The sequence below is a fragment of the Microtus oregoni genome, unplaced genomic scaffold (assembly GCF_018167655.1).
Source record: "Microtus oregoni isolate MIOR12 unplaced genomic scaffold, Mior012 000006F_ref0000085, whole genome shotgun sequence".
Taxonomy (NCBI): domain Eukaryota; kingdom Metazoa; phylum Chordata; class Mammalia; order Rodentia; family Cricetidae; genus Microtus; species Microtus oregoni.
In genome coordinates, this window is record NW_024543065.1 from 29,017,436 (window position 1) to 29,078,383 (window position 60,948).

Below are 60,948 nucleotides of genomic sequence, written 5' to 3' on the forward strand. Positions count from 1 at the left end.
CTCTTCTAGCTTTTCCTGATTGCTCAGACACTTCCAGAAACCTATTCATGGACTCTTGCTTCCCTTTGGTCTCAGACTGCCGAGAACTGAGTTCAAAAGACCCTGAGCTAGGATCAGTGTCTCCACCTGGACCTATGTATGACCCATTGGACTGTCTCAGCTCCTAAGCCCCATCTCTGTCCCCTCATCTCTTGTCCCCTCCTGTTTGGCCCCCACCCCTTGGTTCCTGTCTCATTCTGTGTCCTGGCACTTCTTGTTTGAGAGCCTTTCCTGTGCTTTACTAGATAGAAATAAACTAGTCCCTGAGTAGTTCCAGTGCCTTCTGGTGGCTGCTAATCTCCCAGGGTAGGGTTTGTGTCCTGTTTCAGTCACATTTGCTCTGCAAGGCTGTGCATGCCAGCTCCTACACTGAGTCTCTTCGTAAACAACCCGTGAGTGCACCCCTATGCCTGCACGAGCGCTTGCCCTAATGTTCTCACACAGCCTTAAAGGGCCACACGAATGCCTATGTGTTCCAAAAATATTCATATAGGTAAGGATTTTCAAAAGGGAAGCTAACACTAATTAAGACTTGGGACTTCAGACTCAAGACCTCTGAGAAAGTAGACCCAGCCCTCCTCCCGAGCCCTGCTTGTGGACTATACCACCTTGGGAAGCACGCTGGACAAAAGGATCATTGTTTTCTCCTTTATTGACTTTTTCTTTGATGGCTGTTGACGAGGTCCCCAGGTTTGGACAGTTACAACTGGTGATGACTGGTACTACAGTTTTACTGGGGAAGTTTTTGTGATTCTTCCTAGTACAATCTTGAAAATAACCTTGCTCTGTTCTCTCTCTCTCTCTCTCTCTCTCTCTCTCTCTCCCACATACACACCCCACCTTGAAAAGAAAGCTTGCTTTGTAGAGACTGAACGAAGAACAACCCAAACACCAAGCCACCAGCACTTTCTCAAAACTAAATATAAAGTATAAATAGAGAACAAAACAGGAAATGGTGGCTTGCTGAAAACGAGAAATACTGTAACCACCCCGGGAAGTGCCTTTCCCTGCACTACAGAACACAGGTTCAGAGACACAGTGAGCGAAAAGTCCCTGGCAGCTGTGTCCTTAGCAGACATGTGTTTTCCTTTTTTTCTTTTTTTGCTTACAATATTGCAATGAACTTTTTTTGGAGGTTTTTTTTAATTGATTTTTATTGAGCTCTACATTTTTCTCTATTCCCCTCCCAGCCTCTCCCCTCTCCTTCAACCCTCTCCCATGGTCCCCATGCTTCCAATTTACTCAGGAGATCTTGTCTTTTTCTCCTTCCCAAGTAGATAAGATCCATGTATGTCTCTCTTCGCGTCCTCATCATTGTCTAGGTTCTCTGGGATTGTGATTTGTAGGCTGATTTTCTTTGCTTTATGTTTAAAAACCACCTATATGAGTGAGTACATGTGATAATTGCCTTTCTGGGTCTGGGTTACCTCACTCAATATGATGTTTTCTAGATCCATCCATCCATGCAAATTTCAAGCTGTCATTTTTTTCTGCTGTGTAGTACTCCATTGTGTAAACGTACCACATTTTCCTTATCCATTCTTCAGTCTAGGGGCATTTAGGTTGTTTACATGTTCTGGCTATGACAAACAAAGCTGTTATGAACATAGTTGAGCACATGTTCTTGTGGTACATCCTTTGGATATATACACCAAAGTGATATTGCTGGGTCTTGAGGAAGGTTGTTTCCCAATTTTCTGAGAAATTGACATACTGATATCCAAAGGGGTTGTACCAGCTTGCATTCCCACCAGCAATGCAGGAGTGTTTCCTATACCCCACATCCTCTCCAGCATCATCAGTGTTTTTGATCATGGCCATTCTTACAGGTATAAGATGGAATCTCAGTGCTGTTTTGATTTGCATTTCTCTGATGACTAAGGATGTTGAGCATTTCCTTAAGTGTCTTTCGGCCATTTTATATTCCTCTGTTGAGAGTTCTCTGTTTAGGTCTGTACTCCATTTTTTTTATTGGATTATGTGTTCTTCTGATGACCAATTTCTTGAGTTCTTTGTATATTTTGGAGATCAGACCTCTATCTGATGTGGGGTTGGTGAAGGTCTTTTCCCATTCTGGGGGCTGTCGTTTTATCTTGTTGACCATGTCCTTTGCTTTACAGAGCTTTTCAGTTTCAGGAGGTCCCATTTGTTGACTGTTTCTCTCAGCAGACACGTGTTTTTCAACACTGCCTGTGCCTGCTCTTGGGTAATCACCAGCAATGCCTGCATCAGCTCCAGACGCTGTAGACCCTGACAAAATTTCAGGATCTTCCTGTGAGCCGTTGGGTTATCGTTCATCATTTCAGCTTTCAGAGATGAAAGGATATGGTCAGAGGGGTCGGGCTACCTGCAGCATGGCCAGTCTGATGAAGTCCATCCAGGGCTGTCTCCGGGGGGAGTAGATGGGCTTGTGCACAGAGCTCTGGGACTGGATCTCAGCTCTGGATACTGATGGGTGGTTATCTACTATCTACCTGAGCCTCAGCTCCTCTCCTCTAAGTACAAGGGCAGTAACGCTCGGCTTTGAACCATGTAAAAACTAACAGAGATGAAGCAGACGAATTTTGGAAGGCCTATTTTGGAAACACACAGATGCCATGTCTTCCTGGGGTGTTCTTGTTGGGAAGTGCTTTTTTAAAAAATTGTGCATAAGTGTATACACACATGGGGATGTGAGCATGCCCTGGAGTGTATGTGGCGGTCAGAGGACAACTTTATGGGGTTGGTTCTTTTCCAGCTTTGTGTGGGTCCCAGGGGTAGAACACGGGTTGCCAAGCATATGTGCTGAGTGCTTTCACCCACTAAGTCATGTAGCTGTCCCCAGAAAATGGTGAGTCCTGAGCTTGGGGCCACTACTAACAGAAAACAAACAAATGGCCTAGGCTGGAACCTGCGTCTCAGTGCTGAGCAGCAGAGGAGTCCTAGATGCGGGGCAGGTTACCAGCTCACTCGTTCAACCATTTGGTGAACATTTTCTGATTCCCAGAGATGTGCAGACACTCAACACCCTGGAGGTGGAGCCAGATGTAAACAGCTGTAATCCCAGCAACCAGAAGGCAGGGGCAGAAGGATGACAGCAAGTTCGAAATCAGCCTGGTCTACCCAGCAAATGCTAGGCTAGCCAGGGATATCCTGTCTCAAATGTCCAACTCAATCAAACAAAGACCCAGAGCTCAAGTGTGTCAAGAGAGAGACATGGATCCAAATAAGAGGGCTAGCACATTGGTACTATGAGAGAAAGAGTCCGGCTACAGCAGAGAGAGGAATGGGGACAGGAAGTTCCTGTTTGGGGTAGTAGCTTCCAGGCAGAGCTGTGGGAAAGGAGCCCACCGCCACCCAAGACAGCTTCCTGAGGGCCACGAGTCTTTACAGGTGGCTACTCTTCAGGTCAGGAGAACACTGGTGCCTGTTGGGGAATAAGGACTGACCTCTGTTGTGTGAAGCTGAGCTAAGGTTAGATAATATCCTTAGACAAATTGTGTGTGTGTGTGGGGGGGGGGAGCCTTTACAGTGTCTGAGACAGGAGGCTCAGTTCTGTGAGCCCTTATTCTTCCTTTGGTTTAGATGGTGAATAGGTCATGTAAACCTCTGAAGGAGGTAAGAACGGGGTGTGAATTGTGGTACATTTACACAACGGAGTACTACGCAGCAGTAAAAAAAAATAATGACATCTTGAAATTTGCAGGCAAATGGATGGACCTAGAAAAAGCCATATTGAAGGAGGTGACTCAGACCCAGAAAGAAAAGTATAATATGTACCCACTCGTAAGTGGCTTTTAGAAATAAAACAAAGAAAAACCAGCCTACAATACACAACCTCAGAGAACCCAGACAACAAAGAGGACCCTAAGAGAGACATACATAGATCTATATAGGAAAGAGAAAAAGATAAGATCTCCTGAATAAATTGGGAGCATGGGGCTTACAGCAGAGGGTAGAAGGGGAGAGGAGAGGAAGGGAAGAGAGTAGAGAAAAATGTATAGTTCAATAAAAGTATTAAAAAAATATTTCCATTAAAAAAAGAGAGGAGATATGGAGTCCAGGGGCTGCAAATTTGGGGGTTTTAGCTTCCATATTCTCCAGGGCCAGGGGCACAGGGAGCTCCAGGCTGTGAGAAGCCAGGAAGGGCAAGGTAGAGAGGAGCTGATGGTCCAGGTGTGCTCCAAGTTGTGACTGTCCTGAACTGTTTGGTCCCATCCCTGAAATCCAGTAGTCCCAGAAATGTTCTGCTATGTCATGTGTGATGATCTCTTCTCCCTACTGAGTGTTCAGTTCCCAAAGATAGGGGACAGGATCCAGCAAGGTGCCCCCAGTGACCTCGAATGTCTCCAGTAGACCATGCAGGCGAGGCTTGGCTGCAGCTGACCTATTAAAAGAAAGCCCCGTGATACTCTCCCAATCTTCCTTCATTCTGCAGAAGGCTGGGGGCTTGTGAGGAACTGCTTTATGCCTCAGCCTCTCTAGGTGACAGACTGCAGGGCAGCTCGGCTGCATCACACCACTCCTACCAAGACATCAAGACACCGGGCCTGCTTTGTTTCTGCATTGGTCTGAGCCAGAACCTGGGAACTCGGGGCTCTTCTTGCTTTTACTATGTGAGCCTGAATCGCTCACTTAACTCTGCACAAGCCTGGGTGCAAGTATAAAACATCCATGTGTCTTTACCGGCTGCGTCTGTCGGTTTTATTTGACGGGGTGTTCAGAAATCTGAAGCTGTACCCATGGAGGGCGGGGAGGGCGAAGCAAGCTCAGAAGCGTTGAGTAACATGTCTGCCTGTCAGCTACTCAAAAGTAGAGTCTGTGTGAGCCTGGTCTGTGGTCGTTTTCACCCGTTCCTAGCACTAAGCCTGGGGTGCCATCAGTGCCCTTGGGGGTAGGTGTGGTCTGGTCAGCTGACTCACTGGGGTCAGTAGGCCTCAGGTTAGTTTGAAGGCTCACACACTATGAGAGTACAAGACGCATGAATGTAGTACTCGCAAGTTGTCCCCGGATTTGCAATCCTTTCATGGTTCAGAGGCCCTCACTTGCCCACGCCAGTGCAGCTAGCCCTGGCACCCGACAGCTGTGGAGGTCCGAGCCACTCTCTCCACTGAGTCACACTTGATTTTTTTTTAAATATTTATTTATTTATTATGTATACACTATTCTGTCTGTGTGTATGCCTGCAGGCCAGAAGAGGGCACCAGACTTCATTACAGATGGTTGTGAGCCACCATGTGGTTGCTGGGAATTGAACTCAGGACCTTTGGAAGAGCAGGCAATGCTCTTACCCTCTGAGCCAGCTCTCCAGCCCAGTCACACTTGATTTTATTCCCGTTTGAATACACACAGCATTCAAGTTAGACAACAATGTGGAGAGAAGTCTCTCCGGCTTCCGGACTCTCAGTTTTCCCCCTCAGCCAGCACACGGCAGCAGCTCCCGTGTGAGAACTCTCCAGAGAGACTTTTCACATCTGCGCTTCACCACGAGGGGGTGCGTTCCGAGAACCCCCGTGAACGCCTGAACGTCAGGTAGTACTGTATGTACAGTCTTTTTTTCTCACACACGCCCATGGGAAAGTCAAATTTATAAATCAAGCCCGGTAAGAGAGCAACAATAATAACTAACAACGAAATCTGACATGGTAATATCCTGTAGTAAGAGTTACGTGGTTACGATCTATCTCTCAATGTATCCGAACTGCTCATTGTATTATAGTGATATTTTCAGAATGTGGGTAACTGATTTCCCCCAAAGCAAAACCATAGTTAAGCAGGAAGGGGGCCTGCAGGGATGTGTAGATCCATTTCTATCTGCATCGTCCCTGCCCACTGTCTGAGAGCACACCACCCATGCCACTATGTAAATTTTAGCATTTACCTTGAAGATCACTGCCTCTCCTTTTTCTCACCTATGAGTCTGGGGAGTACCCATCTCCTCCCTGTCAGCTCCTCCACACCCAGACCCATAAGCTTGCTCGTGGGCTCATCTCCAGCTGTGGCAAGAGAGAGGCAGACTCAAGCCTTTGAAGTAGCAAAGACAGAACATTCCCAAAGGAGGCTCTTTCCAAGGCTGCATTTCGTCCCATCATCAAAGACCTGCCTAAGGCAGGTACATGCTGTCATTTTCACAGATGTCTTCAGGGAAACCTCTTTTTTATCTAAGACAATAAGTATTTAATGGAGGGGAATAGCCTCATGGTGATGGAAAAGTCAAAATAAGAGGCTGGGTGTTCAGTCTCAGTCCATGCAGCAACCACCTCTTGGTTCAAGGTGCAGAGGACCTCAAGGGATCGCTCAGTAGAGATTAGGATCCTGAGCCAGACAGGAGGGCATTTCTGGTAGAGAGCTAGCAAAGTAGAGGGGGTGTAGATGGAGGGGTTTCTGTCCCTCCTGGTCCCACAGTCGTTCATCCCAAATAAACACACAGGCTTATATTAATTATAAACTGTTTGGCCTATTGGTCAGGCTTATTACTAACTAGCTCTTGCAACCCATAATTCTTGTCTATGTTTAGCCACATCCTCATCGTGCTTTCTCTGTGTGTGACTGGTGACTGATCCCACAGCAAGAGGCTACATTCCTCTTCCCAGGCCCATTTTCCAAGCTCAGGCCATCACCTCCCAGACAGTAATCCAGACAGCAGCCCACTGTCACAGGCACCAGGGGATATGGCTTAGGCAGGCAGCTCCCTTTTGTAAGGAATGAAGTGGAGGCATCAGGCCCAGGCTGGTACCCAAGATCTCCAGAGTGTTGTCTTCTGTGAGGATGTCCCTTAAAGTGTAAGACTGGTTATGGCATGGTGTTGAAATAAAAAGGAGTGGGTACCCGAAACTAGGCGGAGCCAAGGCCAGCCAGTCATGGGCCTTCCACCCGCCTTCTTTACCTCAGAGTCGTCTTCTGAGGAGCAGGTCCTAAGCCAACAGGCCTTGTCAGCAGAACTGGAGTTACAGGGAAGTTTCTGTGCTGGCCAACAGGACTGAAGGAGAGTTGGGTACAGCTGAGCAGCTGCCCAGCCAGTCAACTCTGAGTACACGTGGGGGGGGGGGGGGGCATCTGTTTCTCGCGTTAACACCTCCTCTGGTGTTTTCAAATTCCGCAGGATTTGAAACCCTACTGCACACATTCGCTCTTCTTGCATTATGATGTCTTCCTTCCTACCTCTGATGGAGACGGCCTTTGATTTCTGTCCCTCTAACTGCTCTACCGTTCATGGCTGGGGCAGGGAGTTCCTCAGCAGCAGGAAGGAGAATACGTTCAGTCAAAAGTAGATGAGTTTGGCTGCTTCCGTAGTCCTCCGTCCTCAGCACGTGGCCTGTCAAAGGATCCAGGGCCTCTGCCACCTAGCCTCCCCGACAGCAGAGCCAGGGTGCTATTTCTGTGGGCAAGGAGGCACCATGGTCCCACGGTCTCCCTGTACTTCCTAGGCACATCCAGAAGCTTCCCGTCCTACAGGTTCAAGCAGCAAGCCTGCACACTCCTGCACACTGAGGCTGTGAGAAAGCGGTCGCCTTTCCCTGTGAGCTCCCCTTCTCCTTGGTTCTGATGTGGAGAACAGCGCTGACAAGTCCTTTCTTTTCTGGGTTCCAATTCCTGTTTCTTCTTCACAATGCATCTCACTGATCCTTCTCTATTTAGTCTAGAGACAAGTACACATCAATGCTTAATCAGTGGAACAGACAGCTATAAACAAGTTCCCCCACATTTAATAAAACCAACTAAAACAAAGGCTATTTTATTCTGTCCACCTTTCAATGATATTACAATCACTACAGATAGTATCCGACTGCAGCTTCTCCAGGAGTTCTGCATGCTGAAGGGAACTTATGGCCCCCACACATAACGTATCTGGCTGCTGTCTCACTGCTCTCACTGCTGATGCACAAGCCGTTGCATCTTTCTTCTTGTCCTTTAGTAACCCCCTTCTTACCCTTCAAACTGTCCTTGTCTCCGCACTAATCAGATGTTCAGGCCAACCCCGACCCTTCTTTGTCCCTGAAATATGAAATCAGCTGTCTCTAGGGACTCTTGAGGATAAACTATTTATCCTATAAATAAAATATGGAGAACAATATCACAGAGTAAAATTTAATGCTAGAAATGAATAGATGTTAGTATTGGCTTTGGCTTCTGTTAGTTAAATTTTGCCAGAATTGGGAAAAGTGTGTATTAAAAGAACTCATTTCTCAACTTAACAGATTCTATTATTGTCTTATTCCTTGTTTTTTTCATAAAGGGTTTATTTTATTTTTAATTATGTGTACATGTGTGTGTCCACACACACATGAAAGAAGGATGGGTCCTGAGATGCCTCTCCTGCCCTATTGCCCCCATTCTTGTAATACGCAATTGCTTTGGTCTTTCGTTTATTTGGTTTTGTTTCTGCAGCACCAAGTATGGAACCCCGGGGCCTCGTGCGTATGAGCATTGTTCCGTATGAACATTCCTTCACCGAGATACTTCTTCACCCCATGTGAAGGTTTTGTTCATCTTCAACGTGTTTTCTTTTAAATTGAACACACTTTTACCCAAATAGATACATTTTACCCAAACCTTGTAAATGTAGGACACACTGTCACGTCACCTGTGCCGGGTGCACTCTGCAGGTGCAATACTGAGCCAGGTGCTGAAGGGCAGAGGGATATGTGGACGAGGGCTCTGGACTCCAGGATGCGCAGACATCACTTACGTACAAGAAACACGAGGAAGCTGTGCGAATCAGATTACTGCTAGTCAGACAATGGGGGGTGAAGTTGAAAGACTAGTTCAGGGGAGGAAATGTCTCTGAAGCCTGAGCTCTCGGGCCATCTTTAAGGATGACTGGATTCAGACAGGTGCCAAAGTGAGCCTGTATTGTCGGAAATCACCTCAGGTACAGCCCCGATAGCCTGAGGGCTATTAGGGCATTAGGTGGCTATAGGTTGTGTATGAATGACATTGGATCACAGCGAATTCAACATGGAGCCCCAGAGCAAGATGGAAAGGAATGTCTGTAATGTTCTAAAATGCTAGTAAGAAAGACCATTACACTAGGGTCAGACTCATTCCTCGTAGTTAACAGAAGAAAAAGATTTAAGAGCCCAGCAGAGACTCAAGACCCTGTACCTGCGGCCTCTTGGTGCTTTCAGAAACCACAGAAAGCCATGGATCTTCCTCCCTGTCTAATTTATTAACATTTCCTTTATACACTCCCAGATATCCCTGTCCAGCCCCCTTGCGTCTGACGTCATGTTCTGATCTCCCGTTTCCACCCCTCCCAGCTCTGCCAGCTGAACTGATTTCTTCCGTCCTTGACGCTCTAGCAGGTCACATAGCTTATACTGTCTATTTGTGCACATTATTATTCTCTCTCTTTCCACTTTTTTTACAAGCTGTGGCTATCTTAGATTATTTCTGTCCCCTTTTCTAGAATGTTCCCTGTGTCTGGAAGGGGCTGATATAGATGCCACATTTAGGACCGAGTCCGCAATAGTCTCTAATTCTTAGCATTTTGACCAGTTATGAGGCTCTGTGTTAACCATTACTCATGAAAAAGAGGCTTCTCTGACCAAGGCTGAGGGTGAAAGCCACTGCAGATCTCCTTCTAGTCGGGATACGCCTGGTGCAATAGTGTCTTGACTGTAGGAGGACAACCAGTTTTCTTCTGATTGGACTTGAGGCTGGCTTCACGGGGGAATATGTGTCTAACCCTGTAAAACTGGCCAAGGCCTATGACTGAGCAGAAGCCCTAGTGAGAAACCCACTTCTCGTGTTTTACTGAATGGACATGCAGTCAAACTGTCTTCTGGCTACTTGTACCCCAGCAGACTAGTGTTGCTCTCAACCTTGGCCAAAGCAACTCCTTTTAACTGCTTTTGTTTGGGATATTAAAGCATCACTCAGTGGAGCCGAGAGGCTCAGGCTACAAACAACATTGTTAGAAAAAAAAGGAAGTGAACGGCTATTTGGAGAGAGTGACTGTATCAGAAAGAGAGCTCAGAACGAAACTCGTTCGTACCCTATTTTTCTATTTATATATTTGTCTCTGATTAAAACTTTAAACAATTTAAAATGGCTTACAAAAGGAAGTGAAAACCGCACTTCAGTTTCTTTCTTCCCAAGGACAGCCACCGCCCACCTTTTGAGACTTTTCTTTCTCAGACCTGATCGAGCCCTGCAGATTCTCACGTAAAACCATACAAACATTGTAGACATGCCCCCCCCACACACATGCTTAAGACCACAAAATATTCCATCTTATGAGTGTGAAGTAATATACAAATCAAGGCTGTTTTGAGGGTGTCTTGACAGTTTACAGCACTTCACCGTTATAAATACATTTGCAAATCACCCTGGCCATGTGTTTTTGGGACTTTCTTCAGATTTTTTTCTTAGTAAATTTTAAGTATACTGTTTTCATTATAATTTTTGTTCATTCTTGTTTTTATTTTCTTTTTTATGTTTTGTTTGTTTGCTTGTTTGAGATAGGGTCCTACTACATAGCCCTGGCTGTCCTGGAACTCACTAGGCAGACTAGTCTAGTGTTGAACTCGCAGAGATCCATCTGCTTCTGCCTCCCAAGTGCTTGAATTAAAGGCATGCGTAATTACACCCAACTATTCTTATTTTGCTTAAGGCACAGAGTGACTCTTCCTTCTAGATGACAGCCCTTTATTACATATCTCAATGTTGAGCCTTTATTCAAGCATGATATCATTTTACTGTCTGTCTTCCAGAGTTCTGCTCCCCCTAACAGACTGTCTTCCAGAGTTCTGCTCCCCCTAACAGACTGTCTTCCAGAGTTCTGCTCCCCCTAACACACTGTCTTCCAGAGTTCTGCCCCCCCAACAGACTGTCTTCTAGAGTTCTGCTCCCCCTAACAGACTGTCTTCTAGAGTTCTGCTCCCCCTAACAGACTGTCTTCCAGAGTTCTGCTCCCCCTAACAGACTGTCTTCTAGAGTTCTGCTTCCCCTAACAGACTGTCTTCCAGAGTTCTGCTCCCCCTAACACACTGTCTTCCAGAGTTCTGCCCCCCCAACAGACTGTCTTCCAGAGTTCTGCCCCCCCAACACACTGTCTTCCAGAGTTCTGCTCCCCCTAACACACTGTCTTCCAGAGTTCTCCCCCCCCCAACAGACTGTCTTCCAGAGTTCTGCTCCCCCTAACACACTGTCTTCCAGAGTTCTGCCCCCCCAACAGACTGTCTTCCAGAGTTCTGCCCCCCCCAACAGACTGTCTTCCAGAGTTCTGCTCCCCCTAACACACTGTCTTCCAGAGTTCTCCCCCCCAACAGACTGTCTTCCAGAGTTCTGCTCCCCCTAACACACTGTCTTCCAGAGTTCTCCCCCCACCAACAGACTGTCTTCCAGAGTTCTGCCCCCCCCCCAACAGACTGTCTTCCAGAGTTCTGACCCCCCCAACAGACTGTCTTCCAGAGTTCTGCTCCCCCTAACAGACTGTCTTCCAGAGTTCCGCTCCCCCTAACACACTGTCTTCCAGAGTTCCCCTCCCCCTAACAGACTGTCTTCCAGAGGTCCGCTCCCCCTAACAGACTGTCTTCCAGAGTTCGGCTCCCCCTAACCACTGTCTTCCAGAGTTATGCTCCCCCTAACAGGATTCCATGTGTCTTGCTATCATTGCTTTCCAAGGTGCTGTCCATCTTAGGGTGAGGGAACTTTGGATTCTTTTTGCCTCGGGCTTTCTCTCCCCTCCCTGTGGTACCCACCACTCCATCAACAATGGCTCCTGTTGATGGATTAGCATTGTGTATCAGACTAGTTATTTGGCCGGGCTCTTACACCGCCCAAGACTGGTGCTTCTGTGGAAGACAAGAAGTGGAATACAGGGTGAGGCATGGGTTTTCCTCATTAAAAAGAAGAAGGAAGCAGATGTCAGGGGGAAAGAAATAGGTTGAACTGATAGGTTCTTTTTTCTAGGGAAGATTTTTGTTATATCAAACAATTTAAGGAAAGTTAAGTTTAATTTTTGTATGTCAAAGACTCTTTTTAGATTTACTTCTTTTTGAAACTTTGTTTCTAATTCATATTCTTTTAAACTTCATTTTCTCTTAAAATTATTGCATTGTATTTATTTATTAAGTATGTGTGTGTGCTCGTGCACACGCTTGGGCCTGTGTGTTTACAGAGGAGTGTGAAGGCTGGATATTAACCTCCATGGTCTTTCTTAGGTGCTGTCCACCTTAGTTCTGAGACGGGGTCTCTCTTTGGAACCTGGGGCTCACTAGTTAGGTTAGGCATGTAACTAGTGAGCCAACCAGGTAGATCCACTGTTTCTGCCTCCTCAATGCTAGCTAGGATTACCAGCATAGCTACTATGCCTGTCTATCTTGTTCTGGGCATGGGACCAGATCCTTACCTTGCAAGATGCATACTTTCTCAACTGGGCTTTCTCCTCCATCCTTAATCATAGATTTTCTCATGCTTTCCTTTGACAATGATTCTCCAGACAGATTGTTAATCTCCATACTTCAAGCCAAGTAGGATAGGCATGTCGGTACACAGCTGTAATCCCAGCACTCAGGATACAGAGGCAGAAGGGACATGAGGACAACTTGGACTGCTTAGAAAGACCTTGTCTCTTGAAACCAAAGCTAAACAAACAAAAATAAACCTTAAAAATAAGGGCAAAGTAGAAAGGTGCAGAAATACCCTCTACGATAAGAAAAACTTCTGTTTCTAATCTCTTATAACTCATAAAGAAGGGGCAGAAATTTGGTGATGGCAGGTCGAACGAGATTGACTTCCGCCTAACCAGATCTCGTTGGTTCTTGTTGACTCATCAGTGCTTTTGGCTGCTTTTGTACCAGTGAACATTTTTATCCCTGCCAAAGAGCATAAATGCCAAGTCCAGAAATAGATCATGTTATGAATTCTTCTACAGTGATCGCAATTCATTGACTCTAAGATGGAGTCAATTACAAGATGTGTCATTATCTTATGCTTTACTAAGAATTTACAAGATACTCCCTACTATCTTGGAATTCTGATCTTCTTGAAGTGCTATAGGGACAACTTTATTCCAGGAATGCTAATACGTTTAAAAAAAAAGTCTCTTAAATCAGTGAGATGGGATATTTTTATCAATATACAGAAACAAAGAAAACCGATGTCTTCTTTGCTGTAAATTATTTTATTTTTCTTTAATTGTAATGATGTGTATATATATGTATCTGGATGAGGATTTGTGTTTCTGAGTACGGTGCCTGCAAGAGCCAGAAGTGGCCTGGGGAGTTACAGGCAGGTGTGAGGTGCACGAGGTGGGCGTTGTGGGAAAGAGCTTGTTTCCTTATCTGAAACACTCAACAGCGTGTGAGATAAGAATATCTCTATTTAGAATTCTATTTACAGAGTTGGAAGAGCGGCTCGCTGGTAAAGTGTCTGCATGGTGTATACAGGACTGTACGTCCAATTCCCCACCCTGGAAAACATCTATCCACCAAATATGGTATTTCCAAAAACTTCCCCTACTGTGTTTTAAAAGAATTTCTAGTGCTTTACTTTTTATTCCCCAAGTAAAGCAATCAAGTGCCTGCGTTGCTAACCCCACCAAGGCATGGCAAAGCTTCTGTCCTAACACCTACAGATTTGTCAGCAAAAGATTCTCGTTTCCACTGGAAGGTTCTGGAAGGTTCCACTATAGTGTAGAAGTGGATTTCACCACCCAACATTGCCTCTGAGTTAAAGTCTAAAGCTCTGCTCCACTCAACACATTCCTGACCATGCCAGGATATCTGAGTTTCCAATTCCTCGGTTCTCTGGTCAAGGTTGATCAGCGACCTTGGGCTTCAAGACAAATGAAATTCTACCTGAGCAATTTGTGAGTAATATTGTCGGCTGTGTACAAAGGACTGTGTGTTGTGAACAGTTGCCCACAGTCTGGCCATCTTATTCTAGGTGACCTTTAGTGGCCTCCTTCCATTTATTTTACCTTGTAAATTTTTGCATAATTGAGATTGTCTTTATGTGGCACCCAGCATCATGTTATGCAGAATACGCTGCTAAAGGCTTTAAGCCAGTTGACAGTCTTAGTCTGCAGATGTTTTAGCTGTTCCCTTATGCATTGTTATTTGAGTTGTATCTATTTTATTTCTGCAGTTCTAAATATTGTCAAAATGAACATTTCTGTCTGCAAACCCTTAAAGGATGTCATGCTTTAATGAAAGTAACTTGTATTGTTAAATTCCTTTCAAGAGAAAAAGAGGTGAAGACAATTTGTAACTAAACCAAAGAATGAAGGTTAAATATGGGAGGGAATGGATGAGTTTATGAATACAATGATATTAAATACAATATATTATATTGATTTAACATTAAACATTATAAAGATAGAAATGCCGTGTATAGTATTTAAATACTATTGTAATACTACTTTGTTAGTCCAAAATTGAATTAAGACATGAAAGCATTCGGTTGCTGATGACAGTATCGGGTGTGTCTGGACCCAGGGATCTATCGTCTCCTGCAGAATGGCAGCCTATTGGTGCCTGTCTCTCTTCCATGCATCCTGTCTTGCTCCCGTAAGTGGTAGGTATGCACAGATAGGGCTATGTGCTCTGAAAACCAAACAGACATTGCTGTTTTTGTTTTTGCTTTCTCTCTGGACTGATTCCCAGGACCTCTCTTGCACGTGTGCTTTGCCTCCTCATCCAGCAAGACTGGCACCAGCAGAGATGCAGACACAGAAGGTCCCAGGGAGGAAGCGTGGCCGGCCTCCCCTTCACTCCACACCAGTGCAGATGGCAGTCCATAATCTTTATTCTGCGTCTGCGGGCTCTGTACCGGCAGTGACGATCCCGAAGAAGAGAGGGCGGAAACCCAGGTACAAGGTACGCCTCCGCCATCTCCTTCTCTTCAGTCGTCTTGGGCTGGGACACTGGTGGATTGGGCAGAGCCTGATGCAAAAGGTTATGGAAGGCAGGAGCCTGGGTAAACACAGGCTAGGAAATAAGTTTCTCAGTGCAGCATGTGACAGACAAGGTTTCACCGATTGTGACAGCACAGCACACGATGCGTGCTCTTGCGTGCTCTTTTCTTTTTTTTCTTTTTTAACAAGTGGAGAAAGCGAATCACATCAGAAGAGGAAGTTATAGGGCAAGCAGATTTTAGGCTGTTAATAAACAGGCGTTCTTAAACTTACATCTACATGAGAGTTCCAAACACTCACCTCTCCCCTGTCTATATGCACCAGGGTGGTTCCTGAAGCCACTTCTAGAACTTTCCATCTGCCTTCGCAGAAGCCAATGATATTCTTAAGACATTTAAAGTAAGGCTGTGAGCAGGCCAATGTCAGAGGATGCAGAAAAGGCTCCCCAGACAGAGGCTTAGCAAGGGATGCTAGGGTGTCCATTATCATTTCCTGCTTTAAAAAGATATTGCTGTCAAGTTTGGCTACAGAGAGGCAGATCCATGGCCATCAGGATCCTGAGATTATCATAAGGACTAACAATATGGTGAGGCTGTGGATGGGGCCAGGTTTGATGATGTGATCCCAATCCTATAACCCAGCCCAAACCCAGCGGCCAGCCCCTGTGTTATGACAGATCATGAAGGGACTGGATACTCGAGGGAAACAGAGAAAAGAGTGTCAGGCTTGTCCTCTGCAGGCCTTCAGGCTTTCAGGGGAGAGCTCTAGTAGCTGTCTTCCACCTATTTCTCTGGAAACAAATCTGGCGTTTCCATCCTGAGGCCCAGATACTGCAACCAAAATGCAAATCGGCAATTAACTCCCAGGCATTAGGAAAATGTGTGGAGATTATTCCAGGTCAGCAGAAAGGGCTTGTGGAAGAGCGGGAAATGAATTCAACCTTTATTCCTTCCATCTTCTCAGTCCTTCCAAACGCCAGAAAGAGGGAAAAAGACAGTCATAGGGGAAAGGCTGGCTATTCAAAATTACCTGAGGTTTATTTGCTTTAGCTTTTTTGAGATTTTATTTAACTTGTATGAGTGTTCGCCTGAATGCCTGTGCACTGTGTGTGTGCCAGGCCTTTAGAGGCCAGAAGAGGGCTCTGGATCCCCTGGTACTGACTTTACAGACAGCGGGGAAGTGCCCCCTGGTTGGGAACTGACCTTGGTCCTCTGCAAGAGCAGCCAGTGCTCTTAATGGTTGAGCACATTTCCAGCCCCTTATTGTTTGCTTATGTGTGTGTGGAGGGGATTGTCTGTGTGTGGGTATGTGCGTGTGAATGCAGGTGCCCACAGAAGCCAGAGGCATGGGCTTCTTCTGAACCTGATTTCTGGGTAGTTGTGAGCCACCTCATGTAAGTGCTAGAAACAGAATTTGGGTCCTGTGCGAGAGCAGCGTGTTCTCTCAACCCCTGAGCCGCCTCTCTAGCCCACAGTATTTAAAATTGTTGTTCCAGACAGAATTTCTCTGTGTAGCTCTGTTTTTCCTGGACCACACTCTATACACCAGGCTGGCCTTGAACTCAGAGAGAACCACCTGCCTCTGCCTCCGGAGTGCTGGAATTATAGGTGCACTCCACTGTTGTCCATCTTAAAATAGATTTTAAAACTCTTCTTAACCGAAAGAAGTCAAAGTCTTCTGTCCGGGTATTTTCTGACAGGAACCCTCTTTCATCTGTGGCAGTGTGGGCTTTGGATTTGTATGTCTGCTCTCAGAAGCTGATCGGGGTACCTGTGCCTGCCTGTTCCCTGCTCAGGTACCTGCGCCATTGCTGGAGTCTAGGAATTGCATTGGGAGGGCTGGAACAGGGCAGACATTCTGTTTCACGGAGCCAGGGAGCAAGCCCAAGCTCTAAGGGAGCATACTTCAGCTTCGTTGGCCTTCTTCCTGGTCCCCTGGGGACGGCGTTCCAAGAACGAAAATTACAAACAGACACGGAATTTCTTGGGCCAAGAAAAATGGCCATTCACCCCATGGAACAAACCTGATTTACTTTGCAAGTTTCCTCCCTCTTAAAAGGGGGACACCCCGACACTCAGGGACACCTCAGAGCAGGACAGAGCTTAGGTTGGCTGGCTGACACACAAACCCTGTTCAAAGCAAGCAGGTCTGTTCCCCCTTTCCCAAGAATTCCTTTTGCGGAGACAAAGGGCCATAGTTCTCTTTTGAGTCTACTTCCCAGATAGTTAGGAAAAGGCGTGGACTTTATCTCAGGCCACACATCCCTAGACAACGCCCCATGCCTTAAGCTGGTGTCCTAGAATACTTCTGAACCAGTGTCTGTGTGACTGGCACCCATCTGTGGTGGAATAGCCACGTGAAGCTTTCACGGAGCTGAAGTGGTTTCCTCAAAAGATTACCCTTTATTCTAAAATCCATGTTGGTGAGAGGAGACTGTTATCAACACTGACAGGTGCTGGGGATTTAAAATCTTCTCAGTCGGCAAAATTAAGTTGGTACCTGGCCCCCTAGTTTATTTTGGCCATTTCCCGGTTCCTGACACCCCATTTAACTGTCGAAGAGCCAGCAAGCAAATTGTACAGTCTCACCTCACTTACCAAATGGCCACTAATTCGGCAATTCAGTATCTGGGACACAGTAGGGGAGCCAGAGGTTGTTTTTTCTTTTTTTTCAAAAAAAAAAAAAGCCTGACTAAGCAAAGGAAGGTCTAACTTGGTACAACCTTAAAGAGCTTGCATTTTATTACTAAGAAAATGTGTCTGAGACTTGGGCACAGTGGCACAGGTCTGTATTCCAAGTTGTCTGGAGGCAGGAGGATTCTTTGAATCCAGGGACTTGAGACAAGGCAACCAAGTAGTACCCTGTCTCAGATGAATAAACAGATAAATAAATCGCTGACATTAAAGAAGGAAGCAGATGTGTCGGGACGAGGAAGGGCTCCAGAGGGAGCATGGGAGGGCAGGAGGGGTGAATAGGATCAAAACGAATTACAGACAAGTATGTAATTGCTAAAGAATCAACAAAAACTACCTTTAAAAGAAAGGAAAGGGAATTCTCCTGTGCCCTCCACCAAAGGCTCCCTGTAAGTTCAGTTCTAGTGGTTTCTACTGTCAGACACGAAGCAGAGGCAGTTGGCATGGGAAGATACTGAAGGGGTGGCAAGAACTATTTCTACAGTTGGATAATGTATTGATACAAGGGACACTACTTTCACTATTACAGAATGGCAGTATCACTAGTGACACTGTAGTAGTGATCACTGGTATCAGGGACAGTGATCAATGATGATAGTGATCAATAAGACTTTGAATTCCTAGGCTGTCTCTTTCTTCTGACTGTCCTGGGCCTGTGCCTGCTGATGCCAACCCAGCAACTCTGCCAGCTCCCTCTGTCCCTGCATGGATAGCAGCTCTCTCTGGCCTGAGAACCACACAGGCGTCTCTCTTCTAGACTTGAGCCTCATTGACAGTAGGACATTTGACGGCTTCTGAGATTCAGACTAACATGGGCAAGTTGCAGGCAGAAAACGAAGGGCCAAGCTGGAGGTCAGATGTCAGTCGTCTGGAGCCCAGAGTCCACGCTCCATCTCAGGGCCCCTCTGTCTGAGCTTCCTGTAGCCTCGGGCTTTCTGCTGCCTTATTACTGGGGTCTGCTTACCACTGAGCCTTGCTGTCCACCGTCACCTTGGCAAAAAAAGCAGATCACCTATTTACAAGATAAGTTCTAGAAAGCCACACTCAGACATTATGACAGCCTTCTTTGTTTCAAAAGGAATATTTACCTCTTGGCATCTGGTCAGGTCCTCAGTTCAGAAAGTCCTCTAAGATTAGCAGGCAAATTTTCCTTATATTTCATGACTAGAGAGCACCTTGATCTTTGTAAGGGGCTGGGAAGGGGCTGCATGAAGCTTAGCTTCTGTGCTGTAGACACACTGACTTTAATATCCTCAAACAGTGGTACCACCATCCTCTTATTCAAGGCTGCGAGCTTCTGTCCTGTAGATGCACTGACTTTAATATCTTCGGTGGTACCACCATCCTCTTCATCAAGGCTGTGAACTAAAAGCCAGCTTTAAGAAACAAACAAATAAATAACAACATCGTAGCATTATAGTTTTTGTGTCATTCACCATGGGACAGCCACAATGTGTGACACACTTTGAAGTTAAACCAACATTTTAAAGTATGTTCTGGTCACTTTCTCCGGTCTGTAAATCAATACAATAAACCAGTCTAATTTGTAACATTACAAAATACCCCCCTCCCGCCCCTTGCTGTCAGCTCCAAGCCACCAACAAATGCCCCTGAGCACAGGGCAGGGACAAACGGGCCCAGCAGCCCACCCTGGGCCGTAGAGGCGCAAAGTGAGCCGGTCGGAGAGGGAGGAGTTCTGAACACTCAGTACTTTTAAGATGTACTTAACTCAACTGTGCATCTGTGCACCTCAAACTTTAAACACGGCTGTGTTTAACTTCTGTCTTAGTTAGGGTTCCTATTGCTCTAAAGAGACACCATGACTGCGGCAACTCATATAAAGGAAACCATTTAACCAGGGCTGGTTTACAGTTCAGAGGTTTAGTACATATCATCATGGTGGCGCGCAGGCTGTCGTGGTGCTGGAGAAGGAGCTGAGAGCTCTACATCTGGATCCACAGGCAACAGGAAGAGAGAGAAAGCACATGACACTGGGCCTGACTCGAGCATTTGAAACCTCAAAGCCCACCCCTTCCTCCATTAAGGCCACACCTCCTAATAGTACCCACTCCCTATGAATGTACGGAGGGCGGTTTCCATCCTAATCACCCCAATACCTTGCAGTATTTCTAAAGATTGTATTGTCATTTCTGTTTTTTTTTTATCAGTTACATTTTATTCCAGGAAATTTATCAATTATTTTTTACATATCCACTTCTTTCAGCACATTCTTTTTGATGATTATTAATCAGGAGAGGAAATGACCTGCCTTACAGTACTAAGCTTTTCATGTGCTTTCCTTCCTGAACAGTTTTAAAGTCTATTTCAGAAGTCACTGAATCTCAGTATAAAGAATAAGATTCAAAATTATTGTTGATTAATTAACAATTAATTTGTAAATTCAAATATTTAATAAACAGCTAGATAATGTCTATTAATCTATAAAAGTCAAAATTTCTAAAGAAAGACGTGTAAACTGCTGCTATGGGACTTTTACTTCTGGGTGGAAAAGAACTTCCGTATTTACCAGCGTGGGAAACAACCAAGAGACGTCAGCAGGGAAGGGCAAAGTGCTCTCCCATGTGCTACAGAGATGCCTAGGCAGAAATTTGGGTTAAGAGTTATGACCACACTGAAAAACAAAACAAAAACAACAACAACAACCAACAAATATTGTTTGGTTTCACTATGCACACGAGAAAGGCAAACAAACACATACTACACAGCAGAAAAAATAATGAACTCTTGAAATTTGCAGGCAAATGGATGGATCTAGAAAACATCATATTCAGAGAGGTACTGTCGTTTCTTATGGACTAACGTGAGTAGGCCTGGCAGCCCACACCTGCAGTTCTGCTGGGTGCCGGATGCCTGCAGGCAGGTTCCAGTGTCCCCTTTCTAAACAACGGGGCTGGTCATTTTGACTGTGGCTACTGAAGCACAAAACCTGACTCCCTTGAAACGTGTAGTTCTTACAGAAAATGATTATTTCACAGCGTATGGTGGGCAGTGAGGCTCGTGGACACGTCAGGTTTCTGATCCCACATTTTCCAGTCTTCGTGTTTTGTCCCCTAGCACTCCTCCTCCTCCTCTCTGTCTCTCAGTCTCTCTGTCTCTTTCTGTCTCTGTCTCTGTCTCTGTCTCTCTCTCTCTCTCTCTGTGTGTGTGTGTGTGTGTGTGTGTCTCCTCTCTCTGTATCCACAGGATACATCATTCTTCACTGTTTTCTTCTTGGCTTCTGGTGTCAGGAGATGACATCTCTCTTCCCCACCCCAGGAAGAATCTCAGATAGCAGCCTGTGGAGCCCCCACAGTATGAGTAACACCACCCCACCCCAGGAAGAATCTCAGATCAGAGCTGGCAGGAGAAACCCCAGCCTTACCTCTTACCCACTTGTGTCTCTGAAAGGTATGGCCCTCCCACTTCCTGCTGATTCCACCCTGATGCCTGTAGTATGTTGTAATTACACAGTTTTATTTCCTTGGGTAAGTGCTGAGGCAAAACTTGTTCAATTAGGATGCCAGATTTGATGGAAGCCAAGGTCCAACGATACAGCCCCTCTGCCTCTTGGGGGCTGATGTTTTCCCAGATATGAAAAAGTAACTGTGGGTCCATATATGTCTTATTGGAATCATTTTACATTTTACCAGGCAAGTTTTTAGATTACAGTCTGAAGTTAAACATGGTGAATGATTCAATTTTTCTAGCTGTACTTTCTGATGGTCTTCCCTTACAACCCTGAGGGAGTTTTGAACGTACAAAGAATGAACATGCCAGGATGAAAGAAATGGGTCCTTAAGGAACGTGTGGGGAGGGAACACAGACGAAGCTATCCTTGTTTTGGCTACTCCAGAACAGCTAACCAGCAGCAGTGCCCTGGACGAGGTGTCACCGTCCTGTGTGACCGACGTTTTGAACTTCAGGAAAAGACACCAGCTATAGGCATATCAGGGCTGTTGGCTTTGAAGGCCAAGGCTTAGTCCAGCATGCCGGGCAGCGATCTCGGCAGCAGGTCTTGGGCTCTCCCCCCCACACCGGGTGCTGCCAGGAATTGGCCCTCTTTACCCCTCTACATCATCTCCCCACTCACCGTTCAACAGATTCTGCGTTTAATATTTGCAGAAGGTTCTCCACTTTGTACTAGACATTCTCACCCCGCCCCCAGCTCCTAATACCTCCAGTGTTAGCATCTTACATGACAACAGCAATTGTCACAAACAACAAACTGATAATCTATTGTCATAAATCGAGCCCATACTTCATTCTAATTGTATGAATGTTTCTCTGATCTGTTCCGGGTCCTGTCCAGCACAACCTCAGATTCAGTCATCATGTTTTCTTAAGCTCCTCTGTCTCTGGAAGTTGCTCAGCTTTTCCTTATTTTTTGATGGTGAACGGCTTTGAGGAGTTTCATAGGTTATACAGTTGTGATCTCTAGTGTTTCCCCAGATGTTAGACTGTGTGTGTATGGGGACCACAGAGGCACAGTGACATCTCCATCTAACCATATCAGAAGCACAGACTGTCAGTACCCCTGCTGATGTGGCTTTGGATCCTGTGGCTGAGGTGACATGTGTCAGGTGTCCCCTCTGTTTCCACACGGCAGTATTTAGAAGGAATTCAACATGCACATCCCATCCTTGAAGACAGGGAGTTGTGTTCGCCTCCTAGAGAAGATTGGAGGTTTGTTCATGAGAAATTTATTTGTTCCTCTACTTATCTACTTTGTCAGTCATTTACTTAAGGCTGATGGACTTGTGGACATTTATTATGTGTATACTTTGTGCTATAATAAGACACTACACTGGTGCTCATAGTGGTCCAGACTCATCCACTGGAAGTTTTTTCAGTGGGCACCTTGCTCCTTAAGATACTCTGGTCACTAGTGGTTTTGCTGATATCTTGTTACCTCTTCCAGCTTATTCTGTATGCTCTCTGTCTTAGGAAATGGACCATCCATTTCTGTTAGAAGTCCTCAGTCTTTTTATTAAGAAGGACATTAGAAACCAATATATGAACATTACACTTTATTTTGTCTATTAAAACAACCAAATGATGGAGGAAGGTCATTGGCTAATAAAGGAACTGCCTTGGCCCATTTTATTGGTTGGAAGATAGGTGGGAGGAGTAGGCAGAACAGGACGCTGGGAGGAAGAGGAAGTGAGCTCAGTCTCGACAGCTCTCCTCTCGGGAGCAGACGCTCCCGGGCAGACACACGCAATGAAGTTCCGACCCAGGAGACTCCACAGCTCTCCTCTTGGGAGCAGACGCCTGAGAGAGATGCCATGCTCCTGGCTCCTGGGCAGATGCATGCTATGAAGCTCCGACCCAGGATGGACATAGGCTAGAATCTTCCCGGTAAGCGCACCTAGGAGCGCAACATAGATGATTAGAAATGGGCTAAATTAATATGTGGGAATTAGCCTAGAAGAGGTTAGATAGAAATGGGCCAAGCAGTGATTTAAATGAATACAGTTTGTGTGTTGTTATTTCGGGGCATAAGCTAGCCGAGCAGGCAGCCGGGGTGCTGGGGACACAGCCCCACCACCCCCCATATTACTACAACCAAATAAGCAAATCAATATTTTAAACAATTGAAAGCAAGAACAGCAAAGACAAATTACCTCCTGCCCCCCGAGAGCAGCTTGTGTTGGCTGAGGAAGAGGTCGGCATCGTGTCACAGAGGAAGTACTGCACATCCCTGTCCCCCCATTTCTAGCCTCTTCTAATCACGTGACTCCCTCATAAATGCTAGCTGTGAGCTCTAGACATTAAACTCGGGCCCTCATTCTTACAAGCTTTCCTTACTACTGAGTTCTCTCCAGCAGGCTGTTTTTAGCTCTTTAGATTAGGCAGTAAAAACTTAAATTTATGAACACCGAGTTAATTTTGATTGTATTTCACTCCCTTATAAAAATCCTATTTTTAAAACATTGTGGCCTCCTATTCTAGTCTAGTTTTGATTGCTGTAACAGAAGAGCAGTGGCTGCATGATTCATAAAGAATGAGCCTTTCTGTCTGGGGTGTAACCAGTTGTAGAATGTTTGCCTAGTGGGCACGATGCCCTGATTACACACACGCACACACACACACAGATATACAAACACAGAGAGAGAGAGAGATACAGAGACACACAGACACACACACATATACACACACAACAGAGAGATACAGAGACACACAGACACACACAGATACAGAGACACACAGACACATACACATGCACACACACACATACACAGAGAGAGAGAGATACAGAGATATACAAACTCATACACACACACACACACACACGCACACATGCACCCCCTCACACACACTCAGAGATAAAGAAGGTTAACTAGTTCACAGTCCTGGAGGCACAAGCACATGGTGAGGCTTCCTGGCAGGACATATACTAGTGTGAGCAGACATGGTGGGGGCCCTTGAGTCACCAGGGGAAGCAGGAACTTAGGGGGGGTGGGCAGTCACTTTCTTTGTTCTCGGTTTTTGTTGTTGTTGTTGTTGTTTGGAGTCTCTTTATGTAGCCCTGGGTGGTGATGGATTAAAGGTATATGCTCTCATACCTGGCCAGTCTCCCCACTTTTAAAACAACCTGCTCTCATGGAGGCTAACTGACTTCATGAGTCAAAATCAATTCTTTCCCAAGGTGATCCTCCCCCACCCCCCAATAGCCTAATCACCTCTCGAAGGTTCTAGCATCTCTTAATGTATTGAGGGCCAGGCCGCCCCTAGTATATAGGCCCCTGGGGACATATCCACAGTGCTGCCCACAGCTTACAGAAGATTCCTGTTTTGTTTTAAAATCCCAGCATCTGTAGAGACTGGTGTCTTAGTCGGTGCCCTTTTGCTTTGAAGAGACACCATAACCACGGCAACTTTTATAACAGAAAACATTTAATTAAGGCTGACTTACAGTTTCAGAGGTTTAGTCCATTATCAGCATGGCAGGAAGCATGGCTGCATGCAGGGAGACATGGTGCTGGAGAAGTACCTGAGAGTTTATATTTGGACCCACAAGCAGCAGGGAGGGAGAGACTGGACCTTTTAAAACCTCAAGCCACCTTCAGTGACACACTTTTTCCAGCAAAACCACACCTCCTAATCCTTTTAAATAGTGCCGCCCCCCCCCCATTCTTTCAAATAGTGCCTTTCCCTAGTAACCAAGCTTTCAAATCTATGAGCCTATGGGAGCTGTGCTCACTCAAACCACCACAGAGGGTAAATAAGTTTTCAAGGTAGGGTTTCTCTATGATCCCCGGCTGTCCTGGAACTCCCTCTGTGGACCAAGCTGGCCTTGAACTCAGAGATCCACCTTCCTCTGCCTCTCCAGTGCTGGGATTAAAGACATGAGCCACCACTGCATGGCAGAGGAAGCTTTTCTTTCCTTGCAGCCATCTGACTCATCTGATCTCTATGATTGCTTCATTTAGACAGAAATGATAAGTAGAAATTGTAATACTATGACTTTTTTTTTAAAAGAAATAGGTTCAGTGGATAAATCCAACATTAATAACTATAACAGAAAACAAACATGAGATGTTAGGGTTGTTATGTAGTTTCTGAGACTGAGATTTCAGTAATCATTGTCATCACGATTATCACCACCATCATCATCATCATCATCACTACCATCATCATTTTTAGGTCATCATCATTCCCACCATCATCAGCATCAGCATCATCAACACCACCATCAAGACCATCATCACCACCACCACCACCACCACCACCACCACCACCACCACCACCACCACCAGGCATTCTAGGGAAGGAACAAGTAGACCTTCATGTTGATTTACTTGAAAGCCACAGGCAAATAAATCATAATTTTCCAATTTTGTTCTCCTGATGGGTAGAATTACGTGGTAGATTTTTTGGGTTGCTCATGTAAACTATAATATCATCAGCAAATAGTAAGAGTTGGACTTCAGGATATAAATCTCTCAGCTACTGCTCTAGTACCATGTCAGCCTGCTTTCTGCCATGATGATCATGGGCTAACCCTCTAAACTTATAAGCAAGCCCCCAATTAGGTGCTTTATTTGATAAGAGTTGCCTTGGTCATGGTGTCTCCTCCCAGTAGTAGAGGACATTCATTCACAACAATGAATCCACAGTATTTGCATGACTCTTTCTCCATCACTATTATTAGTCCATCCTAAAAGCCTAGAAGAAACTTAGATGTAGACGCATGTGTATTAACAATGGGACATAGCACCTGGCTGTCCAAAGTGTCCTTGTGGATTTGCAGAGACAACCCACCTGGGGGCTCTTAAGGATTGTAGACTCCTACCCCAGAACTCAGAATCAAAACCTGCATTGTTATGAGAACCACAAGAGGTTGTTTGAAAAAGTTGAAAACCTTGGGGATTGAGCAATTGCTCTTGAACGGTGTGTACATACTGAAACATTTTGAGACTTTAGAAACTCCTGATGCTTAGGGTCCCGCTCTTGTAAACTAACTTGATTCTTCTGACGTGGATCCCCCACAGAAGTCACTGGTGGTTTATGCCACCTTCAAACTGCACCTACCCTCTGTCCCCATGTACCCCCTACAGCTTTCCATCACTCTGATCCAACCTAGTGCCAGGTGTGAAGTGGCCTATTGACCCAGTATCATTGACTGGCCTTTGCCAATTCCGTTAGTGCAAATTCCATCTCCTTGCGTGTGGTTCCAGGGGAGACCTTCACAGTGGTGGCTGCCCATTCCTGCCCCATCCAGATTGTGTCTGACAGTCTGCCATAGGAAGTCACCCCTGAACAGCTAGTCAGCAACCTGGAGAATGCTTGGCATGCTGTGAGCTCATCAGAGAGCAAGGAGAGCCTCATGGTCCATCTCCGGGTGGATACAGCAGAAGCCCCGTAGCCAGGATCTACAGAGCACAGAGGTGTGAGCAGGGCACTGCCCTGGATCTGCATCCTGTTCTCAGGGGAATCCTGGGGTTTAACCATCCGTGCCTCCGTTTGTTCCGACACCCACTCCCTGGTGCTGTCATTTCCTGGGTCGTACCAAGGTAAGGGTGAAGAGCAGAGCTATCTTCTGGCTATAATCTAATTACAAATTTTGCACATGAACTTGAATCTGAAGCTCCTTTCCCAAAGCTGAGCAGGAAAAAGATGCAGATGTGAGAAAGAGTGCCAAGAATTATCAGACACCCAGGAAAGACCGGGGTGGTGTGGGGAGCATTTCTAGACGTTCACTGCTTACATAGACTCTCTTGCAGATCAAGCCCCCAGTGCTCATGACTCCCTTGGCTCTATCACCTCCACGGAGTACCCCAGAACCTGACCTCAGCTCCATCCCTCAGGATGCAGCCACCATCCCCAGCTTGGTGGTCCCACAGGCTCTCACAGGTATGTCAATAAAATGGACTCCAAGGTGGAAATGGTTTCCTAGTACCAGGGTGTCTTTTCATCTAACAGTTACTTTATAAGTCTAAGAATTTCTCTGAGATATTTTACAAGGTGTGGCAGTGCACACTTTTAATCCCAGCACCCGGCACTGGAAGCAGAGGCAGGTCTACATAGTGAATTCCAGGACAGCCGGGGCTGCACAGAGGAACCCTGTTTCTAACAAAAAGAAAAGTTTCCCTGAGACAATCCAAAGAAAAACCTGGTGTGGTAGCTGGTCTCTGAAAGCGTGTGTTTGGTTATTTAAAACTGTTTTCTGTGAATGTTGGATTCAGCTGGTTTCTTTGGAGTAGGCAGGTAAGAGCAGTGGACGCATCTGAGTGTGCTTGCTTGAGTGTGGCCGTTTTGTGTTTATATTTCCAGTTGCTACCACATGCCCCAAAATAGTGTAGCACTCATTCCAATCTTTCTTTCTCTTTGATGATGATGATGATGGTGACAATGATATCAGCCAACCAATAGCTTCATCTTAATTGTAACAGTAGTTAGGTGGCTACAAAGGCACACACACACACACACACACACACACACACACACACACAGAGAGAGAGAGAGAGAGAGAGAGAGAGAGAGAGAGAGAGAGCCCTCATCACAGCTTCACTCCCTGCTCCCATCCCTTTAGTCCCCTCCTTACTGTCAGGTAAAGACTAAAGCTGTAAAGACAACTGAAAAGTCCTGCTGGCTCCAGCCTTGCCCCACCCCCACCCCAGCCCCTTTCCAGGAATCCACTCCCCAGGTGCAGTCCGGAGGGTCTTAGCGTATTCTCTTTCTCTATTTAGGATGAGCTTCCTGTCTAGTCTCCCTATTGCTGCCTCACACTCAGCTCAGACGTACCCTCCAGGAAACCTAGCTGCCTTCCCTGCCAGCAGCCCCTGCCAGAGCAATTCTAGCTCTTCTCTGGGATCTTCAGAGCCTGAGCTCTCCCCTCAGCTCCTGAGAACTGAATAGGCAAGGTCTCCATTTCTTGCCTGCTACAGAGGCCTGTCTCCTAGATGAGGACAAGTAAGAGCAGCAGCCTTGGGGATGTAGTGAACTTCCGGAAGTTCCCTGTTACAGCCCTGGCTGCAGATCTGAGCCACCCTCTGAGCACTTCAGCCTCCCTTTCCTTATGAGCAAAGCCAGAATAAAACCCAACTCAGACTTGCTTGAAAACGTGGGAAGTGTCTGTCTGCTGTCATTACTTAACATCCCCAAAGTCCCACTAGTCACCTCCTAAAGTCTTTAGCACTCTGCTGGCCAGGAGGTGGTGGTGCACACTTTTAACCCCAGCAGGGAGGCAGAGGCAGGTGGACCTCTGTGAGTTGGAAGCCAGCCTGCTCTACAGAGTGAGTTTCAGGACCGCCAGTGTTATGCAGAGAAACGCTGTCTTGAAAAACCAAACCACAACCAAAAAACAAAAACAAAACAGAACAGAACAAAACAAAACAAAACAAAAACAATATTCCCCCGAAACAGTGACCTCTGAAGTAAGATGCTTACGATCTTGGAGGACAGACACTTAGGACAGGCAATTGACATTCGGAAGAAAATCGGAACCTCTTATTAACATCCAGTTTGACTTTACTCTTGTAAAATTTCTATTTCTTGCATCTGTTTTATACTGTCAGCAATACGCATGAGGCAGAACCTCACAGTGCCACCGAAGGGGAGAAAATAGCATTTCCACTTTACTTCCGGGGTAGCTTTTCTCAAGAGGCAAGCTGGGAAATTCTTCATTTATTAAGGATCTGGCATTGAGAACACAGACGGACCTTTGGGCTTTTCTAAGCAGGTCACGATAACCTTATTGTTATTTTAAAATCTTCAAACAGCTGACTTGGCAGTAGAGGCCAGGGGGCATTTTATCAGAGCAGTCTGGAGTCAGGCTGACCTGCTGTGCAATTTTCGTTAAGTTACAGATTAAATAGTTGTGAGCAGGTGTGTACACCACAGTTACAGGGGAAATAGTTGTGAGCAGGTCTGTACGCCACAGTTACAGGGAAAAGAAATGGTTGTGAGCAGGTGTGTACGCCACAATTACAGGGGAAATGGTTGTGAGCGGGTGCTGTCTTAGGACAGAATTAAGTTGAACTTGTATCTGCTATTTTGAGCCCCTCAGCTGACTGTCATATTAGTAATGACTCACTGGGCAGTGTTTTCAGTAGAAACGGTTTCTCTAAATAAGGACTTATGGAGGCCCCTGAGATGGATCAGTGGGCGGAGGCACTTGCTGCCAGGCTATCATGGTGACCTAAGTGTGGTACCTGGAACCCACACGGTGAAGGAAAGGGCAGACTCCCTCAAGCTGTCCTTGGGTCCCCACATATGTGTACCACACATGCACTAGTGTGCACACACACGCACACACACACACACACACACACACACGCCCCACAATGTAAAAAATTCATAAAATTCCCCACTGTGATCTGCTGAAAATTTACTGAACATGGAAAACCAGTTTCAGAGACATTCTGACATTTTCCTGTAGATTTGTATTATATAAATATGATACTTACCTATTAAAATACATTAATACATAACCATTAACATAGTTAAAATGTAAATGAACACAATTTATGTTCAAAATTTCATGATGAGATATAGTATCTTAAAAGCGTGGGGAATTTGGAACTGCAGAGATGGCTCAGTGGTTGAGATGTTGCTCTTGCAGAGGACCTGGGTTCAGTTCCCAGCATTGACACGTAGTGTTGATGGAGAGAGGGCCTGCTTTTCATCCTGGCTGCCCAGCTAGCTTACACCCAAAATAACCACACAGAAATTGTATTAATTAAATCACCGCGTGGCCCCTTATTGGATAACTCTCACATCTTGATTAAACCCATTTCTATTAATCTGTATATCACCACAAGGTCGTGGCTTACGGGGAAAGATTCAATATGTCTGATTCTGGCGGCTCCATAGTGGTTCTCTGACTCTGCTTTCTTCTTCCCAGAATTCAGGTCTGTCTCCTCCACATACCTAAGTTCCGCCCTATCAGCTAGGCCAAGGCAGTTTCTTTATTGATTATCCAATGAAAGCAACACATGAACAGAAGAACCTCCTACATCACAGTAGCCCATAACTATCTGTAACTCTAGTTCTGTAGGACCTGACACCAGATCCCAGGGCTCACGGTACACAGACATAACACATCCCCACACATTTATTTTAAAAATAAAAATATTTTTTAAAATATTTGAAGTGTGGGGTTTTGACTATTCCTTCCTGACGTTATAGGCAGCAATCCTGTTGGAGCATCATACTGCCTCTAAGTGGTTAGTGTCCCACCATGGTTTTGATGTTTTGTTTTGTTTTGTTTGTTTGAGACAAAGTTTCTCTGTAGCTTTGGAGCCTGTCCTGGAACTAGCTCTTGTAGACCAGGCTGGCCTCGAACTCACAGAGATCCGCCTGCCTCTGCCTCCCGAGTGCGGGGATTAAAGGTGTGCGCCACTACTGCCTGGCTCATGCCATGTTTTTTATTGGTGCAAGCTCACAGGGAAATGACCTGCGGTCCTTGGAGGAGCATAGGAAGATTTGGTCCCAGAGCTACTGAGATGGAAATACTTTTATATACACCGTCAATGTGAGCCAGAGTAATTGTCGTCTGTAGAGTTTTACCCAGTTAGAGAGCACCCAGCTGTCCCTCTGCCCACTACCAGGAGGTCATGCTCGAACACGTTCTGACAATTGAGAAGTACAGTCTTTTTAGCCTTTCTACCTTGCTAGACATCTTACTTCCGCTCTTCTCTGCGCCCACAGTGTGCCTCTACATTAACAAGCAGGCTGATGCAGGGCCCTATCTGGAGAGGAGGAAGCTGCAGCAGCTTCCTGAGCGCCTGGGGCCTGAGCGGCCTGCAGCTGTCCTGCAGCAGGCAGTGCAGGCATGCATAGACTGTGCACACCAGCCAAGGCTCGTCTTCTCCCTTGTCAAGCAGGGCTACCGTGGCGAACTGGTGTCAGGTAAGGCATGGAGGTGCGGGAGGTATGCACGTGGTCTCTCTGTGTAGCCACTCCCGAGTGGGGGCAGTGGGCGAGGCCAGAGACTGTCCTTCCCCTGCTGGGCTCCAGGGCCTCTGTGAGCCTGGGAGCAGAATGCACCCCTTGGGACAATTATCTGACCTGGGGAGCAAGAATGACCTCCTGGAGCCTCACCCTTGACTCCCCCCCCCCACTTCCAACACCGTGCCTCTGCCTTCAAGCGTATCCACAATGCATTCCCAACCACAGTGGGTTTTAAGATAAGACCATGCTTGACCTTTGCCCTAAATCCTCCATAGGTTCTTATGTCCAAGTGAAAACCCTTATCTTCACAAGGCCCATAGGCCTACATGAACTGCTCCTGGCTCCCTCTCCAAACTCAGGGTCACTTCTCTCTCCCATATTCAGCTTAGGTTAGATGACTTCTTTGCTATGCTTCCTACACCCTTCGACTGCTCAGGGCCTTTGCTCCTGCTGACTTGTTCTTCTGGAATATTTTACCCTGGTGGTCCATGCTACAGGCTCCTGAAAACCCTTTTTGGCTTCTACTCAAATGCTGCCTTATTGGAGTCCTCTCTTCTGGCCTTGATCGGAATATCAGGCCTTCTTTACTCTGTCCATTTTCCATAGCACTCACAACCACAGAGGACAACTGGCGAGGTCTCCTAATTCAACCCACCTCAAGGGGACACCTCTTTAGATGGGGTCACAGCCCTGTTGAAGCCCCACCTGCCAGCTCCCAGAGGAGCCATCTGCCTACAGATCTCAGAGTTCTGACTCTTTCAAACCCTTTGTCCCTCTATCCCACACTACCCAACCCTTGTCGCTACCTGGACTGCAGTATTGGAGAGTCAGGCCAGTGTCTTCCGACTCGGCATCGTGGCTATGGCCTTCCTTAGCAGCAAGGAAAAGGCAGATTTCCTGGCAACGGGCCTGCCTGGTTAGTTAAGAAGGAGTCAGGAGAAGAGGTCATGGGGATACCTGGATTCCCAGAACCACACAGGTTGAGGCAGGAGTGTCTTGAGTTTGCAGCCAGGGTGGGGTACTCAGAGAGTTCTAAGACATTTGTGCTACAAAGAGACACACTGTCTCAAAAACTAAAGAAAGGAGACAAAGAGAAGAGGAGGGGGGAATGGGAAGGGAAAGGGAGGAGGAAGGAAGAAAGGAGCCATGGCTAGAGTCAAGGGCATGGGTCTGACAGGGTGATATTTAAGGGCCCCAGCAGACGGACCAACAAGAAGATACCCGAACAAGGGAGAGGAGGAGAATCTAGACCCGGCCTCCTGGAGTTCCTCTGCTGCTCCACTTCTGTTCCCCCTTGAACCATCCTCTTACCTTGTTCCCTGCTGCATAGTAGGGCTCAAGACGTAGATCTGGGGCTGAGGGAGGGGCCCTTCTCTCTGCCCTCCTTCTCTATGATGCTGTTTGTCCTAGAGGCTCTGTGCTCCTTGCCCTTGAGCTGGGAGAGCTGGTACTGAGCCTGGCTTTCCTGCTCCCCCTCTCTGTAGCCTCAGGGCCTCAGCATTAGGGGGAAGCAATTCCAGGATGGATGACTTTTGGAGTTCCCGTTGACTGAGGGCATCCCCAGGGAGTCATAGGGACTACTTTCTCCGATGTCTTAGAGAACGCTACAGCACTAAGTGAGCCTCGTGCCTTCACCTTGAGGTCATTAGGTGCGGGGTAACTTTTCATGTTACAGTTAGAGAGAGAGGTCCAACAAGACTACAGGACAGCAAGGGCCCAGAAAGGGGCGGGGATGGGGAGAGGACCCAGGAGAAATAGCAGGGTATCCACTCTGCATTTAGAAGCTGATCCCCAAAGCACCGCTCCCCGAATACAGCACACAGGACACAGAAGTTCATCACATGGATGCTGGCAGGATCGAGGAGGAACCCAAGGGCGAGAGGAGGTTCCTGGACTCCAGACACTCTGAGGGTTGGTGGGAGCAGCATCCTAGAGCTGCACGATCCCTCCCAGCGATCCTATTAGGGTGCTCTGCCTTAGCCACACCCCCAAAGGGAGACTTTATGAACTCAGGAGTTCCACATCTTCTTGAAAGAGATGGGATTTCACCCATGTATGCAATCCCATGAATGCTTCCAGAATACATTTGTGATTGACTGGGTAGACCTGAGGTTCCAAGGCTCTCCCACCTCGGGGCTAGTTTTTGTATCACCTAGCATTTTAAGACAGTGCCTATACTAATCAGGGGTTTGCAAAGTATCTGGGACAGGCATAATGATGGCTCTGAGGCTAGACCCTGGATCAGAGCCACTTTGAATTTCAGATGAAAGACAAGTGCCACACGGAAGCCACACGAACTGAAAATTCCAGTCTAGGATTCTCCTCCGCTTCATCTTCTGTAACACAGGACAACAGCCCCAATCCTCATAGGCCAGCAGGAGGCCTGTGTGCAAATGAGTTCCACAGGCCTTAGCAAACTGAAAAGCACTATATGTAAGAAATGGAATCTTTTGGTGTCTGGTTATAATAAAGACTAGCAATGGTAGCCCCTGCCATCTGCCAAGCTTCAGGGGATATGATGCAAGTCAACAGGCTGCCTGCTAGGGTTGCTGGGAGTGGGGGAAGCCTGGGTCAAAGCTGGGTCCAAGCAGGAGGTCCTCTCTGAGGTGTCTTTGTGTGTCCCTCACACTGGAGCTGGTGGTGGGGTGAGGGGCTGTGAGGAGAGAGACAGGAAACTGACGCCACTTCTCAGTTTGGACTTCTCAGTTTGGACTTCTCAGTTTGGACTTCTCAGTTTGGTTACTGTCCAGAGCTGGAACTCAGTGTTGCTCTGGAGAGCCCCCCTCCCTTTTAAATATTTATTCTTATTTTATGTGCATTGGTGTTTTGTCTGGATGTATACATGTATGAAGAGTGTCAGACTCCCTGAAACTGAGGTTACAGTCAGTTGTGAGCTGCCATGTGGGTGCTGGGAACAGAACCCGGGCCCTCTACAATAACTGCCAGTGCTCTTAACCATTGAGCCATCTCTCCAGCCCTGAATTGAAGATTCTTCTCTTGAGGGCTTTCCCTGAAAGCCCCCTGGGGTCCTCTGGTGGCAAATACATTAAATTGGAGACTTCGGGGCGAACTCTGGTGTCTGTGTCTATCTCTTCCTTCAGACACGGTCAGAGACGGACTCCTGGGTGGGAGCAGCAACAGATATGTAATCACACCAGGAGAACGCACGCACGTTCACACTGCCAATGCACGTTCACACTGCCAACCCTCTGCCCACTGGGACGGTTCACAACTGCTGACCCCCGGGATCAGTGAGCTCACCCGACACTCTAGTGGCTTTCTCTGCATCTCTCAGAGGAAGCAGGACCGTGGAGAATCGCCAATGGCAGGGCTGGAGCAGGATGGTCCTGGGATGCGCCAAAGTGCCCCAAACCAAAGAGACACAGGAGTCAACCTCATTGCGGCCCAGAAATGAAAGCTGGAACAATTAGCATTAGAAGACAAACAGCCTTTGACAACCCCGGACATATAACATGTGTTCTGGAGTCACATCAAGCTTAGCAAAACGACTGAATCAAAAATAAAGGGACGAGATGGAGCAATCTGTCCTTACAGAGGAATTGGATGTGGGAGTCACTGCTGTTCTAGACAGGAAGTAGTGCTGAACACCCCCGAGACCCTTGGAGATGGCAGGTTTAGTGACTTGGTGACCCAGACTTAGTGACTGGGCCCAGGGACCAGAATATGGAGAACAGAGAGGGTATGGTACACATTGGTTCCGCTAAGTGTGGAAGGTTCATGCCACAGAAGCGCCCTGTGGGTATGACGTGGCCCCCGGTGTGGTGTTTCATGAAGGGTTCTTTGTCTCCATAGTCTTTCTCCCCATCCCCAATCCCACGATTCCAGCTGTGAGAAAAAGTATGAGCCAGATGCAATGGAGAGGCAGGTTTCCCAATATCTAAGCAGAGCTGGTCAGGGCTGCTGCCGCAATCAAGTAAAGCAAGGACAGGGAGACGAACTGTCACAGACCAAGGAGGCAAGGGGACTGGGCAACGAAAGCAGTGTGCTGCCCTGGGCGGCACCCCAGGATGGAGACAGGATTATCGAGACTTCCAGTGGAACCCCATAGAGCCCAACTACAAATAAAAGGGAGATGAATTGCCCTTCTCCACTTCCTGTGCCCAGCTCTGAGTTCCTATTTCTGGTTTTCTAGTCTCTGCTTCCTTTGATGGAAAACAGCACCTGAGGAGCCTGCCCGTGGTGAACAGTGTGGGCTATGTCCTCCGCTTCCTGACCAAACTGTGCCGTAGCCTCCTGTGTGACAACCTCTTCAGTCACCTGCCCTACCCTGGGAGCCTCAGTGCCTCTGAGAAGACCCAGGAGAGAGAGGATGGGAGGCCCGGGTCAGGTGAGGAGGGGCTGCTTTGTCCTGCTGCAGGGGCCTCCCTCGTGGTTGGTAGATGAGGCCGCTGCTGAGGGGCGCCGCTGTCCTTAGAGGCCCAGACCCATCTCTCTGGACTCCCAGCTGCCTGGAACTCAGATGTCTAGACTGTTTCCATCTGATACTTTCAGGAAACGTGGTCTCTCCAGCTCCTGGGAGCTGACACCCTAGCCTTGCAGCCTGTGTGCTTAGAATTTAGACCGTGATACCAGGTTACACCTTCCGAGTGGTCTTCTTCCCCCTACTGTCAGGAAACTCTGGTAACTTTGTCCTTGTTGAGTAGTTCAAGGACTGTGAAACCAAGGAACTAAGCAGTCCCAAAGAGGGTAGGCTGAAGGGACAGATGTAGTCTTCCTGCGTGTAATGTCCTGGGTTTATCTGCTTAAAGAAAGCTATACACTGTAAGACTCTGATTGGGCCATGCATCACACACGCCTTCCTTTGAGAGCTGGTGTTTACCTCTTAGCACAGGATGGAAAGTAACCAAGGGTTGAGGAACTTGGGTATCACAGCCACAGAATAGCCCAGGCTGAATAAAAATGGCCAGAGGATGGGTCAGGAAGGTCAATGCTTCAGCCTTGTCTGCATCTGTAGATACTAATGGCAGGTAGAGTTCTTAGCAATGTAGAGTGATGGATTAGGAGGTGTGGTCTTTTTGGAGGAGGTGCATCACTAGGGTGGGCTTTGAGGATTCAGAAAACACATGGTATTCCCATGTGTGGCCTCCTGCTTTCAGTCTGAGAAGTGAGCTTTCGCTGTTCCTGCCACCATGCCTTTGGACTCTACATTCTGAAACTATAATCCCAGTTAAATGCTTTCTTATACATGCCGACTTCGTCATGGTGTTCTATCAGCAATAGAAACTAAGAAATAGTTCTCAGTAGTTGGCTAGGCTGGCTAGCCAGCGTGTGTGTGTGAGTGCACTTGTGTGTGTATTCGTGTATGTGTGTTCTTGCGTGTGTGCATATGTGTGTTTGTGTGAGTGTGTTTGTGTAAGTGCCCTGGTGTGTGTCAATGCACTTGTGTGTATGTATGTTTGTGTGTGTTTGAGTATATATGTGTGTTTGTGTGAGTGTGTTTGTGTAAGTGCCCTGGTGTGTGTCAATGCACTTGTGTGTATGTGTGTTTGTGTGTGTTTGAGTATATATGTGTGTTTGTGTAAGTGCCCTGGTGTGTGTCAATGCACTTGTGTGTATGTGTGTTTGTGTATATATGTGTGTTTGTGTGAGTGTGTTTGTGTAAGTGCCCTGGTGTGTGTCAATGCACTTGTGTGTATGTGTGTTTGTGTGTGTTTGTTTGTGAGTGTGTGTTTGTGAGTTTGTGTGTGTGTGCTTGTGTGAGTGTGTGTATATGTGTGTTTGTTTGTGTGTGTGTGTTTGTTTGAGTGTGTGTGCATGAGTATGCGTGTGCGTACTGGAATCTAACTCATGTCCTCACTCTTGTGGGGCAAGCACTTTGCTGACTGAATTGTCTCTCCAGCCCCTCAGTTTATAAAAGAGCAAACAGCACGGGGGCTGTTGAGGAAGCAGAGATGGACCCTCGCCACTGCCTTCTCTTCCTGCTTGGGTTTTCTGTGCACTTGGGGTACTGCCACATCCCCTGGAAGGTAGTCGTGGAGCCTGCTCTCCTCTTAAGGCCCAAAGGGGATTCATTATTCTAAACAGCTGACTTCAGTCAAAACTGTCTTTGCTCCAACTTTCCGAAGCAGGAAAATCAATCCACAGCTTAGAACAAAGTCTTCGGCAAACCAGAAACTTGCTGGAGAACGGAGGAAATTCAGGTGTCAGGCATTAGAAATGCTGGCTCGTCCCGGCCTCTCCTCAGGGAAGGGAAAATGTAAATGTACTAAATGCACCCGAGTGAAGGGCGAGCTGGGCCAAGCTAAAGGAGAAAATCTATACCGGCCAGGGACTAAGTTAATGGAAAATGTAATTGAAGGGAATGATATGCTCCGCCTGTAGGTGGTACAGCCTGGTGCCCTTTGAACCCGGAAGGCGAGACACAAGGCCACTGAGGCCCTAAGGGAAAACGAGAATTGCTTATCGGTAGGAACAGGGGTGGGACTGAGCCTGGGAACGGAAAATCTGTGACTGTGGCCAGAGCCTCCTTAAAAGCTGCTGTGGAAGGGTGGGTGTTTGCTTCCGGCCACCTTTGAGTCCCTTTGAGGACATGAAATGCCCCCTGTGTCCCACAGCATCTGCTGCAAGTTAGGAGCCCCAGCCCCCAGGAGTGTGGGCTAAGCCTGAGGAAAAGGACTGCACCCAGGTAGGTGGCGGCGGCATGCGTGTCTGGGCTGAGGGCTGAGGGCAAGCCCCCACCCCTTCCCTTCCTGGCCCTGCCTCCAGCTTCATCCCTCAGGCCCCCCACGCTGTTCTCCCAAGACTCCAGGCTTTCTTCCCTAGGAAAGCCAAGTAGCCAAACCTCCCTGGTGGGTTCTTCACAGCTCTCGGAAGCTGTGCCTGGCGGGCTTCGGTCCAGCCTTTTCTCCTCTGGGCTTCGACACCAGCATCTGAAGTGCTGCCAGCTTCTGGTGTAGCCAGGTCAAGCTGTTCTCACTGAAAGTCCTCTGAGCACTGACCAGGAACTAGGCAGAGTGGTGGAGGGCCAGACATTCATCAAGAAAGGCCGTGGCTTTCAGCCTGAGGGAAGGTAGCGTTAATGACTGGCTGAGCTCCCTCAACTGGGCAGTTAGGAATGATGTGAGAGAAATAAGGCGAGGTGGTGTGTGTGTGTGTGCACGTGGAAAAGTGTGTGTATGCGTGTATATGCATGTGCGTGCTATGCGTGTATATGTGTATGTGCGTGTGTATGTGTGTATATGTGTTTGTGTGTGTGCATATGTATATGTGTGTGTGTTTGTGTGTGCACGTGGAAAAGTGTGTGTATGCGTGTATATGCATGTGCGTGCTATGCGTGTATATGCATGTGCGTGCTATGCGTGTATATGTGTATGTGCGTGTGTATGTGTGTATATGTGTTTGTGTGTGTGCATGTGTATATGTGTGTGTGTTTGTGTGTTTGTGTGTGTATGTGGGGGTGTGGCGATGGGGTAGATTAGGGAGCACAAACGGTGGGCTAGCGTCTCAGCCCGGCATCTCTGGGCATCACTGGATCAAGAGGTATTGTGAGAAGAATTTTACAGCTGGTGATCTTGTTGCAGCTCAGGCCTTCGTTAGAGAATATGAGTGCTGTTCTGATTTACGGAGCAAACACGACGGCCCGAGCTCCCTTGGCTGTTAGCCACCAAGCCCTAGCCATCCAGCCCTGCCTTACACACATTGTGCTAATGCTTGTTCTACGTGTGGGCCTTGTACACAGCCCTCCCTCGCTTTGGGACTCCCTCTCCCGCTCTTGTCCCTCTTTCTTCAGCTTCTTCTCCCTGGGGTGTTCTCCAGAACCACGTGAGTGGTCCTGGAAGACGCCCCTCCCATTCCCACTGTAATCCAGGCGATGGGCAGGCCGAGAGAGGAAATTTTTCCTCCAACAGGGAGACCTAGACAGTCAGGAGGCCCTTTTTGGTCTAGAGATTCTTTGTTTTGCTTCATCCACCCAGCCACCGAGGACACCACAGGCCCCAGACAGATCACAATGGTGAAAAAGAAGCATAACGCTCTCCAGAAAGTTCCCCAGACACCCACACCCCAGAAGGGGCCCGAAATGTGTGCGTGAGCCTTGCCTGCTCTTGCCTCTCTACTGAAGCAAGCTGTCGTGGGTGCAAGGAGGTCAGCAATTGCTCTCTCTGGAGGAGACACGGGAGGATTTACAAGAGGCTTCTCTGGCCTCTGAGAGGGACGCAGGGGCTCGCAAGGTCCTGAGGCGTGCCTCCCCCTGCTTTGCACAGGCGCACTTGCCACAGCCCCCGGCTGGGTTCTCTCACTGGGGACTGAGAGCTTATTTCAGATGAGAAGAGGTTTGTGAGGACCCAGGAAGGAATAACACTGGCCATGCTGCCTACCAGGCCTGTGGTTTGCCAGGAATCGGTGTGGAAGGAGATGCAGGCTCTGTGGATGCTGGTTCTGGAGGATTCCGGTCTGCTGGCCCCATCTGCCGTTCATACTGTACGCTGCCACAAAGCTAAAGGAGTTCTTCTCTGCCCGTAAAGCTGTCTTCCTTTGTTTGGCCCACTGTACGCAGTGGATTCAGATGATGAATGTAACCACAGTGCGGTTAAGTTCCTAAGTTAGTGGAAGTTCTGCTACCTGTAACCCATCGACCTGTCTGCTGAATGAGCTCGTGGTTTTGGGTAGTACAAAGAGTATCCACCAGTCAGCTTTTATATCAAAGCAAGAGCATCTGGACTTAGGTGTAAGAGAAAAATTTTAAGCAATAGATTTGTAACACCGTGGCCTAGCCATGAGATCCCATGGGGAAGTTTTTACTGTGATTCATTTTTATGTAAATATATGTAGCTGTGTGCATGTGCATGCAGTACCAACGGTGGCCAGAAGAGGGCATCAGCTTCCCTGGACCCAGAGTGGCAGACAGCTCTGTAAATCCTATGTTCCAAACCCATCCAGTGTCGGTGCTGGAACTGAACTTAGGTCTTCTGCAAAGTAGTACAGGTTCTTCAACCACTGAGCCATCTCTCCAGACCCTGGGGAAGTTTCTCAAGAAAAGGTTCAGTTACTGGCCATAGCAGGCAAAGGTTGGATCTAGCTCAGCGTGATCCCAATGCTCCTGTGCCATCTCCCCAGTTCTGAACTATCTGAGTAATACCTACAGAGCTGATCGCTCCAGATACCCCTTCCAAACAACTCCCTTCTAACAAGCCTCTCATCAGTGTTAAAATTGTTTGGTTTGCAAACTGTATTTTACGGATATATATATTAAAATACATGACCGTAAAAACTTCACAGCCATGTGTGGTGCCTTATACCTGTAATCTCAGCCCTCAGCAGAACTGCCTTAAGTTCAGTACCAGCCTGGGCTACATTGTTGAGTTCCGGGCTACTCTGGGCAACTGAGTGAGATGTTGTCTTAAAAAATCCCAAGGGCTGGAGAGATGGTGCAGCACTTCAGAGCACTGGTTTCCCAGCAACCACACAGTGACTCACAACCATCTATGTGGGATGTGATGCCCTCCTCTGACATAAAGTCGTACATACAGATAGAGAACTCATATACATAAAACAAATAAATAAATCTTAAAAAAGATACCACCAGCAAAACTCATTTAGTCTTCTTCAGCCAAACTCTATTCTCCCAAATGATGTGTGTTCCCCTGGCACCTGTGAGTGAGTGGGTCCTTATCCAGAAATGGGGTCCATCAGTAGTTGGTGAGATTCTATTGCTTTATAGGTACACACATTGCCCACAGGGAGAACACAGAGAACTTGAGATTGGAGGAATACTCTTGCAGTCAAGGAAAGCTCAGGTCGTGAGTGACCAGAAAAACCCGTGAAGGTGGAAATGTTCCTCCTCTACACTCTAAACGGCAGCTCAGCCCTCTGTCAGCTCCACTCCCTACTTAGGCTTCATTGTCAGCTAGCTAGATTGTAATGATCGCTTCATCCCCCGTTTTACCTAAATCTGTGCCTTGTCCTGCCCACGGGTACATTTGACACCAGGGAAATGCCAAGCCAGCTCTTTGTCCCTTTCAGGCTGGTAGTATGGTAACAATCCATATGGTGCGCTGTGTAGCATTCTGCGGATACACGTGGGGAAAGCTGTTTTAATCGGGCTCCAGTGGCTTTGCTGTGTCAATTCCTTGCTTTTTATTTCTTGGTGGTAGTGAAGTTTAAAACCAGAGCTTGCTGAGCTGGTGTGCTGTGTCTTCATCCCTCTTGTTTGTTTGTTTGTTTTGTTTTGTTCTTCCTTTTTTCTCTTGAGACAGGATTTCCCAGTTCCCTAGGCAGGCCTTGAACTTGCAATCATTTTGCCTCAGCATCCAAGTCTCTGGGATTACAGGCCTCGCCCTCACACCTGTAAATTTAAAATGCTGCTCGTTTGTGTCTCTCAGAAGCCAGGTGTGAGGTGTGGCCGTTTGTCTCCATAGTTACCCACCTAGGCAGACTTTGGAGTCACCAGAGTGGCCTGGGTAGGGAAGGGTGCCCTGGCTTAGGGCTCTCTGAGGTGGCTTTTGTCTTCTGACTGAGTCATCAAAACCTCAGCCTGGAAGCTGGCTTTTATTACTTTACCCTCACCCAGGGTCAGCAGCAACTTTAAAACCAGCAGAGTCCTGTTCCCTTGGTCCCATTCCTACCTTTGCCATAGGATGGTTGTCCATCTGTTTCTGCATTTTCTAAATGTAGGTGGGTGAACTGTCTGTGTTCTCTCTATGACACGGTCAGGACAGGACAGGCATGTCCTCTTTAGATTTAAAGTATTTAGCACAGTGTCTTATTAAACCTTCTCCACTGTCACAAATCTACACGAAGTTCCATGCCACCACTTAGGGACATCTTTGGATGCTGATGCATCTTCTCGCTACTGACCGTGGTCTCGCTATCACCAGCTCAGTGTTTACCCAGTAAACTTTCTCAAGCTCGCATCTATGCCAAGCTCCATGGAAGAAACTCTTGCCACTTCTTGGTGGACACTGAAGCACCTCCCACTCGGGACAAGAAGGGAAGGACCAGCTATGAGCACTTCCCAATCAAGGGAAGGTATGCTGCTTTTCTGCTTGCCAGTATTGGAGCGGAGCTGGCATGTAGGACGTGCTCAGTGGGTGTGAATGTTCCTTCTTACAAATGTTTTTGTTGTCTTTACACACACGCCCAGTGCAGCTTCTGAGTCATGTGGTAATTTTGCCTTATGTGTCTGTTTTCCAAAGTGGCCGGGCCACTTTTTACTTACATATATGAGAGTTCTAATTTCTTTGCAGCACTTTTTATTGTCTGTTTGGGGGAGCTCTGTAATACGGAGGCCTTGAGTGTGTTAGGCTGGTAATATTTCTCCTTGACCTTGAATGACCTAAAATGAAGTTTATGCCCTGGCAGTGCTGAAGCGTGCATGGGCAGTCCCGTATATGGCGCTTCTGTTGAACTTGTCCATGTTGGGTTTCATGGTCTAAGTTGATGAGGACAGCTGACCAGGTTTCTTCCTCGAGACGGCACCAGATCTCATTACAGATGGTTGTGAGCCACCATGTGGTTGCCGGGAATTGAACTCAAGACCTCTGAAAGAGCAGGCAGTGCTCTTAACTGCTGAGCCATCTCTCCATCCCATGACAATTATTCTAGGTGTGTTAATTACAATGAAGAAGTTAGTGAGGATTCTCACAGGGACTGTGTTGGTGTCGTTGAACATTTTTAGTGTATTACCACCGTAATGATAACATAATCTATGAATATGGTATTTTCACCATTCATTCGCACCTTCTTCAACAGTCTTGTGTATTTTTTCTAGAACAGAAATTGAAATTTCTTGTGTTCGATTTGTTTTGAAGTGTTTCACTCTTTTTAATCTTATTGTATGGAGTTGCTTTCTTCATTTAATCTTAGGACTGTTCAGTGGAAGTATATAGAAAGACAAGTGATTTTATGTATTGATTTTGCATCTTCCAACCTTGCTGATAATTTACTAGTTCCAGTAATTTTAAAACTGGGTTCTTGTGGCCTTTGTATGCACGGTGGCCATTTTTCTTCCTTTTCCTATCTGGAAGACTGTCCTTGCTTTTTCTTAGCAAAATTTCTGCCATGGCTAAAAGCTCCAGCACAAAGCTTATGACTGAAGCCATGCTGGCGCCAAAGCCATGCTGGCCACAGAGCACAGTGTCCCGCCTCTCCCTGTAAACCATAGTGTCCCCTGTGTACTTTCAAAGAGCCTTTGTTGAGGAAATCCCCTTCTGTCCTGGCTTACTGCCTGAAACTTATCACGAGACAGTACAAGGTTTTGTCCCGTGTTTTTCTGCATCTTTTGAGATGGTCAGGTAGCCTTTGGACTTTTGTGTTCCATCAATATGGTATATTGATTTCCTCTCAATTCCTCCTTGGTTGTTGTCTATTCCTGAAAGTCATCGAGTTCAGTCTTGTTAGTGCTGGGGGAGGGCTTCTGTGTTCTTGTGATGAGGAGCCTATTGCCTGCAATTTTCTTCATTCTCTCTCCTACGCTGTCTGTCTGGATTTGGTCTTAAAGTGACATTAGCTTTAGAAAGTGAGTCGGAAAGTGTTCTCTCCTCTTTTACTTTTTGGAGAGAATTTGTGAAAATCTGTATTTTTATTTTGAAATGTTTGGTAGAGTTTGCCTATAAATCATTTGTGCTTTCTCTTCCTTTGTTGTTATTTTTAAAATTGCTAATTCATCCTCTTGCTACGGGTCTATGCTATACAGATGATCATTTCTTGAGTCAGCTCCAGTAATTTGCCTTTTCATTCAATTTATCTAATTATTTATAGTCATTTATAACATGCTTCGACTTTTCTCATCCCTGTAAGGCTGAGGGAAAAATCTGTTTGTTTCTGAGTCTAGCGATCTGCCTTGCCTACACTTTTGCTAGGTCGTCTAAAGGTGTGTTAATGTGTTACTGTTTCTAAAGAACCAGCTTTTGCTAGCGTTGCTCTCATTTCCTAGTGATTTTCTAGTAGATTAATTTCTGTTCAAATCTCTATCCACTTGCTTTACATTTAATTTGCTGGGTTTAATGTCTTAAGGTGAATGGTTATTTATAAGAAATTGTTCATCCTCTACAATGTAAGGTTTATTTTATTTTATGTGTACGGGTTATTTATTTTATTTATGTGAACGGGTTATTTGCCTGCATGTGTCTGTGCATTCCATGCGTGCCTGGTGCCTGCAGAGGCCAGAAGAGGGCGTCGGATCCCTTGGACCTAGAGCTACAGACAATTGTGTGCCAACATACAGGTACTAAGAATCGAGCCCTGGTCCTCTGGAAAAGAAGCAAGTGCTCTTAACTGCTGGGCCATCATCTCTCCAGCCCTAAAACAGACATTTTTGCACCTACAATATTTACCTCTAAGTTACTGCTGTGGTCTTAAGTCATGATGACTTTTCTTTTTGGGCAGTCTCCATGGAAGTCCCCAGTGGTAGGACCAGCTACTTGCCCTAGATATGATTTTGACTAGGTGGGGGTGGGCTAGAATGGTTTCCTTTTTATTTTTATCTCCGTGATGTATCTGGACCTTTATACACACACATACACACACAAACACACACACACCCTACACATCCTAACACACACACATACCTTTACACACATACCTACACATACACATGCACACACACACATACACACACACACACATTCACAAGCAGAACCATTGATTCTTTTCTTGTTGTTTATTTTCAAGTGATTGAGGGCCAAGATGGCCACTGTTCCTTCTAAACATGGAAGAACCCGTCTTTGGTGAGGCAAGACCTCAATCTGCTCCCAGTGCTCTCTGGACTATTCTGTGTTCGTTTCTCCTCTTTGCACAAGCTCACTGGTAACAGCAACTGTGTTGGAGCAGGGTTTGTCACGATTGCAGCTTGGGGGGCTCCCTGGATGGTCCTCTCATCTCTCTTCCCTGCATCCTTCCTCTGCAGCCCAGGCGGCCACTGCTGAAGAGTGTCTGGCCAACCCTGTGGGCATGGACCGCTACAGCATGGATACCTCCTCCGCGGCCTTTAGCCACCGGGGCTCCTTGGCCCACTCCTCCTCCCAGTACTACAAGAGACTGAACTCTGGAGACAGCCACCTTGGAGGAGGCCCTGCCACTACCACCAGCAGTTCCCGCACCAACCCTGTGCCCTTGGGAGGGCCATCGACACCTGGACTGAGGTTCCCGGCCTCCAGCCCCAAGAGGAATGAAGGCGAAGGAAACAGATGTGGTAACGTAACACATGGCCTGGCTTTCTGGGGGCAGAATGGCTTCCACCCTTGCCCTAGAGACACAGCACGGGGTGGGAGATGGCGGGGGGGGGGGGTGAGAGGAGGGGAGGGGATTATAGTACAGTGATATGAACATGACTCTTCTGGAAACAAGAACTTTCCACAAGTTCCTTGGATTTTTGTCATTCCTGTAGGCAGTCAGTCAGTTTTAACTCTTTGATCATAAATGATGAAAATGGCATATTAGGTAGGAATGATTAATAGATTACAACTTAGTTCAAGACACCAAGGGGTGGTTCTCCCTCTCAATGCAGGGCCCCTGCTCTGTTCATCTTGTGTCCCCACCATGCCCTGCATCTAGTGGACGGGAGTGGGGAGGACACATGTGATGCCCTAGATGGGATGGGCATGGATCCCACTCATGATCCATTGGCAAGGTTAGGTCATTACATCCCACTTAGCCGGGAGAGATTAGGTCATTGCATCCTACATAGCCAGGGGAGCCCAGCTCTGTGCCCAGAAGAAAACAGCAGCAGACTTGGGCAAAAATTGTCTTTTGCATAGTGAGAGATTGATTATTAAATCATCCATGACAGAAGTTCACTGGAGAAAGCAGAAAAGACAAAGTGTCTCAGTGCTGGTTATTCAGCCCTCCTGTTCCTCACAGAGAAAAGTAATACACGAAAGTGCTCAAAGGGACGTGGGACTCTAGGAACTACATGGAGGCCTGTAACATGAGGGCTGGCTTGTTGGGGTTTATGTCCTGCCCAGTTCCCCACAGACGGCAAGCCACAAAGAAAATCACACAGAGATCTCCATAAGTTATAAAACTGATTGGCCCATTAGCTCAGGCTACTTATTAGCTCTTGTAGCTTATATTAACCCATTATTCTTATCTTTGTTAACCATATGGCTCGGTACCTTTCTCAGCTGGGTATATTACATCTTGCTTCTTCCGTGGTCTGGGCAGGACTGCAGAGGGAGCTTCCTGCTTCCCAGAATACTCCTGTTCTCATTGCCCCGCCTCTACTTCCTGTCTGGTTGACCCACCTATACTTCCTGCCTGGCCAATCAGCATTTATTTAAAACATGATTGACAGACTACAGACAATTCTCCTGCACCAGAGGCCATTCTGGTAGATGCCTTACAACAGGTGGGCCCAGCCTGCAGCCTGTGGGCCTCCTGTAACCAGGGTAACAATGAGGTTAGTGTAGCGTGTGTCACATGACATCATATTTCAATGTCACAGGATTGGACACCCCTGCTTCACAAAGTCATTCTCAAGCTTTGGGATTTCATTAATGGATTAGAAGTGATGGAGCAGGATGGATAGATAATTTTGTGGATGAAGCAGTCTGGAATTGTGGGTTTACTGTCCTCTAACTGGACTGGATGGCTCTTTTCAGCCCTGGTTTCTCTGTGTTTCTGTTTCCTTCCCTAAGAAATTAAAGTGATTGTACCAGCCACCCCTCCATCATAGAACCACGGGGAAGGTTAAACACATTTGCATGTAGCTTTAGTAGAGGGCCTATGGCCATAGTAAGTGGTTAATAAATACTAGTACCGTAGATTTGTGAATGCATCCCTCTACCGACCACAGCTGTGGGGAGCCACAGCTGAAACCGCTGAAGGGGACCTGAGACCAGAGTCAGGGAATCTTCAGCTTACTCCTCTGTCACCCTCACTGGGCTGGCTGTCTCTTCCCTAGGTCCAGATCCCTCTTCCAGTGGCTGCCAGGAGTCATGCACGTGAGCTGTTCTGTATGGTTCACGATCCCCTGCACACTTCCCTCAGATAGCTTCACCCATCCCAGACAAGCAAGCCCCAGACGGGCCTCTGCTGGCCACGGACGGAAGGATCAGCAGGGACCCTTTGAGGGAGAGGTGGCTCTAAAAGGCAGAACAATGAATTGCTTCACTCTATAACTGCAGAACTTTTCAGTGTAAGGACTCCACTAATGGTGCCCCTGCAGGGCGCTAAAGGGACAGTGGAAATACGGGAGCCAGCCGCTCAGCCACGGCTCAGCCACGGCTCAGCCACGGCTCAGCCACGGCTCAGCCACGGCTCAGCCACGGATCAGCCACGGCTCAGCCACCGCTCAGCCACCGCTCAGCCACCGCTCAGCCACGGCTCAGCCACCGCTCAGCCACCGCTCAGCCACGGCTCAGCCACGGCTCAGCCACCGCTCAGCCACCGCTCAGCCACCGCTCAGCCACCGCTCAGCCACCGCTCAGCCGTGCTGTCTCAGTAGAGAAAGGGGGAAGTAGGTGGGAGAAAGGGGGCAGAGGGTTGTGCCTCGTGTCTCTGAAAGAACTTTCCCTTTCTGCTATATCTCATTTTCTAGAACTGAGCCACATGGGCAATAGCTGCAAAAGAAGCTGGGAAATGTAGTTTGAATTCCAGGTGGACATCAGGGACTTGTTATAAAGAAGCAGCAGGGGTGGGAGGGGGGTTGTGCAGGCAGCTAGCAGTCTGAGCAACACGTCCTTATGAAGAATGCTTGCATTCTCTGTTTTTCTTCCCCTGGTGCTTTATTCTCTTAAGTATTACCCTGTCACACTAGAGGAGCCATGACCTCAGTTTTGTGGAGGTGTCACATGTATTTGAATCCCTGACAGTCCAAGCAAAAGGAGGCTTGTGCTAGACTTTCACTTAGCAGGCATCAACCATGGACCAATTTCTACTGGACTTAGGACTTATCATGGTATAATATGTTGCTCCTAGGCCGTGTTACCGGGTTCAGTTCCAGGTAATGTGGACCAAGAGGTCTGTCAGCTGTGAACCAAACTGAGGTGGCTAACTCCAAAGTTTTGGGTATATCCAAACACCCCAGGATCTCTGCTTGCAGGGTTTCTTGGGGTCCCTTCTGATGTGGAAGGGGATGAAGAAGAGGGTGAAAGTGGACAGGAATCCAACTCCACTGCAACTCTTTATCAAGGGCCTCCCCACAGTTGCTTTGTTTGAAGCAAGCTTGCCTAATGACCATGGTGGTTCAGGATGCTGACTGAGCGCAGAACCCAAGGCAGAGGGAAAGCCTCAGCCTCCCTACCCATCCTCACTCACCTGCCAGCCTGCACCCTGCTGCGGCTCCTACTATCTCCTCTTCTCTCTGCTAAAGCCTTTCCTCTCCCGAGGACTGTCTGATGTTCCTCTGAAATTACATCCCAGGTGAAATCCGTTGGCATCAAGGAACTGTTTCTCTTCAATGGGTTTGACCCAGCTCATAAACCCTGGAAGAAACCTAGAAATGGATTTTCTCCCTAGCTACTAATCACAATGGTTTGAAACCACAGAGTCTGGAGAGCTGCACCAGGCTGCAGGCAGGAGGGGAGGGAGGGATGAGGTGGCTGGTTCTCAGCTGCCTTTCCCTCTGATGTGAAGCCTTAGCCCAGCCTCCTGCTGCTCCTGGAGCTGGACCCAGTGCCAGCCGCCGCCAGTGCCTAACAATGCCACCGAGGTACAGCGCGGGCTGTGGTTTCCCTGGGGTTTGAACTGAATCTCAGGTGAATATTTGGGGGCTTCAGTCTCTCATCCCAGATACAATCAGCCAGAGCTCTAAAGGGCTGTAAAGAGGTTTCAGATAACAAAAGCTTCCTGAATGGGCTATGGAATTCCCAGGCAGCGCCAAGATGTAGGGTCAGAAACAAAATAAATCTGACATTGTTGTTAGAGTGCAAACTTTCCCTGTGCGCTGGAGTTGGCTTTTAAGGGATGCTCTGTCAGCGAGGAGCAGAGATGGTTTTGCTAGAGAAATGATGAGGACGAGGGCCTCATGTGAGGGCTGGTACCTGCAGAGGCAAGAAAGGGCTTCCTCATTGTGGAGAGAAAGGAGTTGGGGCTGGGATGATGCGGGAAATCCCACCTGATGGTTTGGGGTCTGTGTCAGGCAGATGGGGCTTCACTTACAGCGATTGTAAACCACGTATTCTTGAGCAGGGGAATGTGCTGGCGGTGGTGGGATTTAGGGGCACCGTCTACTGAACGTTTATGAGATGACCGAGAAGAAGAATGCCAATAGCTTTGGGGCTAATGCTGACGTTTATAACTTTATCCTATTGGATGCTTTCTACCCAAGATGACTGGTAAACAGCTAAGGGACTGGGTGTTCTGGTCAGCAGATGTCCACTGGGCACCGGGGCAGGGGTTCTTCTCAGGTCTGAGGATGGTGCCGTGAACTGGGCAGAAGGAGCCCATTGCAGAGAGATGGACCTTAGCACGCTATTGTGATTGTTGGAGGTGGAAAGTGTGACCTACGTGACAGTATTGGGAGGGAGGTTGCTGAGACAGTATTGAATGGGGGGTTGCTGAGACAGTTTTGAATGGGGGGTTGCTGAGACAGCACTGGATGGGGGTTGCTGTGACAGCACTGGATGGGGGTTGCTGAGACAGTACTGGATGGGGGCTGCTGTCACAGTGTTGGAAAGGGGGTGCTGGACCCTCTCACCTTGGGAGTCAGGAAAGACTCCAGGGAGGTGTGATGGAACCCACTGACATGAGAAGTGACATTTGAGCCCCATGAAGAAGAGGTGTCCTGAGGCTCCTGGCAGAGATCGCATTGCTTGTCAAAGCCAGAGGGTGGAGGCTACAGCGTCAGCTGCCGGTTGAGAAGGAATGCTGCCCAGCCCGGCCTGCTGGTCTCCAGGGGCATCTTCTGTCATGTTGGCAGGGCAGCTGGTCTTGAAGGATTAATAGAAAAACCCGATTAAAAGCTAAGTGTCATTGAAAGAGAATGAGACAACATTGTTGCAGCCTACCTGATTCTGCATAGATTGTGGGCTAGCCTGGACTCTGCATAGCCTTAGACACACACCCAAGGCCTGCAGAGGTGTCAGTGTCAGCAACCCGTGGTACACTGGGTCAGGCGCTACCTGACTTTGGACAGAGCATGCGCATCCTGCCACATACCTCTGCTGCGCTCCTGGACACAGCTGTGGAAGATAGGGAGCTCTGGCTCCTGGCTCATCCCTCGCTTGTTCCATGCCCCCACACTGTTAGCTAAAGTTTCCCCTGAATTATAAATGAGCAAAGACCAATTATCTGTGTGCTCGTGGGAATGCACAAGACAGAAAGAGATCCGCAGATGTGGTACCTGCACTTCGGAAGGGGCCGGGGGATTGCTTTTCAACACTGAGTCTGCCGGTGGTCTATTTTTCTGTTAACCTTGAATTTGGCTTCAGGAGCAACAAGATTTAATTATGTACCCATTCACCAGTGGGTCTCACTTTTCACATCTCCACAACCCACAGGAAGCAGCCTGACCAAGCACTGCTTTCCGCAAGCGCTAGAGAACACAGCGGGTAGCGAGTGTTGCGCATGCTCTGTTCACACAGGAGCACGATTCATTCGATCCATCCTGGCTGATGGTTGATCTGTCACATCTTCCTACTCTGACTGAGTCGGACTGGACACATAAGTCTTTCTGACACTTTCCCAGTAGCTGGAGCAGGATGTGGTGGTGTGTTGATATTTCTCTGTGAGTACAGACCTGCCCAGACTTTGCAAACCCATGGCTGGAGAGTTCTGTTTTCCTCCTCCAGCAAGACTATGTGCTTTGATGAGGAGCAACTCTTGAGCAGTGTCTTAGGTGACCTGATGTTCTGTCTTGTATTACTAAAAGGGCCCTCAGAAAGACTCCTAAGCTAGCCTGGCTGCTCTTCCACTATCCTGAAAAGCGGGGAAATGTCCACAGTTGGCACCAATCCTGAGCATGGAGAACATTTGCCTCAATGTCTGCTCTCTGCAGCCTTCCCTGAGAGCGCTCTCCTCAAAGACAGGAGCCCTCTGCTCAGGTTCAGACAGCGGCTGCTGTTCCTGACCTCGCTCATAGGACTTCAGGACCAAGCGCAGGATCTTATCAGTGGGCTGGACTTCCCCTCCTTCCTGCCAAGTCTAGGAAATTAGATTTGACCTCTGCTCTCATCACTTCAGAATCATTCTCGGACTAAAGACTTGCCGCCTTTGTAGTCAGGACATCCATTACCACCCTGATTAACAGCCATGCTCCCGTGGGCGGGCCCTGAAGACAGATGTGATTCCTGTGATTCTTCAGCCCCATGTTGAGTGCAGATGTCTTTAAATGGAGAAAAAAAAATTATCTTTCACTAGTGTGCATCAGTATTGGAAGGCTCTGGAGAGCATTAACCGTTTCTCAGTGAAATGCCTGGTACCAAACCTCCTTATGGGACCCTTCCAGGTCCAAAGGTCAGAGGGGAAAAAACGTCAAAGTAAATCCAGTTATCAGCTAGCACAGATTCAGAAATGTGATGGTTTGCTTGTCTCAGTACATGAGTGCTAGGTACTTCTCAGGCTTAGCAAAAGAGGGAGAAGAAGCATGGAAGAAAACGGCTTCCTCTTAAGACTCAGAGAAGGCACTGGCTTCTCCACTTCTGGAATTATCCTGTAGGGATACTGCTGTTTGTTCAGAATCCTGGCCTTTTTTCTAGCCTTGAAGTAGTGTCACGGATCACTTACACAAAGCTAGCATATTTCTGCAAAACATATCGATCCAGGTCACAGTCATCAAATCCACGCTCCTAGTCTATTTATTGTCTGCACGGCTGTGGAGGGGTCAATGTAATATATGACCCTGTAATGAGAGGATTTGGGTTGTATCGTTCACCAAAAACCTCTCCCAAGACCAAGTCAGGGGAGCAAGTGCTTGGCACATGATTGTGAAATGAACATGGAGGATTCTCAGGGAATTAAAACCTAAAGGTTACAGAAAAGTACATGAGTGATGGTTCTGAAAGGATGTGGGAAGCATCCTAAGAGAAGAGAAATAAGAGCCCGAGGGCAGATGGGGAGGCAGGTGATAGTAAGAAAGATGGCCATGGTGTCCACAAGGGGCCTGATAATGGTCTCTGAGCTTCAGGTTCTGTCTGTCTGTCTCTGTGTGTGTGTGTCTGTCTCTGCCTTTCTGTGTGTGTGTGTGTCTGTCTGTCTGTCTCTCTCTTTCTCTCTGTGTGTGTCTGTCTGTTTGTCTCTCTCTCTCTGTGTCTATCTGTCTCTCTCTTTTCTCTCTCTCTGTGTCTGTCTGTCTGTCTCTCTCTCTGTCTGTCTCTCTGTCTCTGTGTGTGTGTCTGTCTATCTGTCTCTCTCTCTTTCTCTGTGTGTATGTCTGTCTGTCTCTCTCTGTGTGTGTCTATCTGTCTCTCTGTCTCTCTCTTTTTTCTCTCTTTCTTGTCTGTCTGTCTCTCTCTCTCTCTGTGTCTATCTGTCTCTCTGTCTCTCTCTTTTTTCTCTCTCTCTTGTCTGTCTCTCTGTGTGTGTGTGTCTATCTGTCTCTCTCTCTTTTCTCTCTCTCTGTGTCTGTCTGTCTGTCTCTCTCTGTCTGTCTCTCTGTCTCTGTGTGTGTGTGTCTGTCTATCTGTCTCTCTTTCTCTGTGTGTATGTCTGTCTGTCTCTCTCTGTGTGTGTCTATCTGTCTCTCTGTCTCTCTCTTTTTTCTCTCTCTCTTGTCTGTCTCTCTCTCTCTCTCTGTGTCTATCTGTCTCTCTCTTTTTTCTCTCTCTCTTGTCTGTCTGTCTCTCTCTCTGTGTGTGTCTATCTGTCTCTCTCTCTTTTCTCTCTCTCTGTGTCTGTCTGTCTCTCTGTCTCTCTCTATGTGTGTGTCTGTCTGTCTCTCACTGTCTCTATCATTGTATTTGTGTGTATGTGTATGCATGTGGCTATGTCATGTACCCATACATTTGTGTGTGAATGACACTCTATGTGTGCCATTGTACGCATGCGGAGGTTCAAAGACAACCTTGGGTGTTAGGTCCTTGCCTTCCCACCTTGTCCAAGCCAGGGTCTCCATGCTGCTTTTCTGCCATGTACACTAGGCCAGCTGCCTCACAGGCTTCCAGGGAGTCTTCTGGCCCCCACCTCTTCCTTTCTTTTAGGAGTCCTGGGACTACAGAAACTTTTGCTATGCATCTTACTTTTATGCCAGTTTTGGGGATTCAAACTCAGGTTCTCATGCTTGTATGGCAAGTGTTTTAGCCACTGAGCCATCTTCCCAGCTCCTAATCCCCGGGCTTTGATGGTTGATGGGATATCAGTGGGAAGGAGGAGGGTAAACAGGCAAGCAATAGGAAAGTGGGCCATAATCAGTGTGCCCAGGTGGATGTGTGGGTGTTCTGGGGAATACCTGCGAGAGGTTGACCAGAAGGCCTAGTGCTTGCTCAGTTCAGTACCCATAACCAGCCTCTCTGACTAGAGAATGCTGCCACGATCTAAGATAAATTGTGGTCTAATCAAAGACAGGGAAGCCCCAGGGTTTGTCTGTAGGTCCCCCAGCCCAAAGTCCTTCCTCGGCATCTAGGAATCTACGGAATCACAATACAGTCCTTGGCTTGGGCAATGGGGACTCCGAGGGACTTGAGTGGCAGCTGTCTACAGACACATCTAGATCTCAGTGACAGCCTGAGGCAGTGCCAGCCATGCTAGATAGAAAGGAGCAGAAGCAAAGAAATCCATAGGAAAATTGTTTCAGGGGATAGGTGTGTGGGTGTATTTCTTACGTTTCTCATTCCTGTGAACGAATAATTGACAAGAAATAGCTAAAGAGAGACAGGACCTATGTCAGCTCACAGTTCGGGGGTATAGCTCCATATAACACATTGGGCCTGGAAGCAGAAGTTGCATGAAGTGGGGCAGTGGAGTGTGCTCCGTTCTGGGTGGACCAGAAAGCAGAGCAGAGGGAATGCTGGTGCTGACCTGGCTCATAGCTAGGGATTCCATTGCTGTGATAAAACACCATGGCTGAAAGCAGCTTGGAGGGGGGGAAGAGTTTAATTCATCTCACAGACCATGGTCCATCATCCAGGATAATACTGACAGGCACGCAAGGCAGGAACCTGGAGAAAGAAACTGATACCGCAACCATGGAGAAGCGCTGCCCACTGGCTTACTTGGTCTGCTTTCTTATAGCACCGAGGACTACCAACCCAGGAGTGGCACTGCCCACAATGAGCCGGCTGGGCCCTCCTGCATCAACATCAATCAAGACAATGAACCACAGGCTTGTCTACAGCCTATCCGGTGGAAGCATGTTCTCAATTGAGGCCCCTTCTTCCAAAATGACTCTAGCAATCAAATTCACATAAAACTAGCCAGCACACTGGCTTTCTCCACCAGTCCCCAGGCAGTCTGAGACCCCAGCCTCTGGGTGGAGCCACCCACATTCAGGGTGTGTCTTCCTTCCCTTCTCTCTGGAAATGCTTCCCAGAGGTGCGTCTCCTGGGTGATTCTAAATTCAGTCATGCAGACAATACAGATTAGCCACACTGTTAGCAGTATGAGTTAACCAAAGATTCAGCAGGGAGGGCAGGGAGAAGGGCCAGCAGGAGAGGCATCCTCCTAAGGACTCAGAAGAACCCAGCACTGGGGACAAAGGAAGCTGTAGGGTAACATCGTCTTCCTCTGAGAGCAGATATAGACGAACCCTCCAGGATTGCTGGAGGTAAAGTGACAGATTAGCCATTCTGCAAAGTCCAAAACTGAAGGTACCAACACATGATCCCCTGCCATCTCCAGAAGACCCAGAGACGGCCCAGCATCGCTTGGTCCCATAGCGGGCAGAGGCCCATATTGCTAACACTTAAGCTCTCAGCTCACCAGCCCCAGTCACCAATACCCGGCTATAGCAGACCCGAGGACAGATCCCAGCAGACAGAGCCCTGGACAGAAGGTCTGGAAAACTTTATCTGAATCTGTTTGTGAAGGACAAAAGCTTTTCCAAAACTTCCCTCCCTGCACAGCACGGCACAGAGCAGCTGTTTTCCTATGCCCCTTGCTCCTTACTGAGCAGCCTCTGGTAGAATTCACACGTCACAGGGTCACTCGGTCATGCTGTGGACTTCCGAGCACTAAAGACTCCTCCCAGGCCAGCTAGGGGTGCCTGTGCCAAGTAGGCAGCACCAGATGAGCACTGAGTTTCACTGGCTCATGGTTCCCCCTTCTCTGCTCACTCCTTACAGCCTCGAGCCCCTCTCCAGAGGTGCAGGACACCAGGAGATCAAGCAGCAGAAACCCTTCTACCTGGACTGTGGAGGACGTGGTTCGGTTTGTGAAAGACGCTGACCCTCAGGCTCTGGGGCCTCACGTGGACCTCTTCAGAAAGCATGTATGGAAGTAGTGGGTCTGGAGGGAGGGCCAGGGAATGGGGTGCGTGGAAGGAGAGAGGAGTTCAGGATCCCCCAAATGCTGGCGATTGGTCTTGAGAGAGCCAGAGATAAGAGACAGAGGCAGCCACGGGCTTATCAGAAGAGAGCAATTATCAGTTTTGTGTTTTTGAGGGATATTTTTCTCTTCTGTTCTCTCTCTTGGGCCTTGACTGCTTTTCCGCATCCATCTATCCACCCATTCATCCACCCACCCACCCTCCATCTATCCATCCATCCCTCTACTTATCCATTGATCGATCCATCCATCCACCCACCTACCTACTCACCCCCACCCATCCATCCATCTACCCATCCATCTATCTACCCATCCATCCATCTACCCACCTATCCACCCACCCTCTCACCTACCCACTCACCCCACCCTCCATCTACCCATCTATCTATCCATCCATCCACCTACTCACCTGCCCACTCACACCCATCCATCCATCCATCCATCCACCCATCAATGCATCTACCTGTCCATCTACCCACCCATCCACCCACCCACCCACCTACCCACACACCCCTCATCCACCCAACTTTCATCTACCCATCCATCTATCCAATCAATCCATCCACCTACCTACCCATTCATCCCCGACCCATCCATCCATCTAGCCATCCATCCATCTACCCGTCCATCTATCCACCCATCCACCCACCCAATCTGCATGCACCTGGCAGTCATTTGTAGCATACCTGCAATACTCCAGGCAAACTGTGATCCAGCCTGTTCTTACTGCCTAGAGTAGTGGTTCTCAACCTTCCTACCGCTGTGACCCTTTAATATGGTTGTGACCCCAACCATAGTATTATTTATTATGGTTCATAATATTTTTCATTCACAACTGTAATTTTGCTACGGTTATGAATCATAATGTAAATATCTGTGTTTTCCAGTTCATCTTAGGCAACCCCTGTGAAAGGGTCATTTGACCCCACAAGTTGAGAACCACTGGCTTAGAGGGTTAAATGAGAAAATACACATAAATTTACATGAGGCCTCACTCATATAGATAACCTTCTTATAAATGTTGAAATCATTTAGCTACTTCTGAAATATATAAGATGATAAGTGGGGAGAAAGGTAGGAATTAATGTTACTTGCTCAGCTTACTGTGTTAATTTTGCATTGATGGTATAACAAATTGTACAAATTCAGGGCCTTAAGACAATGGGCTTTGCCTATCTTCATTTCTGCGGCTCAGGTAGGAGCCTTGCCAGAGTTTCCACGGGCTGAGATCCAGGTGTTTGCAAAGATACAGTTTTGGATTTTAAGGGCAATCTGCTTGCCCTTCCCAGCTTTGTGATCCTTTTTAAAGCCAGGAGATCAGTCAGGGTCCCCTCGGACTGATCTGCCTGTGGATGGATTTAGTTGAATGACAAAAAATATCATCCATGGGATAGCAGGAATGTAGGTGGAGTTATTTCAGATTCCTTCAGTGGGGAGCAGTCGGGAATCTGAAAGGTACAAGGTAGCAACTGACTTCCGGGAGGAACAGGAAGAGGAGAGCATCACAGTCTGCTTTAGTTGTTCCCAGTGGTTCTCCGGGAACCAAAAGCACGTGCTCTCTCACCGACTCACCTGCCCTTAAGCTGCCTGCTTAGCACAGCTTGACCACAGCTGCCACTTGGCTGCTCTAACTGCCTCTGGGTTTTCTTTCCCCACCCCGTCCCCCCAGGAGATTGATGGCCATGCCTTGCTGTTGCTGAGGAGTGACATGGTCATGAAATACCTGGGACTGAAGCTGGGACCCGCTCTCAAACTCTGCTATCACATCGAGAAGCTGAAGCAAGCTAAGTTCTGAAGTTCGTGGAGTCGGAAGCAGAGTCCCAGACCTCAGCATTATCTCCTGCCTGATCTGCACCCAGCCAATGTCACAACGTCTTCTCAAAAGCAACATCCACAGAGACTTCGTCTTTTTTATAAAATGTGTGTGTCTTTGCCTTTTCTAACATCCCAGATGGCTCCTTTCAAAGGCTCAACTGTATTATTGATTTGCCAGAAAAAAAAATCACAAAAAGCCAATTACATTTAGTGTTCCTGACATGCTGGTCACTCTTTATAGGTGCTATTTGTGTCGCGACAGAGTGGATAACTGAACGCTGTCACCCACGGTGTATCCCCGAGGGGGCCCTCAAAGTGTGAGAAGGACCTTGTCCTTGGAGGTGCTGTGGTGTGGCTCATGGCAGGAGCAACCTCTCTCTGTTCTGGGGACCAACCAGCAGGAGCCTCACTGGAGTCAGCTCTGGGGTGACTGCCCCCCGAGGTGACTGCCTCGCCTTGCACTATCTGGAAAGCTTGAAGTTTTTTGCTCAAAGTGAGGAAAAGATGTTTTCTAGTCCCAGCTACTGAAGTCCTTCATTGCTCCACCAGAGGGCAGACTACTAACGAGATTTCAGCAGGCAGACGGCGGTGGCCTGCCCGTTCAAACTCAATGGCTGGGTTAGGGCTTCTGTATCAAGACCTGGCCTGCACATGGAAAGGGGACCAATTCCATAGTCAGCACCCCAGATTGCCACTTGAGAAGGAAGTGTGATCTGGAGAGTTCCAGATTCACTACTGACTGACTGACGAGGTACGAATTTGGACACAACTGTCTGCCTAAACAAAGATTTGAAAGCCCCTTCCTTCCCAGACTCTTGCTGAGGGCTGAGATGGTGGCATGCGGAAGAATCTCGGTGACATTTCACTATGGGTACTTCTTGAAGAAAAAGAAGGGAAAGAAAACTGTCTCAAGAACGCGTGAAATAGGAGAGCCCTGATTTCAGGTTACGTGGTTGCATTCTGTAGCTGAGTCTGTGGCTAATTTTTTCTAGACTTCAACAAATACACAGACGTGTTTTTATTGGGCTTAATTCAATTTACAAATAGGTTTTCACTTCTTCGCTGTGAAATAATGAGAAAAAAAAATTGATTTTCTACCCTTTGCAGCTGTGTCCAGAGAGGGATGGAGCCACGGTTTACTGGGCAGAAGGGTGACCTCTTTGCTGCTATTCTTTGTCACGTCCTTTCTTTTTCTTTTGTTTATTTAGACTAGAGAACTCCAGGGCACATCCTTTTTCTTAAAGGTGGATCTGGGGAGGGTGGGGGTCAAGAGTAACGTGGGGTCTGCCACGGCCACAGTGTGAATTGGAAAAGGCATCTCCCCGTGGGTTGCAGCCTAAGCGAGGTCTCAGCTGGCAAAGGACCTGGAGGGGCTTTGAGCCCTCAGCTCTCAGCCCGGTGTCCTGCTCCAGAACAAGGTAGGTATAGCTTCTTGGATGGAGCCACCTATGTATGGATCAGCTAGCATGTAGGCGAAGACCACAGGAAAGATTCCCTGCTGTGCTACGGGGCCCACTTTGATGGTCCCTGTTTGAGGAAGTGTGGCAGGTCACTGCAAGAGCATTGCTGCATATACAGCGGTGGTTGGACTTGAATTATGACTGAGAAGAAGATTGTCCCAGAACTTCCCACTGAATGGAAACTTGATCAGGTTTCGGAGGCGCTGGATGTCTGTTATTTTTAGTATGTGACAAAATGACCTTGAATCAGACCTTGGGGAGAATCTTTAAGATGTTAGAAGCAATGAGCAGACTCCCTTGCGAACCGATCGCTAGCACTAGGTGCTTGCCGCTGCTCTGACGTTAGGTCCTCGCCTCAATGAGCGGCAGATCATTCCTATCGACAGAATCGCTGCTGTGTGAAGGCAGGGAGATCTGGAAAAATCGCTCAGCTCAACCATTTGTGCCCTGTCCCTGTAGACTCCTGGTACCTCTCCCTGTAGACTCCTGGTACCTCTCCCAGGGACATGTAAGCTTCCCACATGTCCTGCTTACCCTTACCAGTGGCTCCCTGGTGTCCCCAAAGTTAACATATGCCCAAACGAGTCAAAGAAACCTCAAGGAGCTTTTGAAGGAGAGTTAGGACCTGGTTCAAGTCTACCTGGGGACTGGAGCTGTGTCCCCACACAGGGACTCCCAGTCAGGTGCTGTCTTAGTTCACACGAAGCCTTAAATTAGCTCGACTGCAGAATCCCAGACATTTAAGGTTTGGCCAAGATTTTTAGAAATGAAGAAACCAAGAAGCAGTTTCATTATTCTTGGCATGAAGGCTGCAAGGCTGCAGAAGAACCAGTGGAACCAATTCTTCTTGCCTGTTTTTGCATGGAATCTAATTAGCTGACCACATCATTGTAGCAATGCTGCAATCATAATTAATTTTCATCCCTCTCGAAAACCTTGTCAAACAGGGCAGCTAAATAGCTTCTCAAATGTAAAACATTCCAGGCCATTTCCTCTAAGCAGACCTTAAAGGTCAGGCTGTGGCGGTCACTTCTGGCCCAGATGGGAAGGACTTGAACTCACATTTGACAGATAGCACACTTGCTGTTCCGTCTGCATAGCTTTGCTGCAGGTTGTGGTGAATAATGGTCAAATTTTGCATAACTCCAAATTAAAGAGTGCGCATGCTCCAAACATCTCCAATTACATTTGTCTGTTAAACACTTGGAGAAAAAAAAAATCAAGAGATACTTCTGTTGCCTAAAGCATTTTAAATGTTTTATGAAACACATTATTCCCTTTGTGAAGATTTTAGATAAAAGACATGGTGTGTGTGTGTGTGTGTGTGTGTGTGTGTGTGTGTGTGCGCGTGCTCTTGATGCTGGAGCTGGAAAGTCTAAGGAAGTGGCTGGCAGTGTACCATGTTCTTAAATATCTTTCCAGCTTTGTCATGTGGAGACGAAGCCCAGTTTAGCCCTCCTCCTGGCTGTTACTAGGTGTTTCCTCTTACTGTAGCAGGGCCTGTCCTGTGGACAGCCAGATGACCAGAACAAGTCTGGTTTCTGGACTTGTTCCTCTCACGTGGCTGACATGCCATGCCAACCCTGAGGACCTGGATGCCCGAGGAGAGGGCACCCTGGGGAGCTGCAGGCCGAGAGCAGCTGCCTAAGGTCTCAATCATGTCTACCAGGAAAGGCTCGGGCCTGCTCTCTCTTTTCAACAGAAGTGTCAATGTCTTTTCTCTTTCAGTAGAAATAAAGGAACAGAGGACTCCTCAGATAAAACTGTGTTCAAATGAATAACTTGGGAAGAGATGCTGGACTCCTCAGATAAAACTGTGTTCAAATTAATAACTTGGGAAGAGATGCTGGGCTGAGAGTTTGAGAAGCAACCAGAACACACAAAAGTAAACGTTTGGTAGGAAAACAATAAAAATTGTGGTGACAACCCTGCCCATTACTGGGCCAGAACCTGTTTTTTCATATCTGCATGCTGTTACAGAATACTTCTTAACATTGAAACTGCTTAAATTAAAAAAAAAAAAACAACACAACAGATTCTTTTAGGAAAGTTTTGTTGAATCTTTGAAGAAAATTGGAAACACCCAAAGTTCTATTTGAACATTGTCATCATCAGAAAGTCCCGAAGGACGTTCTGCTCTCACCCCCGGAGAACAGAGAGGTCTTCCTACACATAAGCTATGGGATGTGAGCTCTTATGGCTTCCCACTTCCCCAGCGGGGCCAGGCTCACAGTGTTGTTTAAATCAGAGATAAAGACATGGACTGTGAAGGGGTAGATTTTTTTTTTTTAATTGCAATTGCAACATCTTGTTAAGAACAGGGGTGCCAAAAAAACAAAACCAAAAAAACCCAACTCTGCCTTTTGTGTGTGTGTATGAGAGACAG

General features: G+C 47.4%; 1 protein-coding gene across 3 annotated transcripts; it reads left to right on the forward strand.

The window, feature by feature from the left end:
- The first annotated feature begins 14,675 nt into the window (after nt 1-14,675).
- On the forward strand, nt 14,676-60,705 carry Scml4 (Scm polycomb group protein like 4). 3 transcript variants are annotated; one of them, XM_041654703.1, is made up of 7 exons: nt 14,676-14,843; nt 26,802-26,931; nt 30,730-30,930; nt 35,126-35,320; nt 44,837-45,121; nt 55,086-55,231; nt 56,957-60,705. In XM_041654703.1, exons 1-7 carry the CDS (start codon nt 14,688-14,690, stop codon nt 57,080-57,082), a joined length of 1,239 nt encoding a protein of 412 aa, XP_041510637.1. In that variant the 5' UTR covers nt 14,676-14,687; the 3' UTR covers nt 57,083-60,705. The 3 variants fall into 3 exon arrangements, with proteins under 3 accessions (XP_041510637.1, XP_041510639.1, XP_041510638.1); XM_041654705.1 differs by lacking the exon at nt 30,730-30,930 and having other exon boundaries at nt 14,679-14,843; XM_041654704.1 differs by lacking the exons at nt 14,676-14,843; nt 26,802-26,931; nt 30,730-30,930; nt 35,126-35,320 and adding exons at nt 37,354-37,398; nt 37,548-37,618.
- Nucleotides 60,706-60,948: the final 243 nt, after the last annotated feature.

Excerpts from the sequence above, each read along its gene's own strand:
- Scml4 (XM_041654703.1), top strand. The coding sequence starts at position 14,688 with ATGCAGACACAGAAGGTCCCAGGGAGGAAGCGTGGCCGGCCTCCCCTT. Across the intron at positions 14,844-26,801 it reads GGCGGAAACCCAGGTACAAG|ATCAAGCCCCCAGTGCTCAT; the intron begins GTACGCCTCCGC and ends ACTCTCTTGCAG. Across the intron at positions 55,232-56,956 it reads TGGACCTCTTCAGAAAGCAT|GAGATTGATGGCCATGCCTT; the intron begins GTATGGAAGTAG and ends CCGTCCCCCCAG.